Source organism: Amblyraja radiata, chromosome 9, assembly GCF_010909765.2.
Source record: "Amblyraja radiata isolate CabotCenter1 chromosome 9, sAmbRad1.1.pri, whole genome shotgun sequence".
Lineage (NCBI taxonomy): Eukaryota > Metazoa > Chordata > Chondrichthyes > Rajiformes > Rajidae > Amblyraja > Amblyraja radiata.
The window spans coordinates 14,050,920-14,111,867 of NC_045964.1; the positions used below are offsets into that span (position 1 = coordinate 14,050,920).

A 60,948-nucleotide genomic window follows, 5' to 3' on the forward strand; every position below is an offset into this window, starting at 1 on the left:
CGTTCTAAATTCTAGAGTATACAAGCCCAGCCGCTCCATTCTATCAATATATGACAGTCCCGGGAATTAACCTCGTGAACCTGCGCTGCACTCCTTCATCTTTCGGTGTTTCATTTTGTCCAGAGTGTAGTGGAAGGGAAGGGTAAGAATTAAATTGAAAACTAATCTCCCGAACCAAGGAGACGTCAGCTTAGTGCAATAGATCACAAGATAAGCTCGAGGAGGTGACTCAGCTGAAAGAGACACATCCACTCCTGCCATCTTTGATAGAGAGAGCTAGTTAGTCACAGTTTCACTTCAATTATTTATCCATTTCCTTATTGAATGCTGTTCCTAAATCTGTTTCCAACTCTCAAGAACTGCATTCCAACCAATTTGTTTCATTTCCACTGCCCCCTGCTGCCCAGTGACCCATTTTCCCACCATTAGAAGCAAACTTCTTCGTTCACCTATCAAAAGCATTTGTGATTTTTAATAGCTGTCACATCTTAGCTGCTCCGCAGAAAACCATCACAGTTTCTCCACTCTCTTCACATAATGAAGTATGTGAGCTCTGCTACATTCTGGTAATCGACTAAGGTCTTGACAAGCTTGGTCCTAATTACAGTTGCCGGAGATGTAGCATCATTTATTTGCTGCTCAAGAAGGAACTGCAGATGCTGGAAAATTGAAGGTAGACAGATGTTTACAACCGTGGGGTCACATTTGACCTAAGGTGTGTTTTGGACTCGTTAACTCGGCAAGTACAACTCTGTTACATTGCCTTGGTCCCACATTTATTTGCTTCTGTGCTCTTTCAGAAGCCAAGCTGGAGTAACTCCACGGGACAGACAGCATCTCTGGAGAGAAGGAATGGGTGATGTTTTGGGTCGAGACCCTACGCACAAGGTTCTGTATGTCTCTATAACAGGTTTCTCAAGTGTTCTGCCACATATACACTTTACCCCCAGAGCCCATTGAGAATCCAGCAACTCTTTGCTTCACCGCTGACTCTATGCTTCTTTCAGCAACTGTTTGACCTGAACCAGGGGTTTACAACCGTGGGGGCACATTTGACCTAAGGTGTGTTTTGGACTCGTTAACTTGGCAAGTACAACTCTGTTACATTGCCTTGGTCCCACATTCCTCACTAAACATTATATCCATTGTTGTTACAATCAGGATGATCTCGTTCTCCCACATTCCCTGTGATTTCTGATCTATGTTGATTCCAGTCAAGCTGTCCTACAATTCCAAAGATCGCTGCTTTGCTATCAGTTTATCTCTCACCTCCCCCACCTTTGTTTCCGTCAAGTCCTCCCACCACCATACACGTGTTTGTCTGATGATGACCTCCAGATCATCCCCATGTTTCTTCTTCTTCTTTCGTGTGGCGTGCACAGCCTAAAGCTGCAGGACAAGTTGTTCTATTTGATCTTCCGTTTGTGCATGTCAAGTTGATTGCATTAGTCGAAACAGGGCGGACCACGTGAAGGTTGCAATCTTCCACCCCTACACTTGTGTCCATGTCTTCGACTAACACTGTATACTGGAGTCCTCTCTCTAAATGTCTCTAGCTCCCATCCTTCCTTCTGCTGATGCTCCTTGCGGTGACACTCTTTGACCAGGGTTTAGGACATCTCCCACAATATTGCCTCACCTGGCTTGGCATTAACTTTTGCCTGACCTATTCAGTGGTAGGCCGTGACGCTTTGTTACGTTACATTCACTAGAGAAATGGACGTCGTGGAGGGATGATCTAATTTAGCGTGCAGACAGGAAGGTGCGACAAAGAGTGTAAAGGACAGCCAGAAATTATTTAAACTGGTAATCTGATCAAGTGTTTCAGATGGCACAGTAAACTGGACAGACCTAGTTGCCACAGCTCCCAGCTGTCACTAGAAGCTCGGGGTCAGTTACCTTCTTGAAATCCACCCAGGTTATTTATTATTTCTTTAAATAATATATTATTAATATTGTGAGGTATCGCTTGTCAATCTTTAGTCACAATGTGGGCCTTCGACTATGACTGGCAGCTTGACATTCCAGAGTCTGGGAGGGAGGGAGGGGGGGGGGGGAATCTGTAGTTTAGTTCAGAGATACAGCGTGGAAACGGGCCCTTCGGTCCACCAACCCTGCGCTGACCAGCGATCCCCGCATACTAACACTATCCTACACACACTAGGGACAATTTTCAATTGTACCAGCCAATTCACCTACATACATGGACCTCTTTGCAGTGTGGGAGGAAACTAGAGATCCCGGAGAAAACCCACGTAGGGAAAACATACAAACTCCGTGCAGATAAGCACCCGTAGTCAAGTGCAAACTCAGGCTTCTGGCGCTGTAGCGCAGCACCACTGCGCCACCGTGCCATTATAATATGAATCTAGGTGTCCATTACTGTAATAATGAGGGAGAATACCCAGCAGATTCCTTAAATGGGCCATAGAGGTAGAACTAAAATGGCAATCACTCTGCTGAGAGTGTACTAGAGGCCTTTCAAAATGAGCAGGAGATAGAGGTGCTAGTTTCTTGAAACTGGCAACTCAGGTAGATGTGGTGGTGAAGAACACATTTGGCATGCTTATTTTCATTGTTAAGGGCATTGAGTTAATGGACAGCTATATGGACTAGAAAGGTTTAGAGGAATATGGACCAAATGCTGGCAATGATTAGATGGGCATCCTGGTTACATGGGTGAGTTAGACCGAAGGGCTTGTTTCCATGCTGTATGACTCCATGATAGAATTATAGAAGTAGATGGTAGTAGATATTACATACTAGGTCCAATATAAACTAGAATACCTTTGTGTGAAAGCCTCAGAGGGAGTAACGTTTTTATAGAGAGAGTAAAAGGAGATTGTGAGCTTAAGGGTGAAAGGCAAGTACAGCAGGTTGAAGTCAGGTCAAGTTGAGTTTCGTGCCAAATGCATAAATGCAGTGAGGTACAAGCACAATGAAAATCTTACTTCCAGCACTATCACAGACAGGGTTGTGCTGGAAGGATAATATTCATGCTGGAGGAGGTCTGTGACCAGTAGAGTTCTGCAGGGATCTGTGCTGGAACCTCTGTTGTTTATGATGTATAAATGATTTGGATTTAAGTGTAGATGGGTTGATTAGTAAGTTTGGAGATGACACCAAGGTTGCTTGGGTCACGGACAGTGATGAAGGCTGTCAAAGTACACAGCGGAATATAGATCAGCTTTTAGAAATGGGCTACGAAATGGCAGATGAAGTTTAATCCGGGCAAGTGTAAGGTGTTGAACTTTGGGAGGTCAAACCTTGGGAGGAAAATATACAATTAATGGCATGACCCTTAACAGCATTGATATACAGAGGGATCTTGGGGTCCGAGTCCACAACTCCCTGAAAGTGGCAACAGAAGGAGTTAAAGTGGTAAAGAAGGCATATGGCATACTTGCCTTCAATGGATAGGGCAGTTAATATAGGTCAGGGAGTCATGATGCAACATTATAGGCCACATTTGGAGTATTGTGTGCAGTTCTGGTTGCCCCATTTTAGGAGCGATGTGGAGGATTTGGAAAGGATGCAGCGGAGATTTACCAGAATGATGCCCGGATTAGAGGATATCAGCTACAGGGAGAGGTTGAGAGGCTTGTTTTCTCTGGAACACTGGAGGTTCCAGGGAGATCTGATCGAAGTATATAAAATTATGAGAGGCATAGATATGGTAGACTGTCAGAATACCCTGCATGATTTGCCACACAGCCATACCAATAAAAAGCAACAAAACACACAAAATACATTTAAACATAAACATCCACCCCAGTGACTCCTCCACATTCCTCACTGTGATGGAAGGCGAAAAAAAAAGTTCAATCTCTTCCCTTCTTTGTTCCCCCGTGATCGGGAGCCTCAAGCCTTCTGTTGTCGGGGCGACCATGGCTTCCGTAGCCGGCGGTCGGTCCCTCCGAGTCGGGGCGGTCAAACTCCCGCACCGGTACTTACAATCATGGTACTTAAGTGACTTTTGGATAAGTACAGGGTGGCATGGTGGCGCAGCGGTAGAGTTGCTCCCTTCCAGCACTTACAGCACCAGAGACATGAGTGTAATCCCGACTATGCGTGCTGTCTGTACGGCGTTTGTACGTTCTCCCCGTGGCCTGCGTGTGTTTTTTCTGAGATTTTCGGTTTCCTCCCTCACTCCAGAGACGTACAGGTTTTTAAGTTAATTGGCTTGGTATAAATGTAAAATTGTCCCTAGTGTGTGTAGGATAGTGTTAGTGTGCGGGGATCGCTGGTCGGTGCAGACTCGATGGGTCAAAGGGCCTGTTTCCATGCCGTATCTCTAAACTAAATTAAAACATGGAATGGAAGGATATGGATTATTTTCAGGGCAATAAGGGTTGGCCTTGGCATTATATTCAGCAAAGACATGGGCTGAGGGGGCTTTTCCTGTGCTGTACTATTCTATGTTCAATGAAAAGGAGAGATTACAACAGTTAAATGTGGATAAATCCCCAGTGCCTGGTGAGATGCAAACCAGATTGCCCTGGGAGACAAAAGGGATTGCTGGGGGCTTTATGGAGATTTTTAATCTTTGAGGTACTAGATGACAATTTTACCAAGTCAATTAGCCTACAAACCTGCATGGCTTTGGAGTGTGGGAGGAGATCTCAGAGAAAACCCACACAGGGCACGGGGTAAATGTACAATGTACATGGCACGGGGAAAATGTACAAACTCCGTACAGACAGCACCCAAGGTCAGGATCTAACCCAGGTCTCTGGTGCAACTCTACCGCTGTGACACTGTGCCAGCAATTGTAGAATTACTTTTTTGATGGAAAGCCTATGATCAGTGGTGTACCACAGGGATTGGTGTGGGACCCTTACTGATTATATATGTTAAAGATCTAGATGTGGCAAATTGATCTGTTGTTGATAGTGCAGAAGGTTATCTTAGTCTACAGAATGATGCTGATTAAAGACACTGAAATGAACAGAACAATGGCAGATGGCATTTAATACTGAAAAATGTGAGGTATGTATTTCAGAATAATATATGCGACAATATATGCAATTGTAGGACTTTAAGGAGTATTGAAGAAGAGAGGAACCTTAGTGTACGTCCAAATATTTCTCAATGTGACAGATAAGGTGGTGAAGAAGGCACGTGGATCTAGCTGGGGTATGAAATATGGCAGCAGAAATGTCATGGTAATCGTGGTTAGGCCACAGCAGTATTATTTACTATTCTGGTCACCACACCATGGGATGTGATTACACTGTGGAAAGTGCAGGAGATTCGCCAGATGTTGCCTGAGGTGGAACGTTTAAGTAATGTGGAGAGACTGGAGTGGTTGGATTTGTTATTCTTGGAATGGAGGAGGCAAATGCAGAGGAGGCTAAAGCATCTATGACCGGGATGGACTTCTTCTTCTTGTGTATGGCGTGCACAGCCTACAGTTGTAGGACAACCTATTTGATCTTATTTGATTGTGCACATCGGGTTAATTACATTCGTTGAAATAGGCGGACCACTTGAAGGTTGCAATCTCCCACCCCAACTGAGATGGACAGCATTCCAAGATATAGAGAAGAAAAAAAACTATTAGCCCAGGTATCTATGACAAAAGGACACGGATTTAAGGTATGGAGTAAGGGATTTTGAGAGGATCTGCAGTATAATGTGGATAAATGTGAGGTTATCCATTTTGGTGGCAAAAACAGGAAAGCAGACTATTATCTAAATGGTGGCCGACTAGGAAAAGGGGAGATGCAGCGAGACCTGGGTGTCATGGTACACCAGTCATTGAAAGTGGGCATGCAGGTGCAGCAGGCAGTGAAGAAAGCGAATGGTATGTTAGCTTTCATAGCAAAAGGATTTGAGTATAGGAGCAGGGAGGTTCTACTGCAGTTGTACAGGGTCTTGGTGAGACCACACCTGGAGTATTGTGTACAGTTTTGGTCTCCAAATCTGAGGAAGGACATTATTGCCATAGAGGGAGTGCAGAGAAGGTTCACCAGACTGATTCCTGGGATGTCAGGACTGTCTTATGAAGAAAGACTGGATAGACTTGGTTTATACTCTCTAGAATTTAGGAGATTGAGAGGGGATCTTATAGAAACTTACAAAATTCTTAAGGGGTTGGACAGGCTAGATGCAGGAAGATTGCTCCCGATGTTGGGGAAGTCCAGGACAAGGGGTCACAGCTTAAGGATAAGGGGGAAATCCTTTAAAACCGAGATGAGAAGAACTTTTTTCACACAGAGTGGTGAATCTCTGGAAATCTCTGCCACAGAGGGTAGTCGAGGCCAGTTCATTGGCTATATTTAAGAGGGAGTTAGATGTGGCCCTTGTGGCTAAGGGGATCAGAGGGTATGGAGAGAAGGCAGGTATGGGATACTGAGTTGGATGATGAGCCATGATCATATTGAATGGCGGTGCAGGCTCGAAGGGCCGAATGGCCTACTCCTGCACCTAATTTCTATGTTTCTATGAAATGTTTTTCTCTCCAGAGTAGGATTTGGAATCTGGAACACAACGAGGCAGAAGACTCTCACAATGTTCAAGAAGTGTCAAAATGAACACTTGAGTCACCAAGGTGTGGAAGACTCACCGCGTGCTGGCAAATAGGATCAGTGTAGACATGTGCATTTTGCTGGGCATGGGCCGGATGGGCCGAAGGGCCTGCCTCTGTGCTCTGTCTCTGTGACTCAAAATTAACAGACAATTGCGCCACCTGGTGCCAGCAGTGAGAATCATTTGTTACCCATACAATCTGTCCTTTCACCTTCCCACCATTCAGGGACCACAAAACAGTCTTCCCAAGTGGTTTAAAGTGAAGGTAGAAACAAAATGCTGGAGTAACTCAACAGGAAAGGCAGCATCTCTGGAGAGAAGGAATGGGTGATGTTTCGGGTTGCGACCCTTCTTCAGACTAGTTAGGGATAAGGGAAACAAGAGATATAGACGATGATGTAGAGAGATAAAGAACAATGAATAAAAGATAAAAGATATGCAAAAAAGATGATAAAGTAAAGGTCACTATTAGCTGTTTGTTGGCTGAAAACGAGAAGCTAGTGCTCTCTCTCTCCATCCCTCCCCCACCCAAGAGATGCTGCCTGTCCCGCTGAGTTACTCCAGCTTTTTGTGTCTATCTTGAAGAAGAGCATCCCATCTTTCACCTGGGCAAATTGCTGCCACCTGAACAATATAAAATTCTGTCACTTCCTCTAACTGTATCACAACTGGCCATTACTGCTTCAAGTAATCCACTCATTATATTGGTTCAGATGTTCTCCCTCCATCAACACCGCCTGACTTGCTGCGTGTGTCTCACAGGCCTGCACTTCTCACCTTTGAGACACATGGACAGTGGTTGTGAGATATAGAACAAATGAATGAAAGATATGCAAAAAAAGTAACAATGATAAAGGAGAGGGTCCATTGTTAGCTGTGTGCTGGGTGAAAACGAGTTATGCAGACAATGAAACTCATCGGGATGCCAGTGAAGGCAGTACAACAACGAGGGTGGGTGAGGGACGGAGAAGGAGGGGATGCAAGGATTACGTGAAGTTCGAGAAATCAATATTCATACCGCTGGGTTATAAGCTGCCCAAGTGCAATATGAGATGCTGTTAACCGCTTGCCTAGTCACAGGTACAGGCCCATTCTCACAGATACAGCGGGCCAGATGTCAGGAAGGCCAGGTGGTGCCCTCAGCCAGAGCACAGTGGTCCCTAAACAGGGAGAGGTACTGTCTCTGCCTGGGGACTCTTCACATCCTCACCTGTGTGGCAACAATGTACAGGTGCCTGGAGACACGCTGTTTCAGTATTCAGTATGATGTTTCAGCTCTGAATGTAATCATTGTGTCACGTGACCTGGGCAAGGTTAAAGCAGCTGAATCACTTTTGTGCCCCCCCCCCATCTACAGACACTCCCCTCCTCCAATCACCCCTCCCATACCACCACAAACCATCCCAAGCATATTACCACCCCAATCCTATAACCACCCCACCCCAACAACCCACGCCACCCAACAACCACCCCACCCTCTCAACCACCCCACCCCAACAATCACCTCACCCATACCTCCACCCCACCCTACAACCACCCCACCCCACAACCACCCCACCCTACAACCACCCCACCCTACAACCACCCCACCCTACAACTACCCCACCCCAACATTCACCCCACGACTACACAACTTGCCTCTAGATCATTCCACACTACTAAAAATGTCACACACTTCAAACCAACCCACCCTGACAATCACTTCATCCCCTCAACCACCCCACCCCTACAATTTCCACACCCCCTATACCCACCCACCCACCCTGACAACCACCCCGTCCCTACAACGATCCCACGACAACCACCCCACATGGACAACCACTCCAGATACACTGATTCCGTTACATCCAGATGCCAGTGTAATAACAATCAGCGTCCACATGTGGAAAGAAAATTTGCTGCTAGTCGTCAGCATCTCTTGTATGTTCAAGGCTGTGTAAACTGCCTCCGAGGCTGGATTCAGCTGCCCAGGTGGTTTGTGATAGAGTTTGATCTCAGCAGCGATCTCCCAGTGTGCGGCAACACCTCAGTCCATGATCCAACAGTTTTCACCGCTTGTACAGCAGGGACGAGGGCAGCCTGCTGCGAGCTTGGTTGTGTTGCAGCAATTAAATTGCCAACGTTTCAACCAGAGATCACGTTAACATCCCACCATAGCAGCATGGAAGATAAACTTTGGTTCATAATCTGGGAATTCCCCAAGCCTCAGCCCAGCCACACACCCTTGACCCCTGAGCCCAGCCACACACCCCTAACCCCTGAGCCTAGCCACACACCCTTGACCCCTGAGCCCAGCCACACACCCTTGACTACCCTTGTAGAAAAAAAATGTTGGATCACCACCCTGTTTAGGCAAAGGTAACGTGGCAATGATGACATGCTTTAATGTCATAGACTCTAAAACTCTTGTGGAAACGGTGACACAACTAAGGCCATCCACCTGCTGCCTTGATGCTTTACCTACCAACTTCTTTAAGAATGTTTTTGACTGCCTAGCAATAGACATACTGCAAATAGTTAACAGCTCTCTTCAATCAGGTAATTTCCCAAAAGCCTTGAAAACTGCAGTTATTAAACCTCTTTTAAAAAAGCGGAGCCTAGATGCCTCTATTATTAACAACTATAGACCAATATCAAACCTATCTTTCATAAGTAAAATCATTGAGAAAGTTGTCCTCCAGCAACTTAATCTCTTCCTGGCTTCAACTGGCTGCTACGACAACTTCCAGTCAGGATTTCGACCTCTTCATAGCACCGAGACCGCCCTTATTAAAGTTGTAAACGACATCCGTCTTAACACAGACTGGCAAAGTTTCAATATTAATGCTATTAGACCTCAGTGCTGCATTCGACACTGTTGATCACTCAATACTTTTTGACAGGTTGGAAAAATGGGTGGGGCTCTCAGGCACAGTCTTAAGTTGGTTCAGGTCATATTTACAAGATAGGAACTATTTTGTTTCCATTGGCGACTTTGTATCAGAACCAACCAACGTGACGTGTGGAGTCCCGCAAGGTTCGATCTTAGGGCCCTCTTTATTCAACATCTACATGCTCCCACTAGGGCAAATCATGCGAAATAATAATATTGACCACCACTGCTATGCCGATGACACTCAAATCTATGTAGCGCTATCACCAAATGACTATCGCCCCATAGATCTGTTGTGCCAGTGCATTGAGCAAGTCAAAGACTGGATGTGCCAACATTTTCTCCAACTAAATAAGGACAAAACGGAGATAATTGTTTTTGGTGCTAAAAAAGAAAGGCTTAAAGTAACCCAACACCTTCACTCTCTGTCCCTGAAAACTTCAAACAAAGCCAGAAATCTTGGGGTCATTATGGATTCAGATTTAAATTTCGACAGTCACATCAAATCAGTAACAAAATCGGCCTACTATCACCTCAAAAACATAGCAAGATTAAGAGGACTCATGTCAGCCCAAGACTTAGAAAAACTTGTACATGCCTTTATTAATAGTAGGCTAGATTATTGTAACGGTCTCCTTGCGGGTCTTCCAAAAAAAACTGTCAGGCAGCTACAGCTTGTTCAGAACGCTGTTGCTAGAGTTCTAACAAAGACCAAAAAATTTGAACACATTACACCAATTCTTAAATCCTTACATTGGCTCCCTGTGTGTCAGAGAATTGATTTTAAAATCCTGCTGCTCACCTATAAATCACTACATGGTTTAGGGCCAAAGTATATCACTGACATGCTTCCACTATATAAGCCTTCTAGACCACTAAGATCTTCTGAAACCAATCTGCTAGTGATTCCCAGAGTAAATACAAAACATGGGAAAGCAGGATTTAGTTACTATGCATCAAATAGCTGGAATAAACTTCCTGAAGATTTAAGACTTGCCTCAACTTTGACCACTTTTAAAACAAGACTGAAAACTTTTATGTTTACTTTAGCTTTCAGCTAAATCTTAACTACATTGCACTTTTAACTTTTGCACTTTTTATAATGCATTTTTAATTTTGCTTTTCTTTTCTTTTAATTCTTCTATTTTATTTCATTTTATTATTTCATTTATTGTATGACATGTTTTTATGTGAAGCACTTTGAGTCTGCCTCGTGTATGAAATGTGCTATATAAATAAAGTTGCCTTGCCTTGCCTTGCCTTGACCCCTGACCCCAGCCACACACCCTTGATCCCTGACCCCAGCCACACACCCGTGACACCTGGGCCCAGCCACACACCCTTGACCCCTGAGCCCAAACACACACCCCTGAGCCCAGCCACACACCCTTGACCTCTGACTCCTGAGCCCAGTCACACACCCTTGACCCCTGACTCCAGCCACACACTGCCCATGCCTCAGATCCTGCTCACATGCCAACACCCATCTCCTGATCACTCTCACAACCCAAATCCCTGACCCTCATCTTTCTGACCGTGATCTGACCTCTGCTTATTCCGATGCTGCTGTATCCACCACCCCTCAGGCCACTTGATCTACTTGGCAATAATCCTCGGTGTGAAGAACATTCCCATCAGACCAATTCTGAGCCTCTGACTCCTCACCTTTGTCCTCTGGTCCTAGCTTCCCTACTATGGGAAAAGGCTTCCCACTGTCTAATTGTTGATTGCTGGCCTGGCCTGTGGGTCATCTCCTCTCCACTCTTGACCCTACCCCCACCCCCTTCCTCTTAGGTCATGGCTGATCTCTTCCAGGCCTCATCCCCTCTTCCGTGCCAGTTCCCCTCAATTCCCTGATCTTTTCCCTCCTCCCTCTTTAAGTACCACCAGTAATCCAGCTTCCACAACCCTCTGGGGCAGAGAATTCCAGAGATCCATCATAGAAACATAGACAATAGGTGCAGGAGTAGGCCATTCAGCCCTTCGAGCCAGCACCAACATTCAATATGATCATGGCTGATCATCCAGAATCAGTACCCCGTTCCTGCCTTCACCCTATATCCCTTGATTCCGTTCGCTCTGAGCTATATCCAACTCTCTCTTGAATACATCCAGTGAATTTGCCTCCACTGCCTTCTATGGCAGATAATTCCACAGATTCACAAATCTATGAGAGGTTCCTGTGCACCTCATTTTTAAATGGCCACTCGAAACAATGTCCCCTTGTTTGAGATTTGCCGGGTGATGGGGACATCTCAATGTCTGCCCTGTCTAGCCTGGGTGCGTTGGTCCAAATGGCATGTTTCTTTCTGTATGACCGTGTGGGGGGAAGGTGGCCGCTCCTCCAATAGACCAGCCACAAGGAGTTGGGGTGACCATGGACTGTTTCATTGATACTGGTCGTGAAGACCATGGAATCATGGCCGCACCCATTCACCCTCTCACCACCCCTGAGCCAGAACTGGAGCGTATATTTCTACATCTCACCCTGGGTTTAAACCTGTGGACACCGCCTCTGTGCAGCATTCAGCAGTTTTTGACAGACTTTCGGGAGGACATGCTGAGGCATTGTTTCGACACTTTGTGTTTTATGCAAGATCCATGCATCTGCAGTTCCTTGTGACTGACTTAGCTCTCTCTTCCGGCAGCCCTCAGCAGCAACAACCCCCTGGTGGCACTGATCTCGATCACCATGAAGTACTTTGAGAGGCTGGTTATGGCGCAAGTTAACACCAGCCTCCCAGACAGCCTGATCCTTTCCAATTTGCCAATCATCGCAACAGATCTTCAGCAGACTCCATCTCCTTGACTGCACTCATCTCTGCAACATTTGGATAATAGGCATGTTTCTGTCATGCTCTTATTTATTGAACATAGCTCCACCTTGAACACCATTGGGTGGCACGTTGGTGCAGTGGTAGAGTTGCTGCTTACAGTGCCAGAGGCCCGGGTCCAATCCTGGCTACGGGTGCTTTTCTGTACGTTCTCCCCGTGACCTACGTGGGTTTTCTCCAAGAACTTCGGTTTCCTCCCACACTCCAAAGACATACAGATGTGTAGGTTAATTGGCTTGGTATCAAAGTAAAAAATGTCCCTAGTGTAGAATAGTGTTAATGTGCGTGGATTGCTGGTCGGTGCGGAATCGGTGGGCCGCAGGGCGTGTTTCCGTGCTGTATCCCTAAAGCAAACTAAACCATAAATCCAACCAAACTCATCCCCAAATTCCTGGATTTAGAACTCAGAATCCCCTCTGTAACTGGATGCTCAACTTTCTGAACCATGGACTACAATCAGTAAGTATTGATGACAAAACATTCTCCACAATACTCTAACACTGGTGTCCTGCACTGTACTCCCTATATACCTAGGACTGTGCATCCCTAACTCCAGTTACAATTTTGCAGATGACACCACTATCATGGCTGGATCTCAAACAATGACAGGATGAAATACAGGAAGGGGAAAGAGGAGCAGAGGGAAGGGAGAGAGGGAGATAGAGAACATGGCATCAATCTCTCCCTCAATGTCGGCACGATTAAAGAACTGTTCATTGATTTTTGTAAATGGGGTGCAGTGCATGCCCTGGTCAGCATCAAAGCCCGGACAACCAGACTACTAAACAGCTTCCTGCCACAGGCTGTGAGGCTGCTAAACAGTCACTCCACCTGATTCTGCGGCTTTGCACTGACATTTTAATAACTCTGGCACTGGCCACAAATCAACTGCCGTGGACATTTTAATGGCTTTTTACTGTATTTTAATGTTGCTGTTTTACCTGCTTTTAACTATTTATACTGTTTCATCAGGGACTGGATTGTTTTTACTGTTATTATGTGTGAAATGTTTAAGTTTTATGTGCGATGCTCCGGTATTCCCTGGGAAACGTCTTCTCATTTTGCACTGTACAATTGTTGCTTTGCAAAAGGTTGATTGATTGATTGATTGATGATGCTTCAACAGAGATGGTCGGGAGCTTCAGGTTCTTCTGCATATATATCACCAATATTTGTCCTGGTTCAACCACATTAATGCTACTCTCTCTCTTCCTTGCACCACGATCGTTAAATCTTTAAGTGCATGGACTCTGATTCTTCCTTTGACATTGTTGCTAGCACATCATTTGAGAGATGGTTGAAGAAAATATATTCAAACTGGAACAGTTTGTTTTCTGATTAAATCTCAGATTGGTGTCTCAAAGAGTAATATTTTTATATTAATTGATATTTATTTTGTTAAAAATAGCATTGTCATAAATATTCAACCATAATAGCCGGGGTTCTGGGTCGGCCCTACGGTCGGGGTGAATGGTCAGCAAGTGTGTTGGTCCTGGTGTTTAACTCCAGTCCCCCACCCTCTTAACCCTCACCCCCCTCCCCACTCCCTCCTCACCCACCTTGATTAGTACGGGTGTCAGGGGTTATGGGGAGAAGGCAGGAGAAAGGGGTTCGGAGGGAGAGGTAGATCAGCCATGATTGAATGGCGGAGTAGACTTGATGGGGCGAATGGCCTAATTCTACTATCACATGACCTTACCCCCCCCCCCCACCCACCCACACCCCTCCCTCCCCCCCCCCCCACCCCCACCCACACCCCTCCCCCCCCAACGCAGCCCCTGAAGTGATGGCAGAGAAACCCCGTTGACAAGGCAAAACATATTGGAGGTGAGTCACTTTTTTTATAACAAAGTGTAGCATGTTCCCTCTCTTCCCTGTGATACATGATATATAAACATACAGTGAGAAATCTTAAACTGTGCCTGGAACACACGAAAAGGGAGCGAGTGTTTCATTGAGAACAAGTGCTACAGGCTAGTGAATTCCCTCAGAAACTGAATCGTTGCATCGTGATAACAGAAAATGTATCATTTACAATTCTCCAATGTATCAGCTCAGTGTTCACAACCAGATCAGGCAGCGAACAATAAATAAACTAACCCTTTCTAGAGGCGCAGGTCCCTTGATTTAGAAAGTTCTTAATATATATTCTCGCTCGATGCAGAGATGGGAGAAGGTGTTTCTCTCACCTTGGGTTATATTTCCCCCCAATATACGATGTACTGTGACCGAACCCATTGTTTCGCCCTTTCTTTGCCTCTCTCCCTCCCCTTGCATTCGTCAAGGTCCAGCAAAGTGCCCGAAGCAGTGACTTTGGCCGTCTTGTCCTTGTTTCGGTGGAGGGAAGGGGTGAGTCGTTATCGACTGATTTCTCATCGGTGTCAGGAGCGGAGCCGGCAATTCACCGTCTGGCTTCCGACTTGTGAGCGTTTATATAAATATCTATGTTGGAAAATGACACGCCGGCGATTGATACAATCCCGCCGCAGTCACACAATGACCCGCCTCCCCTCACACAGTGTGGAGAATGACCCATTCATTCTCAGGTGGTTAAGGATGTGGAGACACATCGCCCCCACCACCGCCTGTTGTAAACAGCATCACTGCCGCTGAACGTATTAGACCGAGGAAGAGAGGACCCCGTAACTTTCTTTCTGATAAATATGCATATAAATATTAAATTGCGGGGCCCACGTCAATGTCTGGATCGCTGGAGGTAAAGCCAGGACCAGCTTATCTATTTGAAGGAATAACTCGGAGTGGAGCGATAAAGGAGATGGGGGGAAAACAGGGCCGAGACGCACAATGATGTGTTGGTCACCATCACCAATCTGACCACACCCTGGCTCTGCCCGAGCCGATGAAATAAATGTACACTCCATCAATATGATGGCAAATGCTGGGGCGATATATACATAAATATCTGATACATTTTTAAAAATCCTCTTGCAAATTTTGCGGATCTCTCTCTCTATCCCCCTTCCCTCTCCCCGCCTGAATAAAGTCACAAGATGTCGGCAGAACAAGGTGCTGAATTTGGCTCCTGTCGGATGTGCCTGAAACGGCTCACGTAGCCCCGTCCTTGAGTGCTGCCCTGGGCCGGATACACTGAAGTGGAGGGACGGCCGCCTCGGCAAAGGATGGTATGTGGGAAGCAGCCCTCGGGTTTCATGTTTTGTTGCCGGATCGTTGCAGCCTGGCCTCTCTTACTGCTGATGGATGGATTGCCGGGGAGGGAGGAGTTTAGGCGGCGACCATAGCTGAGATGGAGACTTTGTCCCACCACCGTCGCCTCCCAACTGGGCTGAACTTCACTGTTGTGTATTTCCCCCTCCCTGGTTTGTCTTGCAGATAGATGCTCCGCGTTTATAGTATACGAGGGGGCCAGTGTTCACAAAATAACTCACACAAATGGAGCAGGACGGTGATCGATACTCTGAAGAGACCCGATGTGTGGGAATAAACGGGCTCAACGGGGGAAAGGCTGTTCATAGTCATTGGAGCAGAATTAGGCCATTCGACCCATTGAATCTATTCCATCATTCAATCGTGGCTGATCTTGCCCCCTCAACCCCTTTCTCCTGCCTTCCCGTAATCCTTGACACCCTTAATAATCAATAATCTTTCATTCTCCACTTTAAAAAGTACCCAATGACTTGGCACACAGTCGTGGTAATGAATTCCACAGATTCACCACCCTCTGGCTAAAATAAAATTCCCCCTCACCTTCATTGTAAAGGTACATCTTTTTATTCTGAGGATGTGCCTTCTGTTCCTAGACTCTCCCACTAGTGAAACATCCTCGCCACATCCACTCTGTCCAGACCTTTCACAATTCAACCTTTCACTCATCATTTCCAGAAGTACAGGCCCAGAGCTGTCAAATGCTCATCGTACCCATTCATCCCCAGGATCATTCTCATAAACCTCCTCTGGACCCTCTCCAATGCCAGCAACATCCTCCCTCAGATATGGGGCCCAGGAAATCTCACAATACTCCAAATGCAGTCTGACCAGCCTCAGCATTACATCCCTGCTTTTACATTCTAGTCCTCTCAAAATGAATGCTAACATTGCATTTGCCTTCCTTACAAATTCAACCTGCAATTAACCTTTTGGGAATCCTGCAAACACCTGAGTCCCAGAATCTAGAGGCACGGGGGGGGGGGGGGGGGGGGGGGGGGGGGGGGGGAGGCATTTAGGATACCTTCCTTCATTAGCTGAGGCACAGAATATCATAAGGAACGTTGTGGTGCCATTAAATATGCATTAATATTTTCCTACCCCATGGTTCTCCTCTGAATTTGAGAATAAATGGTCCTGTTCTCTGGGTTCCTGGGTGTCTGCTTGACAGGCTGTGCATGATTTGGGTTGGCGGAGAATATGAACAACTATTCCTTTCATGAACTGTGTGTCTTTCCATACAGTTGCCATGGATGAGGAAGATGACATGAGTTTGCTGGATGTCATTTGGTGAGTTTGTCAATATTAGCGATAAATCCAAACTTGTGTTTACTTCAGCATTTTGAAGAGTTTCTTGCTGGGCTGTTTCACTAAATAGGCTTGTGCATTTCCACCTTTGTAGTGTCTGGCAATGATTTCTGGTCGTAGAGAGATAGAAATCAAAAGGTTGAGGGTGGGTAAAAGGCCAGAGGGGGTGTCCAAGAGGAGGAGGAGGAACTTTGGAGTCAACGGAGGGCTCGAGGCCCCCGACCGAGGAAGAACAAAAGGAAGGACTTGAACTTTATTTCGCCGTCCATCACAGTGAGGAATGTGTAGGAGTCACTGTGGTGGATGTTCATGTTAAAATGTATTTTTGAGTGATTTGTTGCTTTTAATTGTATGACTGACCTGGCCAATGAAATTCCTCGTATATTGCAAAATATATTTGGCGAATAAAGTGTGATTCTGATCTGATCTGAGATGGGAGAATGAGTCATCAGTGAAGGGTAAGAACTCTGTCAATGAAATAGGTGTGCCGGCAGTCCAGATGAAGGGTCTCGACCTGAAACGTTATATGTTCATTTCCCTCCACAGATACTGCCTGGCTCGCTGAGTTCCTCCAGCAGTTTTTTTCCCCCATGATTTCTGGACATAATTAAATAGGATTAATGAAGCTAATTAAGTAGATAATGTAGAATTCATAAATGCAGAAAACTCAATTATGAGCCACAGATGGGAATATATGATCAGGCGGAGGCTAATTGAACATCAGATCACAGGTCATCTCTGTTTCAACCCATGACTTTAAGAGGGAGTTAGATGTGGCCCTTGTGGCTAAGGGGATCAGAGGGTATGGAGAGAAGGCAGGTACGGGATACTGAGTTGGATGATCAGCCATGATCATATTGAATGGCGGTGCAGGCTCGAAGGGCCGAATGGCCTACTCCTGCACCTAATTTCTATGTTTCTATGACTCACATTTACTCCATATCGATGCATCAATTCTAAAATTGACAACTACCTCCATAATTCACAAAATGTTTGGCTGTGGGGAGTGTGTTCAGATTTCTTCCACCTTCAGTGTGGAGTAATGCTTCCCAATGTTGCTCTCAAAAGCTCACATCTCGCTTTAAGACCGTGTCCTCCACAATGTTCTGTGGGCCCTTTTCTGATGCTTTTGTTATTTGAAACACCTCTATCATGTATTGCTCAAGTTTTTAATTTCTAAATTTGAGGAAACAGAAACCAAGTTGGACAAGAAGCCTTTACGGCTTGAGATTGTTCCAGGAGTCAGTTCTGCACCCAGTCCAGTTTCAGTTAAGTTTATTGTCACGTGTACAGAGATCCAGTGAAAAGTTTTTGTTGCATGCTAACCAGTCAGCAGAAAGACAGACAATACATAATTGTTCATGCATATCCTATCCTTCTGTTGTGCAGTGCTCAGCCTGAACACCATGTTCCAGCCCAGCTAGAAATTTGAGGCATCACATATTCCTATCTTCTCTCGATCTTTCTTCCACCCTTGTTTTAGACAGTGGTGCAATGTGTTGCTGCTTCAAAGCACCAGAGACCCGGGTTCAATCAAGACCTGGGATGCTGTCTGTGCGGAGTTTGCACCTTCCACCTATGACCGCATGGGCTTCCTCCTGCTGCTCAGTTGCTCCCACATCACATTGCTGGCTTCAATGCAGAAGAAGAATTGTTGCTTCCGCGTACACGAGAGGTTGAATGGGAATGCGGGAAGAATAAAATGGGATTTGGCATTGAATCCGCTGATTGGGTGGCTGGTAATCAGTGCAGACACAGTTAGTGTTGACTATGTACTTCTTGGTGTTGTATTGACGAGACATTATATATGGGGCATTTCAGATGTAAATTAGTGCCATGATTGACTCAAATATAATTTCTCATTTTACCAAATGAGCACATTTCATAATGCCATTTTTAAAATTAAAAAATAACCTATTTTCTGATCTGTGTTCCAGTGATTCTCAAGCCCTGAATGACTTTCTGCATGGATGTAACAAGGTGAGTAAATATACACTTTTACCATGTTCTCCATAAATAATAAGACCAGTGTGTGGCACTATGGAGAATGCACAGAGTGTAAGACTGATGGGATATCCCTCTTACAAAGCCGAAGAAGGGCTGAATATTTCCCTGCTGATGCTGTCGCAGGAAGGTGGGGAGAGGGGGACGGGATGGTCAGTGGCTCCGACTCCAGCAGTTGGGTGGCTGGATTTGTTCTGAATGTGCTGGTTCTGGACGGCTTCTTGATACATAATGATATTGGACGAATGCAAAATGTGGAATGTAGAGTCAGAGACTTGTACAGCACAGAAACAAACCCTTTGACCCCACTCGTCCATGTCTAAATGAGCTAGTTTCATTTGAGTATGTTTGACCTATTTCCCTCTCAACCTTCCCTATCCATGTACCTGTCCAAGTGTCTGTTAAACTTTGTCGTTTTACTGGGCTCTTCCACTTCCTCTGGCAGCTTGTTCCATGTACATCACCCTATATGTGAAAAAGTTGCCTCTCGAGTTCCTATTAAATCTTTCCCCTCCCTCCTTAAACCAAAACCCTCTAGTTTTGGACTCCCTTACCCTGGGGAAAAGACTATGACCTCTCAGCTAATCAATGCCCCTTGTGATTTTACACACCCCTATTAGGTCACCCCTCAGGCTCCAACACTGTAGAGAATAAAGACCCACCGATCCAGCCTCTTCTCAAAACCAAACCATTTAAGTTCTGGTAAAATCATCGTTAATCTGATTTGCATGCTTTCCAGTTTAACAACATCCTTCTTGGTGACCAGAGCTGTACACAGTACTCCAAATGTGGTCTCATCAATGTCTTGTGCAGGTGAAACATTTGGGGGAGCGCTTTGCCCACCGTGGGTCAGTGGTGTCAGAAATAGAAACATCAGCGGTTCGCACAGTATATGTGGACATTGAGAAGCAGACAATGGTGAAAGCTGGGAAAAATTGGAGCATGCACGTGTTTTCAGCAATGGAGAGGATGGAGGGGTGAGAAGGACAGATATTATGTCAGTGTTAGGCTATAGACCAGTGGGATGAGGTGACACCAGCGGGGGTGATGCTCGCTGACAGAGACATGTTAAGGTGATACCAGAAGTGGGATGGGGAGGGTGTGGGGGATGTGGCACGAGTCTGCAGATGTTGCAATCTGAAGTAGTAAACGATCTGCTGGAGGAACACAGCAGGTCAAGCAGCATCTGTGGCGGGAGAGGAATGGTCGGTGGTTCAAGTCAAACCCCCAGAGACTCTGCACCAGAGACTCACTCTGCAACGTTCCTTCCACTCCACAGATGCTGCCCGACCCACTGTGTTCCTCCAGCAGGTAGATTGCTGTTGGCAGATGGAGGCCAGTTTCACCTGACACCAGAGCTAGCTGGGGAAGGAGGAAGCCATTGACGGGCCTGTCTTTGGTTGACTGATTTGTGTACAAGGTGAGCTCTCTCCACCAGGTGCCGGGTCCGTCCCCGTCAGTCGGTGAGGGAGGTTCCAGCCAAGCGGCAGTACCCGCTGCCTGTGCCGAGATCTCCGAGCTGGAGGATGACCTCGTGGACTGGTCGTCTGCCTCCACGGGGAGTGGGGAGGTTACTGGTGGCAACCTGCAGCGGATCCGGCCAGAGAAGGTCCACATCAGGCTGCAGACCCGGCGAAAGGAAGCCACACAGCACACCACGCTCTCCGCAGGGTTGGACACCAATCGTGGGGGCGCAACTCTTCCACAGCAGCCACCCAGCGCCCCTCGACCTCCCACCCCCACTACCCCTCGACCTCTCACCCCTACCACCCCTGGACCTCTCACCTCTACCACCCCTGGGCCTCTCCCCACCATCGCCCCTCGACCTCTCCCCCCCTCCACCCCTCGACCTCCCACCCCTGGACCTCTCCCCACCATCGCCCCTCGACCTCTCCCCCGTTCCACCCCTCGACCTCTCCCCTCCTCCACCCCTCGACCTCTCCCCCCCAGCGCCCCTCGACCTCTCCCCCCCTCCGCCCCTCGACCTCCAACTACCACCACCCCTCGACCTCTCCCCCCAAGCTCCCCTCGACCTCTCCCCCCCAGCACCATTCGACCTTTTCCCCCCGCCGCCCCTCGATCTCCCACCCCCGCCGCCCCTCGACCTGCCACTCCCGACACCACTCGACCTCTCACCACCAGCAACCCACGACCTCCCACCCCCAGCGCCACTCGACCTCCCACCCCCGCCACCCCTCGACCTGCCACCCCCGCCACCCCTCGACCTCTCACCCCCAGCACCCCTCGATCTCTCACCCCCAGCACCCCTCGACCTTCCACCCCCGCCACCACTCGACCTCCCACCCCCGCCACCCCTTCACCTCCACTGCCCCAGCCTGCCAACCCTCGCTCCATCAACAAGAGCAGCAGCAGGCATTGTCTATTTCGGCAGGTGGGATTGAGCAAGGAACAACCGATGGCCAGTGTTCAGACCACATCCAATGGCAGCCCTGGAATCTCCAGCCTCGGACAGGCCAGTCCACCCGTTGCAATGTCCAGTGGCCCGATTCATCAGCAACTACTTGCCAAACCCGGCTGCTCTTCACTAAGCTGCTGCCCTGCCTCGCCTTTGGGCAACCAAGTGACCCCCAGCTCGCTGGTGTGTGTGTTGCAGAAAGGCACCAGCCTGCCTAGGAACTCACTCTTTGCCAACGCAAGCCTCTCACCGCCAACACAGCCGGTCACCTTCAAACCAGCCACCACTCGACAGGTGGTCCACCCCCCACCGTCCAGCATGAATGTGGTCCACAGAGCTCCCCCTGCAATACAGCCAAAGCACTGCCTGAATATCCAGACCAAAGCTCTCCAGAGAAGCCCAAAGCCTTCCCTTAGGCCAAACTCTCCAGCCCTGCACAACATGGAAGCTGCCACGCAGCAGCAGACAGCTGTGCTGAACCCGACCTTCCCAGTGGATGCTCCCGTCCGGAATGTCGTTCTGCCGCCCTGGGCTTCCAGCCCGATGACAGGGCAAACACAACCAGCACAGCCCCGCTTGGACAACCCCACGTTCGTTCATGTTCCAACCCAGGCCAGCACCCTCTCAGTTCCTCAGCCTGTGGTTCCAGCCAAGAGACGGTTTATTCTACCAGGACATTTGGCCTCGGTGGTCAGTAGACTCCAGCCACTGCCGGCTGCTTGTGCCGGGGCTGGTTTCACTGGCCAGAGCTCAGTGACTCTGGGACTGCCCAGGCAGCCTGCAGCCACACACATTGTGGGCCATCAGGGTCCTTCTGGACAGTTAAACGCCAAGAAGCCTTCACCTGCACAGATCCTGACGGGCCAAAGCACGGCATGGCACAGGACAAACTTTGGGCAGGTGTCCGCAGCGCCGGGCAGGCAGCCGGTGGTTGGCGGTGGAAGAGCTGGCGTTCTCACTGGACCCGGTCAGCTGGCTTCTTCCACGCTGCTTCGGGTGCCGACTCATCCGGACGCTGACTTCCCACAGTCCCGATCATCTGATCAGTGCGTGAGATCTGTTGTACAGCCCATGTTGCTGCCAAACCGGATAACCGTGCCCGGCGACACTGGCCCCACGGAGCATCCAGTGACCCTGCAGCAGCTGAGTGCCGTCCCCTCCGGCAGCTGTGGCGTGCAGCCACGGGCTTCCAGGAACGCGGAGCTGACACCGGGTCTCGGACTCCTACAGACTCGCACTCCGCCTCCGTGCTGCCCCCACGCTCCAGCCCAACTGCAGGGCTCGTGGCATCATCCTCCTCCCCTCTCAGTCACACCCCCACAAACTGGCAACACCCTGGCTGAAAACACCGGCCAATGCATCAGCCAACTGGATGGGAGATCCACACTCAACTGCGACCAGCTCTTGCTGTTCCAACAGGTCAGTGCTTTCCGATGGTCGGAGATGTATCAGTACACCAGGTTAATGGAGCATGGAGGTAGCATCAAGGAATGGCAGCAGAATGGTTAGATTACTGATCTAGTACTCCAGAGCTCTGGAATATTAATCTGCATAAACTAAACATTACTTAAAATCCCATCAGAGAAACTGCATAATTAAATTTGATACATTTTCACACTGGTTCGCCCCAGCTTACAAACACCTGACTGAAGTACAGCCCGTACATACGAGCAAGTGCTTTGGAGACGGATAGGATGGATTTACTGGCTTGCTGCTGGGCACTGACATTCTAGTTACCACAATGAATCCCATCTAGAAACAGACATATAACGGTACAATACAGGAATAGACCGTTTAGCCCACAATATCCATGTCAAACATGATGCCATGTTACCTTAATCTCTTCCGCTTGCACGTGTTAAAAATATCTCTCCCTTCTAAGAGACGATGCAAAGATATTCATCAAGGATCCTGCGATCTCCTTTCTTGCCTCTCTCGATAACCTGGGAGAGATCCCATCAGGCCCCGGGGATTCATCCACCTTAATGCTCTTCAAGAGTCCCAAGAACACCTCCTCCTTAATCTCAAACTGCCCTTGGATATTAGTATTCTCCACACTGTTTTCACAGTCCTCCATGTCCTTCTCCTTGGTGAGTAGTCGTTTAGTACCTTGCCGCTTGAGTACTTTCCTCCTTTATATTCCTCAAAGTTCCTGACTGATTCCATCCTCCTAAATCTTGCATGCATTTCATTTTTCTTTTCGACCAAATGCCCTGCTTTTTACTCTTGTCTACCTCCCTATACTCACTCTGCAGGACCTCTTCCTTTTCCTTGGCCATTTGTGCCGACACCACCCTGTTCACAAATATGTAAAAGGATATGATCAGTACAAAATACTGAATGGACTGGGTGTCTTTCTCACGAGAAGGCTGAGAATAGTCATTTAAAAGGCTTTTAAAAGATAAGCTTAATCTTCTGCCTTGAGGCACAACTAAAATCAGGGCCCACGAGTATACAAGAGTCTTTAATGAATCAAATAAAGAAACATTTTTACCCAGGGACTGGTGAAGTGTGAAACTCAGTGTCTTAGTAATCGAGTGTAGTGACATTTTAGGGGATGCCGGGTGAAAAGTGATTTCACTGTTTGGCTGAGATGGAGTCGAGAGAGAGGGGGTTGAACTAGGGCAGAGGTGTTTAATGGTTTTCTCTGAGGGGTAAATCTTCCATAGTCAACATGCTGAAATCAGGTTTCTGTTACATTTATCTGAGCCTGTTTATTTTCCAACCACAGAAGGAGCGGAAGCAGCAACTTCTCTACCGACAAGTCTTGAAGATGCAGCAGGAGAGAGGGCTGTGCCTGACATCTACAAGCCGCCTGCCAGTCGGCAGCGCCGCAGTACCCGCCATCACCAGTGGGGGGAGTGGAGCTGCAGTGCCAGCAAACGCTGTTCCAATGGAAGCCGAAATCCTCACCGCCGTATCCCGGCCTCAGTCCAGCCTCTTCCTGCCAGTTCTGGCAAGCCAGGTACGATCGATTCCAGCTCACAGCAGCATTGTTGCATGATTACACAGCGTCCCACAGCAGGAATCTGCAAGGATTATAAGCCTTTAAGCTTGTGATTTTTGTCCTCAGCTGTATTCAATTATTGAAGGGTCCATTGACATCCCTGCCAGATGCTCGTTGCAGTCCTCCCACAAATTAACACAGCTCACTACTTAAGGTGTGTTTTTAATATGGCCAACATCCCAAGGTGCTCAGGTGACAATGATGGCATTGAGTCACAACAAGAGGTGTGAGGCAGATGACCAAAGTCGGAAAACTTAAAGGACGAATGAGAAAGAGAAGAGTTAAGGAAGGATGTTCTAAAATTCAGGATATTGAGATTTGACTCCTCAATGTCTGGTTTCGGAACGATTACATCTGGAGATACTGAAGGACCCCGAGGGGAAGAAGTACAGATTTCAATAGGTGCAGGAGTAGGCCATTCGGCCCTTCGAGCCAGCACCGCCATTCACTGTGATCATGGCTGATCATCCACAATCAGTACCCCGTTCCTGCCTTCTCCCCATATCCACTGACTCCGCTATCTTTGAGAGCCCTATCTAGCTCTCTCTTGAAAGTATCCAGAAAGCCAGCCTCCACCGCCCTCTGAGGCAGAGAATTCCATAGACTCACCACTCTCTGTGAGAAAAAGTGTTTCCTCATCTCCGATCTAATAAGGCTTACCCCTTATTCTTAAACTGTGGCCCCTGGTTCCGAACTCCCCCAACATCGGATCAGAGGATCGGTGAGCTGCAGGAGTTTGGAGATTGGGATGGCTGACGGGGAGAGGTTGAAAAGTCAGTAGGAGAAGTGGTGGTAATCCTGGGGCACTGGGTCTTGCATGGGGAGCAGCAAGACTGTTCCTTGATGGGGTACAGTCAGCAGGCACTGAGGGGAGTCTGCTCCTTCACTTGGTTTAACCTGGCTTTACAGAAGAATAAAAGTGGTTCAGAAGGAGAATGGGGGACAGATGAGGCCGGAGAGCACAGGGAAGACGAACTGGAAGGAAAGTGACTGGATCATTGGCAATGTCTCGTGGCCGGCACTCTAATGCAAGTATCCAAGAAATAGACACTGTCTGAAGTCACAGGTCGATTGGACATTGTAGCTATTGGTTTAGTTTAAGGTTTAGAGACACAGCATGGAAACAGGTCCTTTGGCCCACCGAGTCCATGTCGAGCATCGATCACCCATTCACAACAGTTATCCAACATTCGTATCCACTCCCCACACACCATCGGCAATTTACAGAGGCCAATCAACATACAAACCCGCACCTCGTTAGTGTAAAGTAGATCAATATTTATCCACGCAGGCTTTCGAACAGAAATAAAATGAAATGACCAGAGTACAAGCTGTCAATCAATGGTTAGCCAGGATCCGTTTTACATTTGGAGGATGGAGCTAATGTCAACAGGAAGCAGCTCCTCTCTCCACAGATGCCTGTACTCAACGTGATGCAGCTGCACAGTACTCTCCCGCTCGGCAGGCCACTGGCATCATCCCCACAGGGCTGAGTCAGAGAATAACTCCAGGGAATACCTCGGTGTCCTGTCAGTTCCCACGTTGCCAGTTCAGCAAGGGAAGAGTTTCAGCAGCACAGACAGTGAGTGAGGCTGCTTTGACTCTTCCTGGCTGATCCTCATTCGCAATGGACAGGATATCAAAAGGAGAGGGCATCCGATTAAAGTGGGAGGAAGGCGTCTGAGGAGGGAAGTTTAATTTTTTAGTACGCTGCCAGAGAGATGGTGGCATTAGACCCAATCACTATGTTTAATAGACATTTAGACTGGCACTTAAATAGACAAGGACTGAGTGTAAGTAAATGGTATTAGCTTAGATGGACGTGAGGATTAGTATGAATATGGTAGGCTAAAGGGCCTGTCCCTATGGAAGGAAGAATCCATTGACTTGTTGGGCTTCAAGAGCAACATGAGACAAGGTTGCAACATTGCTGTGAGCCTGGATCCTTGCACCAATGCATTGGATGCATAGTTCAGCAAGGGTGAAGGCAAGCAGGGCGGGGCAGCCGGCTGGTTCCAGACTGGCCATGTTGCACGTCTGCTGTGTTCCAAGCACAGGAGATGCTACAAAGTGAAACATGGTCCCTGAAGACCAAATTCATCCTGGACAGAGTGGGCAGCAATGATAAAACTCTCACCTCTCTCGTCTCCGGCCAGCAATTGATGGGAAGCAGTGAGGTGGAAACCATCGGGTGAATCACATTTGTACATGAGTGCCCGGGGCAGGTCAACAGACGTATTTGTCATTCCAGCAGTGCCTGTGGGTCCCACCGCACAGCTCTGAGACATGGAAATGATAGAGGACGGGACTGGGCGCATTCCACCACTGGTTCATGCAATGGGAACCACATCCACTTCCTGATGCTGAGGTCTGCCATCAGCAGTGGCTGGAATTGGAAATCTTTGGACTCACCGTGCCGTTTTGTCCAAGTAACCTCTGAACTCTGCACCATCTCCAAGAACCTGCTGTGCAACTGGACCTGACCTCTGGGCAGATTGCAGCTGGTGTGGTCATCCATAGCAGAGGCTGACTCCAAGTATCTCAGACCTGACCACATTAGTGTGGAAGATCCTCGGGAGAATGTCCTCTGCCAACTACTGCACTCCAGCCAGACATGCAACTGGCAAGAGACACCAATATTAGTTAAGGAAGCAATTGCAGCTGAGATTTGTTATGCCGTATTTGGAGTATTGTATGCAGAAGCGGTTCATCATAATGCTGCCTGGATTAGAGAGCATTAGCAGCTAGGAGAGGTGGACAAAGTTGGATTGTTTTATCGGGAGCATTGGAAGCTGATGGGTGACCTGACAGAAGTGTATTCAAATTATTGGGTGTGGGAAGGAAATACAGAAGCTGGTTTACATCGAAGATAGACAAAAAGCTGGAGTAACTCAGCGGGTCAGACAGCATCTCTGGAGAAAAGGAATAGGTGACGTTTCGGGTCGAGACTCTTCTTCAGACCCTTCATCAGTGTCTTTCTTTATAAAATTATTGATGGACATTTGTAAACAGATGTGTTTTACCACAGTCCTATAATTACAGATGGTCACTTTTTATTTATTTATTTTATCAGATTTATTTAATAGCTGGCATATAAATTTCCCATGGGACATTATATGTGTTCTTGGATCAGCAGTACAGAACACAACTGAATTAGAGTGTATTAGTTGTAAGGAGAGGTTGGACAAACTTGGATTGTTTTCCCTGGAGTGTCAGACGTTGAGGGGAGACTTAATAAAAGTTTATAAAATTATGACGGGCATAGATAGAATAATCAGTCAGAAAATGTTTCTCAAATACTAGATGTCAGAGTTTTAAAGTGAAGGGTAAATTTAAAGGAGATTTACAAGCCAATGTTTTTGCACAGTGTGATAGGTGCCTTGATCACACTGACAGAGGAGGTGATGGAAGCAGTACAACAGCAATGTTTAAGAGGCATTTAGACAGGCACATGGATGGGTAAGGTATGGAGGGATATAGACCATGTGCAGGCAGATGGGATTAGTTTAAATTGGCATCATGTTCAGCACAGGTATTGTGGGCCAAAGGGGCAGTTCCTGCCGTCCTGCCCTATTCTGCAAGAGGGTGGTTCAACCAATCAGGCCATGTAAGTTGAACTGAGGAACAAACCCCAAAAGATCAAGTGAGAACATATTACAGAAATAGAGCAAATGGCACTGGTGTTGGTGATTTCAACCTCACACACAGAAAACAAAAATAAGGTAGAGAGGATTCTGAATTCTTAAAATGCATCAAAAACAAAAGTTTTCAAGTTAGTACTTGGTGAGACCAGATGTAGTGGAACAGGTTTTGGTGGTCCCAGAGAATGGAGCAAGGCAAGTGGGCATTGTGGAATATGTGATTAGCATGGTAATGGAAAGGGAAAAAGGCAGAACAAAAGTAGTTTAGTTTGGTGATGGTCAATATTACCATGCTGAGGTATGACTGAGCTAAAGACTCCTGGAGACAATCACTTATGGCCTCCTCTCTAATGGCCCCTCTTAGCCTCCTCTCTAATAGCCCTGTCCCACGGTACGAGTTCATTCCAAGAGCTCTCCCGAGTTTGCCCTGATTCGAACTCAGAGATTTACGGTAATGGCCACTAGTCGGTACTCGGGGCTCTCGTGGACATTTTTCAACATGTTGAAAAATCTTCACGAGTCTTCCCGAGCTTACCTGCCGTTAGCGAGTCTTCCAGAGTACCTGCCGTTAGCGTTACGAGCTGCTAAGAGACGTCCCCGAGCTCCGACGTACCCGCTACGTTCATTCTCCGTGCTTACCACGAGTTTGATTTTTTTTAAACTCGGGATAGCTCTTGGAATGAACTCGTACCGTGGGACAGGGCCATTAGAGAGGAGGCTGAGAACTAGGCACCAATAGACACCAAGGACTATGAGGGCAGTTACAGCTTCCAACCATTCAACCCTACAGAAAACAGAGGGGTAAAATTAGAAAGAAAATGGCAAAGCAGGTACTTTAAAAAAAGACAGGTAAAGTCAAGGAAATTCTTTAAAGTGTTTCATAAAGAAATGAATGGAAAGCGCGATAAGGAAAGGAAAGGGTAAAGATTATTGTTGACCAAAATAGAAAGTTGGGTGAGAAGATGGAAGGGATGGGCAGTTTCAATGAACCCCTTGTCTCTGTCTTCATCGAAGATGAGGACACTGCAGGGAAGTAAGTTTGGAATAGTGTGATTCAATCAAGGTTTGTGAAGTGAAGGTTGTGTCTGCCTGTCCTGACAGAGTTCCTTGGAGAAAGCATGGTAAGCTGGTGAAGGTTATGATGAGTTGCAGGACAGATGATCAAAAAGGTGGAAGCTCCAGGAACGCAAAGGGGATGTAGCAAGTTTCATTCAAAGTCGGCTTTTGGTCGCAGGGGTTTTACAAGCTGGAGCCTGCGTACACGTTGCAACTGTAAGTGAACGAGTAACAACTTAGTTTTGCAAATGTCTGAAGTTGGTGTGAAGTCCAGAAAATCCTAGTGCTGGAAAGATTTGCACTGCAAAGATACCTTTCCCTTTCCCTATGTCATGAATGAAATTGACAAGCAATTACTTTGATTAACACTTGTGCAATGAAGGAGGACACAAAGTGCTGGCGTAACGCAGCAGGTCAGGCAGCACCTCTGGAGAACATGGAGAGGTGATGTTCTGATCGGGACCCACCGCTGGATTGTGCCACATACCAGACCACCACAAGGCCAAGACCCGCAGCGGTGCAGAGGATGCGACGTCAACGCTCACTGCCTCCCGGTCTCTCTAAGGCCGGGATCACCAAAGCTGCCACCAACCCACTCCCAGAACAGTCCTACCGACCTTCGCCACCAGGCCGGGCTGCCCACACCATCCCCGGCTCGCACTGCCTCCCCGGCTGCTTCCAGACCCAATCTACCAACCCACAACACCAGGCCAGGATGCTGACACCACTCCCGGCCCACTCAGCCTCTTCCAGGCGACACCTGCCACCCACCACTGCTGACCCTTACCTGCACTCCAGCTGCCCACGGCCCACGACCGATGACTCCACAGATCCTCGCCTCTCCCCGGGGCTGTCAACCTACCTGGAATCCAGGCCCAGTTCCAGATCGACTGTCGAAGAAGGGTCTCGCAACGAAGCGTTACCTATCCATGTTTTCCAGAGATGCTGCCTGACCTGCTGAGTTACTCCAGCATTTTGTATCCTTTTGTGTATTAACCAGCATCCGGAGTTCTTTGATTCTACTACTTGTGCAATGATACTGTATTACTCAGCAATCCCTTATTCGGGTGTAGCAGACAATCGGCAATCCCCCCCCCCCCCCACCATAATGAAGATTTACTAATCTATTTTTCTGGAAGAAATCGCCACATTTAGTTTGGAATCCATCAGACCATTTTAACTCACTAAGGAACCTGTTCCATACAGACTGCTCCCTCCCTAAAATATTGTTTCCTAAAAATGTGTCATTTTACTTGTTCTAAGTCTAGCTTTCAAAGGTCTGTTTATTGTCACGCGTACTAATTAAGGTACAGTGATATGTGAATTACCATACAGCCATACTAAAAAAAAGCAACAAGACACACAACTACATAAAAGTTAACATAAACATCCACCACAGCGGATTCCCCACATTCCTCACTGTGATGGAAGGAAATAAAGTCTAATCTTCTACCTCTTTATTCTCCCGCGGTCGGGGCAGTTGAACCATCCACAGTCGGCGATCGAAGCCCCCGTGTCGTGACGGTCGAAGCTCCTGCGGCTTGGAGCTCCCGAAATCGGTCTCTAACCAGGGACCGCGAGCTTCGTGATGTTAAAGTCCGCAGTTGGAGCTCCGAGGTCAATCCCCGACAGGGGACCACCTGCTCCACTATGTTAAGTCCGCAGGCCCCCGCGGTTGGAGCTCCCGAAGTCGATCTCCAGCAGAGACCACCAACTCCTTGATAGTAGGCGCAGTGCGGATGGAGATACGATACGGGAAAATATCCGTCGAGGTAAGAGATTTAAAAAATGGTTTCCCCCAACCCCCTCACCCCCGACATAGAACAAGCTAAAGAACACTAAAACATACATTTAACACGTACTATAAAACAACAAAGAAGAAAGGGACAAGACTTTGTTGGCGAGGCAGCAATTGCGGGCGCCAACCGGTGGCCTTGCATCTCAGAACAAAATTGCAGTCACTAAGGATGTTTTTGTGAAAAGGAAATTGTGTTCACTAATCGAACGCCGATCTGTGAAGGAGTAACGTTTGCTATGGATAAAGGGGAGCTGTTGAAGTCCTGTATTCACAAGGCATTTAATAAGGTGCCACATCAAAGGTTATTGTGGAAAGTGTGGGAAGTAACATAAGGGTATGATTGAGTAACAGGAAACGAGAGATATAATTGGTTGCAAACAAGTAACAAGTGGTGTGCCACAGGAATCATTGTAGAGGTCACAACTTTTTTACCATGTACATAAATAACAGATGAAGGCACCGAAGGTATGGTTCTAAATTTGCAGATAATGCAAAGGTAAATTGTGAAGAGGAATAAAGATTACAAAGGGATACAGCAGATTATTTAGACAAATGCTGGGTTACCCAATTTGGTTTTAAAAACTGAGAGATGGAGGGGTCGGCACAGTGGCGCAACAGTAGAGTTGCTGTCTTACAGCGCCAGAGACCCAGGTTCTAGTTCTATAGGTGGTTGCCTATACAGAGTTTGTATCTTCTCCCTGTAACCGTGTATTTTTTCTCCGGATGCACCAGACACCGTTAAACACCCACCTCCCCCCCCCCCCCCCTCCACCACCCCCACTCCCCTCCACCACCATCATATCTGAATATTGATTATAGCTAAAACATAAAAGCAATATTCTAATCCAGCTTTCTAAAGCCCCATTATTTTCTACTTTATCTGTTGCCTTTCAGAATTCAGAAACATTATATTATATTTCTGTCATATTTGAGGCATGGTTATTGTTACCAAGTTGATGTGTGACTTTCATAAACCATTGTGGTTCCCACAATGCAGCTCAGATGGAACTTTTCCAAACTGGATGCATTAAGTCACAGTGAAGTAACTGCAAGTTGGGTTTGTGTCTTGGCATCACCCCTGAACCTACTCTCTATGATCCATGAGACAATGGATGCATTGGGGAAGGGGGATTCAGAGGGAGAAACCTCTCAGATGTCAGTTGTATCTTCATGGAAACCAACAGCAGAAAGTTTAAGAAGGAACTGCAGATGCTGGAAAATTGATGGTAGACAAAAGTGCTGGAGAAACTCAGAGGGTGCAGCAGCATCTATGGAGCGAAGGAAATAGGCAACGTTTCGGGCCGAAACGTTGCCTATTTCCTTCGCTCCATAGATGCTGCTGTACCCGCTGAGTTTCTCCAGCACTTTTTCAACCAACAGCAGAATCCTGATTTGAGTTCTTCTCTGTCTCTCGAAAATATGTTTGCTTCCTTGCCACAAGGACTGTGGTATCATTGTTTGTGCTTTTTATGTGTGTGTTTTGATGAAGTGTTTCAAGGGTTTGGTTTAATTAAGAGTGCATATGTTTAAGCATTCTTAATTAAATTTTGTTAGTTACCCCCAATTGGAATAATATTCGGGGTTGGGCATCACACTGTACGTGGGGCTTGGAGCGGGATGGAGAATTGTAGCAAGGTTCAGAACGGATAATGCAGCGACATGGGGTTTGGCCTCCATTCATAGATGAAGAGAGGTTGAGGAATATTGGCATAGGTGCAAATAAATCAGAGTTGAGTTCATGGTGTCCAGGTCCCATAGAGGGTCCAGGCTCTTGTTGAGGGAAGAATTGATATGTGCCATAACCAACCTCTCAAAGCGCCACATCACCGCGGACATTAGTGCCACTGGTCGGTAGTCATTGAGGCATGTCACCTTCATCTTCTTGATGCACTTTTAAAGCAGGTGGAAACCCCAGTCCAGAGGAACCAGATTAATGAATATAAAATGGAAAGAGAGAAGAAGGGGAGAATAGGTGTATGTTCATGTGGGGCACAGAGAGAGGGAGGAAGAGGGGTGGATGAATTGGGAATTTCAATGTACATACCATTAGGTTGTAAACTACCCAAGCAGAGTATAAGGTGCTGTTTATCCAGTTTGCATGAGGTCTCACTATGGCAATGGAGGAGGCCAAGACAGAAAGGTCAGTATGGGAATGGGAAGGGGAGTTAGAATGGTTGGAGAACTGAGTGCAAGTGTCTGGTGAAACAGTTGGCAAGTCTATGATCAGTCTTGCCGATGTACAGGAGGCCACATTGGGACCACCTATTGCAGTAAATGAGGTTAGAGGAGGTGCAAGTGTACCGTTGTCTCACCTGGAAGGACGGCCAGGGTCCGTGGATGTGATGTCAATGGGTGGTGAATCTGTGGAATTCATTGCCGCAGAAGGTTGTGGAGACCAAGTCAATGGATATTTTTAAGGCATTGATAGATTCTTGATTAGTACGGGTGTCAGGGGTTATGGGGAGAAGGCAGGAGAATGGGGATAGGAGTGAGAGATAGATCAGCCATGATTGAATGGCAGAGTAGACTTGATGGCCTAATTCTGCTCCTATCACATGAACATGATGGAGGTGGTGTAGGGACATCTCTAGTGGTTGCAGGGGAAGTACCTGGGGAGGGGCTGGTTTCGGTGGGAAGTGATAAGTGAACCATGGAGCTGTGGAGGAAGTGGTCTCCGTGGAAGGCGGAAAGAGGTGGGAATAAAAAGATGTGGCGTGATGGGATCATGTTGAAGGTGTCGGAAATGTCGGAGAATGATGTGTTGGATGTGAATGGTGGGGTGAAAAGTGACGAACAGGGACCTCTATTTTTGTTATGTCTGGGGGAAGAGGCAGCAAGAACAGAACTAAGCGACACAGAGGAGAAACTCAGCGGGTGCGGCAGCATCTATGGAGCGAAAGACATAGGCAACGTTTCAGGCCGAAACCCTTCTTCGCTCCATAAATGCTGCTGCACCCACTGAGTTTCTCCAGCACTTTTGTCTACCTTCGATTTTCCAGCATCTGCAGCTCCTTCTTTAGCGTTTTGGACACAGGGGAGACATGGGTGGCGGATCCATCTATGATAGCAGGAAAGAAACCATGTTTACTAATGAATTAGGACATCTCGGCAGTACTAGAATGGAAAGCCTCATCTCGGAAGCAGAAGTGGTGGAGTCGGAGAGATTGAGAGATAATGAGGCATGGAAGGGAGGACGTGTAATCCAGATAACTAAGGGAGTTGGTGGGTTTGTCATTGTTGTCAATCAATAATCTGTCCTCTGTGATGGAGACAGAGTGATCAAGAAAGGGAAGAGAGGTGTCAACACCATAGTTAGTCCAAGTGAATTTAAGGGCACGGTGTGAGTTAGTGACAAAGGTTATGAAATCAATTTGTTCTGCAAGGATGCAGGAGGAAGCCCTGATGTAGTCTTCAGTGTAACGGAGAAAGAATTGGGGGATACTGCCAGTGATATTTGGAACAAGGACTCAGGCACGAAATTTCGTTCAGACCGTAAGGTCTGAATGACAATAAAGGTATTCAATCAATTCAATTGATGCAACCAATGAAAAGGTATATGAGAGTGCCCATAGCTATACCTTTAACTTGAAGAAAGTGAGAGGTGTCAAAAGAGAAGCTTTTGAGGGAGAGGAGAAATTCTTTCAGGCGGAGAAGAGTGTTAGTGGAGGGAAACCTGTGTTGAAGCAAGAACTGGAGGACCTTGAGACCTTCCCGGTGGAGGATGGAGGTGTAAAGGGACTGGACGTCCCTAGTAAGGATGAGGCAAAGGGGGCCTGGAAAGTGAAAGTTATTGAAGAGTTGAAGGGTGTGTGAGGTGTCTACCTGAGATGTCTTGGATGTAGGTCGGAAAGGAATGGACAAGGGGGAGGAGAGAAGATAGAATCAAGGTATTTGAAAGATGGACACAAAGTGCTGGAGTAACTCAGCGGTTCAGGTAGCATCTCTGGAGAAAAAGTGATTTTTCAGGTTGGGACCCTTTAACCTGTCTTCAACATTCCTCCTCCTCTTGGACTCCCCTCTCTGGAATCTTATCCCTGTGAGACATCGACGATCTTGACTTTTCTATTCCCCTTACCTTCTCTAATCTAAAAGAAGGAAGGGTCCTAACCAGAAGCGTCAGCTATCCTTTTTCTCCTGAGAATCTGCCTGACCCACTGAGTTACTCCAGCACTTTGTGTCTATCTTTGGTTTAAACCAGCATCTGCCGTTCTTTGTTTCTACATCAAGGTATTTGAGATGTGTTCTGTGGGGCAGGTCAGGCAGAATCAATGGGTCTACTAGGGCAGTCCTGGTGGTGTTTACTCTGGGAAGGAAATAGAAGCGGGCAGTGAGGCTATAAAGTTGGGAGCTGTGGAGGGAGACGTGATCGCCAGAGGTGATGAGAATGGTAACAGTCTGCAAGATGATGGCCTGCCCTTCATCTGTGGGGTCATGATCAAGGGGTTAGTATGAGGAGGTATGGTGCCTGACCTCAGCACGGTGGAGGTCAGCCTGCAGACTACAACAGCACCTCTTTTGTCGGTGGGTTTAATACCAATGTTGGGATTGCTGCTAAGTGAGTGGAGAGCTGGGCGTTCAGAGGGGGTGGGATTGGAGTGGGTATAGAGGGTGGAGAGGCCAAGACAGCTGATGTGCTGACAGTTGGAAATACAAAGGTCCAAAGAGGGGAAGAGGCTGGCGGGGGGAGTACATGAGGAGGAGGAATGGTGGAGACGGAGGGGGGGGTCATATTCTTGAGACAGGTTTATTGAATCAATTCAGAATAGCTGTGGATCCAACCAGGAAATTTTAGATCTGATCATGTGTAATGAGATGAGATTCATCAGTAATCTCACACAAAAGTGTAGTTTGGAGAAGAGTAATCATGTCATAAAGTTTCATGTTCAGCTTGAAACTAATATATAGATATTCAAAGCTAATACATGAAACTGAGGACGTTGGTTGGATGAATGTACAGTGGAAGGGAGGACGTTAGATTCGTGGATGACTGGGACCACTTCTGGGGAAGATGCGGCCAGTACAAGCTGGAAAGGTTGCACCTGAACTGGAATATGTCAGCATTTTTGTTCCTGCTGTTGGGGAGAGTGTCAACAAATCTGGCAGAAGAGTGGGACAGAGTAGATATGCAGATGTGTTAAACTGAGTTCTTTTGTCAATCTAATTCAAGAAAACTTGATTCAAACCCTTGCTGCTGTTGAAATCGATTCTTTATTCAGTGCCGAGACTAATCTCTGAACCTCCCAACACAGAGCTGAAAGCTCCAGGGCAGGTCCAAAGAATTAGTGACTCTGGTATAAACTCAAGGCATTATATACGTATTAGACATTTCTGATACAGAGGACAGGACAAACTAGTAACCAATCATCTGAGTCCTTCTGGTGATTTACAACAGCAGTCACATGATCCCCCCTTCTCTGGCCTCATTTTACAACCTTCGTTTGCCTGTGGTTTAACTTTGTTTAGAATTATTTTATTTCAACAAAGCAAAACCCCAGTAGGCTCAATTATCAAAGACCACTCCTCAAAATATAAGATACACACATATAATACAATGATCACACGTCATACAAACAAACACATTTTCCATACCAAGAAGAAGGATATTTCTATAAATCTAAACAAGGTCTAATGTTTACAATCCTACTTAGACACAATACATTTCATAAATGGTTTCACTACAATTTTACACAGTTTAAAATACTATTACCTATGTATTAAAAACATTAATTATGAGTTCTCGAACTACACAGCTTCTAAGTTAAATTCAAAACCCACACACACCTCCCAACTCCAAACATACATGGGTCGTAAATCTGTCAACTTAATTGATAAGTGTTTTGTGCCAGGATACAGTTTCATTCTTAACTTACAGCCTCCCCTTTTCCTACTCTCTCTGGGAGATGGATTTTCAATCTCTCTGCAAGGCCTTTTACAAATATTACAGAACACAGGGTAAATTTAGAACTTCAGACCATTACCTCAAATGTACATCTGCTTCTTCGACTTTCTATAAACAGAAGGAAGGTAACAAATCCATCAATCTGATTCTTCCTCTCCAAGCATCCATCCCTTATCTCAACCTCATTATAATTTAACATAGCCAAAGCTAACCACAGAGTCTATGATCTCTCAGCCTTGAATTCTGTAAGAGGCCCCATTCAGTAATCCATTCTTCAACACAAAGTTATATCAAATACAATTTCTTCCAGCGTTATAATTGCCTCGAAGCAATAAACTAAGCTCTGCAGCTTCAGATTAGCGTTTCTATGTTTTGATTCATTTGTTCCATGTTTGTGTTTCTTTGTACTTTATTTCTTTAGGAGACATGTGTTTCTGAAAACCTTAAGCTTTTCTCTTGCAAATTACCTAGCTTATATAAAAGTCACTATCCGAGCGGTTCTATTATATACTATTTCCTCAGATGGAGGAAGGTATAGTCAAATGTAGAAGAAAAGCTGTTAATCCAGTAGGCAAAGCAGATGTGGGATCGATAAGGTTCTTGGGAAAGATAAGAGGTTAAATTGCATATTTTATTCCATGGAGTCGGACTAGTAAGACAGGCGAGCAGGGTGTTGATCAGCACATGGGAAGGTGATATTATTGTGTCACAGAAACATATTTGAAAGAGGGGAAGGACAGGCAACTTAACATTCCAGAGCGCAAATGCGCCAGGTATAATAAGAGGAGGCAGCTTTGCAAATATTGATTATCTGTATTAATGAGGGGGGGCTATCCTGGAAGGCTCTTCATATGAGGCCATTTGAGATGGTAGACTTCAGAAACAAGAAAGGGGCAATCATTTTGGTGGGATTATACCATACACCAACTAACACTCCAGGATCATATGAGAGCAGGGCATAAAAAAGGAAGGATCACAATGAAGAATGTTTAATTATCATCTGCACTGGACCTGAACCAGAACAATTACTTACTTGTGTAGGAAGGAACTGCAGATGCTGGTTTAAACCGAAGATAGACACAAAAAGCTGGAGTAACTCAGGGGGACAGGCAGCATCTCTGGAGAGAAGGAATGGGTGATGTTTCGGGTTGAGACCCTTCAGACGTATTTATTTGCTGCAACTTTACAGGCCTTTAAGATGCCAAATCAACAATAAAAATACAGTAAATTGTCAATTATTATAAACTAGACCATGAAGAGATTGTGGTTGGTGTATTCAGGGAAGAGGTCGGTGAAATTCTCGAATATGAGAGATCATACAGTATATGTCTTAGTGGGCTTTAACATGGATACATCCCCAGGGCCTGATGAGCCATGTGGAGGAGCCATCTTGGGGTACGGCTGCTAACCAGCAGCCGTCCGTTTAATTCATTTTTTTGGGAAGTTTTTAGTTAGTCTTGTTCTTCGTCTGTTGGAGAAATGGACTTCTTAATGTGGGAGGAAGGGGGTAATTATACTTCTAGGTCCCTACCTGGTCGGTGAGGCAGCTTTTTCTCTGGGCTGCCCCGTCGACCCGTCCTCGTGGCCTACCAGCGGGCGTGGAGCGCCGTTTCCTGGCGGGGACCGCCCAGCACCTCGGCTTCGTTGGCGGCACAGCGCTGGAGCGCTATCGCGGAGCGGAGCGGGCGATGCCTTGCCTGGGTCGCCGCGCTGGATCGACGCGCTAGAGCTCCGGTGAGCTGTGACCGCTGAGATCAACACCTCCGGGCTGCGGGTCTGCGGAGCAGAGCGGGCGGCACCGACTCAAACATCGGGAGCCTGGGAGCTCCAACCCGGTGCGGCCTTGTCGGCTTCGGAAGCCGCGGTCCCCAGCTAGGAAGCGGCCGTTCCAGGTGGCCCAGCCGCTGTGAGGACTCTCCCGACGCCGGGGCAACACCACCCGGCCAGAACGGCCAGGAACATCGGGCCTCCGTAGAGGCAATAGCGGAGGCCTCAATAGGCCTGACTTTGGGTGAACTGGGGATGGGGACTGGACATTGTGCCTTCCCCCACAGTGGTATCCACTGTGGGGGGATGATTTTTTTGTGTGTAAGTAAACATGTTAGTCTGTGTCCAAGATGGCTGTCGGAAGGGAGAGTGGACGCTGGCGCGCTTTAGCTGCCGCTGCTCTCTCTTCACATTGTGTTTTTTGATTTTTTGTCTTTGGAGCGATTTCTGTCTTTAATTTGTGTATTGGTGATGTCCTTATTATTCTTTTTACTCCGACTATATGTTTTTTTCTCTTCTGTTAATTTCTGTAAGGTGTCCTTGAGACTTTGAAAGGCGCCCGAAAATAAAATTTATTATTATTATTATTATGATGATGAGACATATCACAGGCTGCTCTGGGAGCTAAGTGTGGAGATTGTTAGGGCTCCAATAGATATTTCTGGCCACAAGTAAGATACCAGATAACAGCAAATGTGGTATATTTATTTAAGGAAGGCAGCTGGGATAACCCAGGTAATTATTAGACCAACATCAGCGGCACAGAAATTATGAGCAAAAAATTCTAAGGAACAGGATTTAGTCTTCACTTGGAAAGGCAGGTATTGATAAAAAATAGTCAGTGACTTTGTTAAGGAGAGATCCTGTCAGACCGGTTTGATTCAATTATTCTCAGAGTGTATATATGAGGGCAAGGAAATTATGTTGTCTATATGGATTTCAGTAAGAGTAGGGGACTGGTTCATAAGATTAGGGCTCACGAGATCCATGGTAAGTTGGAAAATTGGATTGATAATAAGAAACAAAGTACAATGGTTGGGGGTTGATTTTGTGCTTAGAAAATCTATGATCAATGGTGTTGGCATCGTAACTCTTATCATAAACATCAATAGTTTGTCTGTGAATATAAGATGGGCAGAACAATAGCAAATAGAATGTAATTATTGTAAGTGTGGGTTGGGAGGACTTACGAGGGTAGTACATCCACAATGAATGGTTAGGCTCTCAGGAGTATTGAGGAACAGTGGGACCTTGGTATACAAGTCCAAGGATCTCTGAAGGTGGCAGCATAGATAGATGTGGTGATGAAGGCACACAGAATTTGTACCTTCATGAGTTGGGCAGCGAATGCAAGACCAGGGAAGTCTTGGTGCAACTTTGTAAAACATTGGTTTGTCCACAATTGGAGTACTGTGTACAGTTCTGGTGGCTACAACATAGGAAGCTCATTATTACTCTGGAGAGGGTAAGGGGTAGATTCGCCAGGATTTTGCTGGAGAGGAGAGACTAGATAAATTGCATTTGTTTCCTGTGGAGTAGAGATGTCTGAGAGGGGACTGGGAAATCAGTGTACGTGGAACCCAAAGTTACTCTGCAAGTAATATAGATGTGGAACGTTGGCCTTTATTATAGGAGGAATGGAGTACAACGGTCGGGAAGTCTTGCTGCAACTTCCCAGGGTTTTGGCCAGACCGTTACTAGAATACTGCAAACACCTTTGGTTTCCTTACTTAGGAAAGTATACGGTTACCTTGGAGACAGTGAAGAGGAGGTTCCAGATGTGAAAAGTTTTCTTATGAGGAAAGATTAAGCAGATTGGGCCTTGATTCTCTGACGTTTTAACGAGAGTTGATCGCTTTGGAACATGTAAGATCCAGAAGTAGCCTGGATGCCGAGATGTTCTCTCAGTTAAGTGAATTTAGAACTCTGCACTCTTGGGATAACGGTCCCACATTTAAGTCTGAGATAAGGAGGAATTTCTTCTCCTGAAGGACTGTGAATCTCTGGAGAAGTTTACCTGAGAGAGCTGTGGAAGCTGTGTCACTGAAGGCTGTGTTGGGTAAATTGTGCATCTGTGTGGGGTTGAGGCAGGAATGTAGGAACGTTGATCATGACTCCGGCAACATGAGGGTATGTAGTCAGAGGATACCGGAATAAGCTTGATGTAAACGTACCTGAAGGGGGAGGAGAGCACGTTGATCTCGAAATGCACAGCTGCAATGGGTGCTGGATCGTAACTTTTGGGAAGGGAAAAAAAATCTTGTAGATCCATGGGGAAATAGTAGGGAGGAATGGGATAATTGGGCTTTGCAAAGAGCCAGCACAGACAAGGTTGGCAAGATTAAACTGTTGTAATGAGTTGGAGAGTTTTGCACCAGCGGAGGTGGTCGGGTATCGTTCTCCTCCCTCCTCTTCATCTAACGTTTTGTAGATGTTCCCTCACATATCTCCCTCACAGTGCTCCGCCTTTTATCTCCCAGCTGAGAATCAGTGCTGCACAACCTAATGAGAGGCTGGCAGTTCCTTTGTAAAACCAGTCTAGCAGTCACATTACTTGAATCAGTTGTAGGGTTGTTGATGGGCAGGACCGAGCAACACCTCCGCTCGGTTCGCAATAACCAACCTGATCTCCCGGTGGCTCAGCACTTCAACTGCCCCCTCCCATTCCGAATCCAATCTTTCTGACCTGGGCCTCCTCCATGGCCAGAGTGAGGCCCACCGTAAATTGGAGGAGTAGCACCTCATATTTCGCTTGGGTAGTTTACACCACAGCGGTATGAACGTTGACTTCTCCAATTTCAGGTAGTCCCTGCTTTCTCCTTCTTTCCCCTCCCCTTCCCAGCTCCCCCGCAGGCCACTGTCTCCACCTCTTCCTTTCATCTTCCCGCCCCCCCCCCACCCCCCCACCCACACATCAGTCTGAAGAAGGGTCTCGACACGAAACGTCGCCTATTTCCTTCGCTCCATAGATGCTGCCTCTCCCCTGTGCAATTCTCCAGCATTTTTGTCTACCTTCGATTTTCCAGCACCTGCAGTTTCTTCTTAAACAGGCAGGATATAAGGGATGTGTTTACACAGGAACTATAATCCCCCAGTTTGCAGAATTAACCATAATTCATGGAGATAAGCTTGATGCCCATTACTGGAATACTCTGACCAAAGGATAATTGACACTGGTTACACCGCGAGAGGGACTCGTCGTCATTGGGAAAGGGAAGGATTTCCACCCACTAGTCTTACGTTCCACTTTAAGTACAGTGCAAACGGACAATTGGTTTTAATTCTGTCTTCCACCAGACCCGGTTGCTGTGGGTGGCTGAGTGTGTTGTTATACGTGCGCTCTGCAAGGACAGCGTCTCCACAATGGCAAGGGGCATTTCAGACCATTCACATAAAACCACTGTCCAGCCGTAGCTGCAAGTCTACGCTACAGGTAAGGAATCGACTGGAAAGCACCTTCACCTCAAGGTATCTTCGCCCTTAAGCTCACCTTTCCCAATACTCCCTTGCAGAAAGCCAAACCACATTTACATCAATTGCACGTCCGTTGCGTATATACCTCCATTGCGAGCGCACGAGGACGTGTTGTGTCCTGCTTGATGAATGGAGTTAAAAACACATAACATTCCAGGTGACCAGCAGGAAGCACATTTCAACACAATGGAGATAGTCACAGGGTCACACAGAATGGAAGCAGGCCAGTTAGCTCAACAGGTCCATGCTGAACAAGATAGCCCTTCGAAGCTGATCCCGTTTGGTCCATATCCTTCCAAATGTTTCCAATCCATGTTCCTATCCAATAGAATTTTGTTCCTGCACCTGCTTCAATGACTTCCTCTGGCATCTCAATCCACGTAACCAATCCTTTCCTATAGCTCATCCCTGCAAGTCCTGGCAACTTCCTTGCAATCCTTCTCTGCAATCTTTACAGTTTAATGGCAGCCTTCCATTTGTAGGATGACCAAAGCTGAACCAAATACTCCAAGTGCAGCCTCACCAGCAACTTCTTCAACTGTAACCTAACATCCCAGCTTCTATACGCAATTCCCTGACTGAAGGCCAGCATGCAAAAGCCTTCCTCACCACCTATCTACCCACTACACCACTTTCAGGGAACTTTGTACCTGGCACCTATGAAACTGGCAATCTGAAATAAAAAGAGAAAATGCTGGAACACTCAGCAGGTCAGGCAGAGAAGCAGAGCTAACAGTTTTTGTCAGACTCTTCATCAGAACTGGAGAAATAAAAGTTGTTTTAAATTCTGAGGAGTTTTTATATAAACAACTGGAATACGCTGCTAGGGCAATTGGTGGAAGTTGATACCACAGCAACATTTAAAAGACATTTAGATGAACACATGAAAAACCAGGGTAAGGAGACTTCATGGTTGACACAGACACCGTGTGCTGAAGGGCCTGTTCCTGTGCTGTACTGTTCAATGTTAAAATAAATGTGTTAAGACTATATCTTTAAGACACTTGGTGACAAACAATTACAAATTTAAAATGTTGCTAAGAAATCAGATTGGGTTTTTTAATCATTTATTATATAGGATTATTAGGGAAAAGAATGTCATAAGAATAGGGCCTATTGTTTTCCGAAGGAAGTTGAATAAATTTGAAGGAGAAGGCGACACAGCAAGACAGATACAAGCTTTGTTTTGAATTGTTCCAGTAAAGAGCCACATTAGTCACTGTGATGCTTATGACCTCTGCTGCAATATATGCAGTTTAGAAGCATTAACGGAGTGAATTCGCTTGAGGCCTCTGAACTCTTTGAACAGACCTATTGAGTTTTAAATGCATTTAACACATTGTTCTACTTTTCAAAAACAAATATCCTATCATGTGAGCTTGTAGCAGCTTTATTTCCAAGAATCTGAGCTTGGTAAGATTCATTATTTTGCTCTGTGACCAACGAGGTTGGGTGGGCAGGTGGGGAAGGGTAAGATGGGTTGTTGTGTAAATGAGACTAATTTGCCCTTTCTACTGGAGTGTAGGTGGGTGCTGCATTGGTGATTCCCTGCCGACAGGACTCGTCGGGGCCAGAGGAATTCAACAAGATCAGTCTTAAATACTTTTTTGATTTTTCCATTGTGTTCCCAGAGGAGCAAGTAACTTTGGTGACCAATGCAATCTTGAACCGTCCATAACTCAAGCTTGACCTTTGAACTCAGGATCCCCAATACCATTTCTCCCTCAGGACTGAGACTGTTTGACTCTGCCAACTCCATTTACACAGAAATCAAGGTTTCTGTGTTTCTTTTTTTGGCTTTGGTTAATCCTCAAACTCAAACCATCTGAATTGCAAAATATTTGTTTCCAGTTTTCCTCTTAGGAGTTGAAGTGAAAATGAAAATATATCCTGACTGTGCCACTTCCCATCGTAAATACTGTCAGGTGGCTCCCTCTGTCAGTAGCAGCAAATATAATCATTTACTCTTATCAAGTCCAAAGTTGGTGTTAAGGTCATGGAAAAGTGTTCAACCTGTTTACCCGTTGCTCACTTTCCTCATTCTCTGTATCCAAGGAACCTGGAGTTATATTTGGAAAACGATTGTTCCTGCTCCTGGAAGAGTCCAAAAGGCATAACTGTTAAGTTAAAGTCAGTTTATCCTGAATGAGATCAGGAAGGATAGTGGAGGGAGGAACTCTCCCAGAAATTTGTGCAGGGTAACGATCAGTCGGATAGTTCAAAGTGGAAAATTATGAGTTACTTAGGGTAGCCTAAATAAAAAAAATAGGGAGTTGTGGAAGAGATCAACTTGACCCATCTGAACATTGATTAGTCTTTTGTGGATCCAATGATCCCATGTATCAAGAAAAGAGAAGTAACTGCAGATCTGGTCCTGATCTTCTTTTTGTTTAAAAGAAAGCTCCTCATTGGTGATCGATTATTGAACTGTGAGCCTCAATAGTTCAAAGGTTCAATAGTGCTTTATTTGCCACACAGTGAAACTAATTTTGCATATTACGTGTGGGCGCCGCCATTATTGGTACCATTGTTCAAAGTCTGGTCGGCCTGTGTGCTCAATGTACTGGAGCAGTTCCGCGAACCAATGTCCCTCTCGTCGACCGTTCATCTTTGTGTCCCAGGGCACATCCTGCAGCCCACTTTGAAGCTTACTTCACCCTCTGACCAGTCCTTGCTGCTCACGTCCGACTTCTCCAGATCCCTCCCGATCCCACCAAAGCTTCGGGCGGGTTCCGACGAGCCTTCGGGCTGGTTCCTGGTCCCGTCGTCCGACAAGCCTGGGCAACCCATTGGACACACCATCTCCCGTTTGCTTTGTGGGTCGCGCCTAGTATGAAAGCAAATGGTATGTTAGCTTTCATAGCAAAAGGATTTGAGTATAGGAGCAGGGAGGTTCTACTGCAGTTGTACAGGGTCTTGGTGAGACCACACCTGGAGTATTGCGTACAGTTTTGGTCTCCAAATCTGAGGAAGGACATTATTGCCATAGAGGGAGTGCAGAGAAGGTTCACCAGACTGATTCCTGGGATGTCAGGACTGTCTTATGAAGAAAGACTGGATAGACTTGGTTTATACTCTCTAGAATTTAGGAGATTGAGAGGGGATCTTATAGAAACTTATAAAATTCTTAAGGGGTTGGACAGGCTAGATGCAGGAAGATTGCTCCCGATGTTGGGGAAGTCCAGGACAAGGGGTCACAGCTTAAGGATAAGGGGGAAATCCTTTAAAACCGAGATGAGAAGAACTTTTTTCACACAGAGAGTGGTGAATCTCTGGAACTCTCTGCCACAGAGGGTAGTCGAGGCCAGTTCATTGGCTATATTTAAGAGGGAGTTAGATGTGGCCCTTGTGGCTAAGGGGATCAGAGGGTATGGAGAGAAGGCAGGTACGGGATACTGAGTTGGATGATCAGCCATGATCATATTGAATGGCGGTGCAGGCTCGAAGAGCCGAATGGCCTACTCCTGCACCTAATTTCTATGTTTCTATTACCGACGTCACAGGCTTGAATCTAAGCAAAGGGCTAATCCAATCACAGATAGTTGGGAGCGGGATTCCCCATATTACATCAGTCGGAGTCGGCATTAGTCAATGCATTGTCATTTGATGAACTCATTTGGGTACTAAATCTGTTCTTTACATTATATTCAATGCAATTCAATGATACTTATTATTAATTTTATTGTTAATTATTATATGATAACGGTATTAAAATGTTATATTACCATTACCTTTTGTAAAGACTCATGTAAAACCACTAACTTTTTAAAAGACTTGTATGCAAAACCATTAACTTTTGTAAAGAACAAAAAAGGACACAAAGAAGAAGGGTCTCGACCTGAAACATCGTCTATCCATGTTATCCAGAGATGCTGCCTGACCTGCTGATTTACTCCAGTACTTGTGTCCTTTTGTATATTAACCATCACCTGCAGTTCTTTGTTTCTAACTTTTGCGAAGATGTGTACAAAATCCAGGCAGCTTGTTTTTGGGGGGAAAAGGGTCATTTTTTATTAAATCTCATGTTATTTTTTGTATTTGGCAGCTTGAAGAACCAGTGGGGAGTTTGAAGCAATCAGTGGAAACTATTCAAAAGAGGGACAACTTGTAAGTATACTGACTGTCTCCAAAACTGCACTGCGTCTGATGTTCTGGGCATTGTAAATATTTTTCTCTGGTATTCTCTCTTTTATTCTCGGAGACGGCAGTCAAGTTATTTTGTAGTTAAGCCTTCCAGCTCAGCTCGAGAAGTCTTAGAAAAGCACAGAGTTGTCTGGTTTGCTCGTAGAAACTGTCCTCCTACATGTATATCAGAATCGTGGTTCAGAGACGAGGCAATGGCACACACTGTGGAGTCTGTCGACGCAGACTGCCGCTTACGAACTGGGTTAGCACCCCAGCCCTAGATCCTTGGTTGTAACACTGTAGGCCTTACCAAATAGGCTTCCAGTGCCTAACTGCTGGAGAATGTGTCCGTGCCTTCTGAAGAGGAAGCAATTTCTGAGCCACGCCGGGAAGTGGAGGGGTGGGAATGAATAGAACTGCCACAATGGGACAAACGTGATCATTTTTATCTCGGCTTCCTCTACCCTGCCCCACACCCTGAAAGGGATGAGGTCATGATTTCTGCTCAGGACATATATGAGTTTGGCTTCCACTTATTGTGAGTGCATGGAAAAATGTTACACAGGATCTGGTTAGACAAAGTGTTCAGCCCTCGTCAAGAGAACAAGGAAAATTCCGCTATTCAATAAAACTAAGTTTTCTTTGACAAATATAATGCTTTTTTTTACAATTGTTGTTCATTACAAGATTCATTTTTGGATTAGTTAGCTGCACATAAAAATAACCTGGTGCCCCTATTTATAAAGACAGGACTGACTAAATCTATTGAACCAGAAAAGCCTTATACATATTTAGCACAATGTTTTTAAACCAAGTACAGGTAGTTCTGCTATAATGCGTGTTTTCACAACATGAATTGAATGAATTAAGGAACACTGCTTGTATTACGCAGGCCAATTTGGCTATGGCGATTTAGATCAACATCTAGAGAACCACTTAAAAGTCACTTTGGAAGTTGGCAAACAGAAAAATATCTGCCTTGGAAAAGAAAATGTTTCCATGTAACCTACCCATTATCTCTACAACACAGCTGCTAGTTTCATTGCGGGAAACCATTAATATGGTTCTCTATTGACACTTGTGCAACAATATTCTAGTACAGAATGCAACATAAAGTCTTCAGTATCTTTTAACATAGTAACAAAAATAGACCAGTGTGTCATGGAGGGGGTGAGCTGTATTGTCCGAGATGCTCCGCAGTTTGAGGAGCATCCTCCACTCCAAGACCTCCTCCAATTAATCCAACTCTACCCCCAGCTCCAACTCCAATGGATGCAACTCCAAGAGCACCTCCAATGGATCCCACTCCGCCTTCCCGATGAGCTTGTTAATTCTGTTGGCGTCCGCGGCCTTTGACCTGCTATCCCAGCACACGACATCGAAGAAGATGGCACCGGCTACCACCGATTGATAGATCATCTGCACAATCTTACTGCAGACATTGAAAGAGCAGAGCCTCCTCAGAAAGTACAGACAGCTCTATCTCTTCTTGGACAGGGCCTCAGCGTTCCTAGACTAGTCCAGTTTACTGTCCAGGTAAACTGCAAGGTATTTGTACTCCTTAGTAAACCGTACATCCACACCCTTGATGGAGACAGGGGACAGGGGTGTTCCTCGCCTCTTAAAATCCACCACAAACTCCTTAAAGGAATAAGGAATGCTTGGGAATATTTCCACTGTACATCTTTGTCAAGACCCCATTTATATAGAGTTGAGGAAGTCGTTCGAATTATGGAGTGATGAGTTAATAGAACTAAGAGATTTGTTAGCGTTACAAAAGTTAGTGTGGAACCAGAATCACAAAGACTAGCACAGATAAGGAAGCTGAGTTCGCATCTCGGGGACTGGTCAATCTGATAAACTTGAGAACCCGCTTTCAGACTTCAGAAAGTAAAATGATGCAGATTCCGGAAGTGTGAAATAAAGAGAGAATGCTAGAGGTTCTCAGTGGGTTCAACAGCTTCGACCTGAACTGCTAGCTCTTTATCTCCCTGCGGGTGCTGCCTGACCTACTGACTATTTGTGGGAATTCATGCAAGGAGAAAGTCTAAGTCTAACTTCAAAGTTTAAAGAGAGTGTTTGAATGGGGGAAGAAATTGGTTTGTAAGATTTAGCATTAAGTTAGCAACAAGGAACCTGCTGGAGGAACTCAGCAGATCAAGTAGAATCTGTGGAGGGAAATGGACAGGCAACATTTTAATTAAGTTCTGTTTCAGAAGCAAAGTGATCCAAGCTGTCAGAACAGTGTTATTTGGGCAATTCAATGCCTAGACATTGGTATTCATCTTGAGTCTTTCTGTCACTCAGGTGAAGAAATTGATCATGCTGCCTTATCTGTTTATTGTAAACCGAATTATTGGATACTGACATCTCTTCCAACACTGTATAACAAACTGCTCAATTACATTTTATGAGAAGTAAAGAACTTGTTTTGATATGGCAACTTTTTGCTGAAGGAATATCTTGAGGGGTGGTCATCAGCATATAAAAACACGGTGGCCAGTTAACACAGCAAGATCTCAGGTATTGGAGGATTTGAGTAATAAGGAGTGACTGGAAAATCTGGGGCATTTTCTTCTGGAGTGTAGGTGGCAGAGGGGTGAAGAGGTATGTAGCATCACGAGGGACATAGGCAGAGTGAATGGCTACAGTCTTTTGCCCAGGGAAGTGGAGTCTAAAATTAGAGGGCATACACGTGAGATGCAAAAGATTTAAAGGAGGTCTGGGGGCCATATTTTTTCACACAGTGAGTGAGTGGATGTGGAATGAGCTGCCAAAAGAAGTGGGTACAATTACAATGTTTAAAAGACATTTGGACAGGTTCATGGATAGGAAAGGTTTAGAGGGATATGGGCCAAACACAAATGGTCAAGTTGGGACAAAGGGCCTGTTTCTATGCTGTATGATTCTATGACTAAGCAGCAGTGGGAAAATGACCAGATTTTGTGTTATTCTGTTGGAAGTAACTCTTTTCTAATTATGACACATGCAGGTTACTTGAAAGATTCTGCAAGGACCAGACCTCAGTTATGCAGCCCGATTGTAACACTCCGTTTCATTCCATTGAGGACACTGTTTTGAGTCTTTTGCCCTATCACGTATGCGAGGGTGCAATGCCATCTAGTGTGGATTTTATCAAAGGTATTCTTGAAATTGTCTCTTGCTGCAGAGAGGGGGGAGAAGCAAAATGCCAACATAATTAGCTGGGTGGTTGGCCTTAATGATATGAACAAATGAATTATATTCTCTGTTTACGTTAAACACAGTTGGTGACCAACTCGTACGTGGACTAAACAAAATCAATGCAATTTTCAAATAATGTTTGCTTTTGTAGTGTTATGTGGAGGTCCACACTCTCTACCTACATGTGACGAAGGGTTATCAGACTGATTACAGAGATGGGGGGCAGTGGGGCTCTCTGAGGAAAGATTAAGCAGACGGGCCCAAGCTGCTGAATGTAGAAGAATGAGAGGTCATCTTGTGGAAACATGAAAAATTCCTAAGAGGCTTGACAAGATCCATGTAAAGATGGTGGCTCCTCTGGCTGAGGCATCTTGATTGAGGGTCACAATCTCAAAATAAGGGGTGAGCCATTCAAGACAGAGTTGAGAAAAAGGTTAGCTATGGAGTTCTTGACCCAAGAGAGCAGTGGGAGCTCAGTCATTGAGTGTATTCCAGACAGGAATAGATTATTGCATATCAAGAAACTGCACCACAAGGGACTGCAGATGCTGGAATCTTGAACAAACCACAAAGTGCTGGAGGAACTCATTAGGTCAGGCAACATGTGGAGAGAGAATGGACGGGTGATGTTTTGGGTCAATACCTTTCTTCAGACTGATCAAGGACATGGGTTAGTTCAGGAAAGTGACACTAAGATAAAAGCACAGTCATGATGTTATTAAATGGTAAGGCAGACACACGACTCTATTCTTGCTTCTATCTCTTAACTGCTTATGTTGTATGGAAAATGGCAGTGTCATCAAGGTTGTAATCGTTTCACTGCTGAGCGAGGTGATGTGATATGGGTCAATGTGTAAAATTAGGAAATGAAAAGCTTCTAAAAATTGAGCGTGAATTATATGAGCATTCCAGTAACGGCTATGGGGTGACAACAATCAGAAGTAGCCAAAGTAGAAACTGATGGTTTGATTTTAACACCAGGAGAGTTTATTTTTCATTTTAATAGTGATATGCAATGTAATTAAAGTATAATTGAGACATGCGACATCAGATGCTGGAATCTGGAGCAAAAAGCGAACTGCTGGAGAAACTCAGCAGGTCCGGCAGCATCTGTAGAAGCAGAAGGTCCATCCACTTTTCAGGACGAGACCCTGCACCAGGATTGAGTTGAATATGATGGTATGATTAAGTTCAGTTGAGTGTATACAAAGGAGAATTACAAAACAAATTACTGAGATTCTTTGCCTAACGAATGGATCAATGCAGGCATTGACAACGGGAGAACATAAATCAAATTCAGAGCAGCTAGCACAGGTCCCGGGAACAAGGAGAGGCAGAAAGGACACAAATGTAGGAACCTCTCAGCAGTTCTGTGCTGAGATAGAAAGGTCAGTAGAAAGAGACACAACAGATTAGTCAGAGGTACAAAAAGGGTGCATGCAGAATGAGCATCTCCATGGGAACAAGATGGTCAGCAGCTCCTACATATCTGTCCACCTCTCTCCCGTCGTGTGCAGATAGTCTGTACTACATCTCCACAGTGATGATGTACTTTTTGTTCCTAATCTCTATCCATATGGCCTCATTTGAGGATCCTTCAGGGGTCCCCTCCCTCAATGTGAAGTAATGAACAATGCAGCACCATCTTCTCTGTTACTGCACCCCTGCATCAGATGAAAGTTCTGTAGCCCAGGATACTGAGATGCCAGTCCCACTTGTCTTTTAGTAATGGCAACAATAATGTAGTCCCCATGTTAATTAAGGCTCTGAGGTAATCGATCATACTAAATTGACTCCCTGCATTATACTAGATGCAATGTTACTTTGTATTTTTCTTAGGTACATTTATCCTTCTGCTCAGCCTACTGGACCTAATGACCTTTTCTCATCAAGGTAATTGCACCACTCTATCTAAACATCGATTCTGAGCCACATTCCTCTCCCAACAGTTTAAACCTCCCCCGACACCAGCAGCAAACCTCCCTGCTAGGATGTTGGTTCAACTTGTCCTTTTTATACAGGTCCCATCTTCCCCAGAAATGGTCCAAGTAATGCAGGAACCTAAATCCCACACTCCCTGCACCTCATTTAGCCATGCATTTATCTGACCTATCCTTCTATGACATCACAGGAGCTTGAGGTTAGGTTTGGACTGGCACTGGGTCCAGCTTGATCAGTTACAGATTGACTTTGGTAAAGTTGTGCCATGTCAGGAGGAGGAACAAGGAACTGCAGACGCTGTTATAGACACAAATATGCTGGAGTAACTCAGCGGATTAGGCAGCATCTGTGGAGAACATGGATAGGTGAAATTGTGGATCTGGATTGAAGAAAGATCCCCACCTGAAACATCGCATATCCATGTTCTCCAGGGGTGTTTCCTGACCTGCTGAGTTACTCCAGCCCTTTGTATCTTTTTTCGTACCATGTCAGAGTGGCTGTGTTGGGCTGGGGATCAGACACTATTCAGAATGGCAGCAGCTGAGTCTAGATTGGTCTGCGTATGTTTAGGCTAGGATTTGAATTGTTTGTGTTGGATTCAGGTGTGCCCTGGTTGGATCAAATTTGGATTGGATGTGGTTGAGTCAGATTTAGACAGTCAGGACTTTGACCTGAAATGTTAGCGCTGTTTCTCTTGTCACCGAGGCAGCCTGACTACCTGAGTATTTCCACATTTTCTGTGTTTAGGTTTGAATTGGCTATGATTGGGTTGGGTTTAGATTAGACCTGGTCACATCAGATCAAATTTGGATTGGCCCTGGTTAGATCTGGCTCAGATTGACCCTGGTTGGATTGGGGTAGGGTTGGAGTGACCATAGCCAGGTCTGGCTGTCATTGTATATAATTTCATACCCAAATGGAAAAATATTATTTTCTCCCTCAAATATTTTTGCAGCTTTCCTTGAAGCATATCTTTATAATTCAACTACTAACTTCTTGTGAATGCAAGTTCCATATTGTAACCGTTGTCTGAGCAAAAAAAACTTTTCCCTGAACTCCTTCATGGGCTAAAGACCATCATATAGATATGGGGTTTCCTTCTGGAATTTCTTCAGCACTATAGTCCTGTTGTGTGTTCCTATCTGAGTCCACTCTCTGTGAAAAGAAAGAGTGTACACATATTCCAGTAACGGGAACATGGCCTTGATGGTGCTCCTTGTACAGCCCTGCAGATGAAAGCTTCTGAATGAATGAAATAACCTCCAGTATTTTGTAATTGAATGTTAGGTTACAAGATGTAAACTTCACGTTATCGTACGCTTCGTAGTATTCTTACGGTTCTTCTGGATCTTTCTGCCCGCAGTGGATGAAGAGTTTCAGGTTGTGTCGGCAAATCTCCTCAAGCAGACCCAGGCCATGCAGAACAAATATCGTATGCTGCTCTTCGAAGAGTCCAGGGTAAGGTCTTCAAGATATTTTAAATGATCTTCAGAGATCAAAAACCAAATCCCTCTAATGTAGCTCAACCATAGGGGTTCTTTGCTTGGAACAGAGGTCAATGGATCCCATACCCTTAAACCCCTGTCCCACGGTACGAGTTCATTCCAAGAGTTCTCCCGAGTTTGCCCTGATTCGAACTCGGAGATTTACGGTAATGGCCACTCGTCGGTACTCGGGTCTCTGGTGGACATTTTTCAACATGTTGAAAAATCGTCACGAGTCTTCTCGTGCTTACCTGCCATTACCGAGTTATCCCAAGTACCTGCCGTTAGCGCTAAGAGTCGTCCCTAAGCTCCGACATACCCGCTACGTTCATTCTCCGTGCTTACCACGAGTTTGATTTTTTTTAAACTCAGGAGAGCTCTTGGAATGAACTCGCACCGTGGGACAGGGCTATTACTGTATTGATAGTCTCCAGCTGTGGGTGATGGAGAAGAAGGATGGCCATTTCTCTTAGCCCTCCCTAGCCCAGGAACACTACAGTAACAGCACTTATCTTCTGAGTGGCACCAAATAATATCAGTGCTTAAAAGGTACAAAGCAGACTTGAGCTATCCTGGCATAGAACATCAATGAATACGATCAGGTGTAGGCCATAGATCCTTTTTGTGCCCCTTTGTCATTTCCTAAGATCGAAAATAGTTCACCACAACACTCAGAGTGCCCAATATCTGCCCATCTCAGTTCTGTATTGAGTCAGTGACTGTGCATCCGCTGTCCTCCTGGGCACGGAGCTCCAACCCTCTTCGTGAAGACAACTCTTCTTATCTCTCTGATGAATGGTCAGTCGGTTATCCTGCACAAAGATGCCCAGATCATGACCCATGACAGTTGAGAACAATCTCAACATCCACTCTGTCAAACCAGAACAATTCTACACGTTTCCAATGAGATCACCTCTCATTCTGAACACAGACCACTTTTCCCTTTTTATTGTGTACCTGCACTTTTTTCTCCTTTATATTTATTCAATATTTATCGCTGATGTAAAGATAGAATCCTTTTTATTCCTCTAGTCAGGGGAAAAGACTCTGTGAATTAACCCTATCTATTCCCCTCATGATCTTATACACCTCATAATCCAGCACTCCAAGGAATAAAGTCCTAGTCTGCCCAACCTCTCCCTATTCCTTAGGCCCTCAAGTCCTGGCAGCATCCTCGTAAATTTTCTCTGCACTTTTTCCAGCTTAAGAACATAAGAACAACCTTCCTATAGCAGGGTGATTAAAACTGAACACAATACTTTGAACACGGCCTCACAATGTCTTATACAACTGTAACATAACATCCCAACCTCTATATTCAGTGCCTTGACTGATGAAGGCCAATGTACTGAAAGCCTTCTTGGCCATCCTGTTTACAAAAAAAGACACAAAGTGCTGGAGTAACTCTGTGGGTTAGGCAGCATCCCTGAAGAACATGGATGGGTGCTGTTTCAAGTTCGGACCCTTCCTCACACTGAATCAGACCACTGAACCAACTGATCAAGATCCTGCTATAATTTTTGATAATCATTTTCACTATCTATGATAACACCCACTTTAGTGTCATCTGCAAACTCACTAATCATGCCTTCTATGTTCTCATCCAAATCATTGCTATAAACCACAGATAACAATGGGCCCAGCACCGATCCCTGAGGCACATCACAAGTCATAGACTTCCAGTCTGAAAAACAACCTTCCACCATCACCCTCTGCTTCCTTCCATGAAGCCAATTCACTCTCGAATTGGATAGCTCCCCTTGGATCCCATGTGATCTAACCTTCAAGAGCAGCCAACATGGAAACCTTGTCAAAAGCCTTGCTGATGTTCATGCAGACAACATCTCCAGACTCCCGAGATAAACAACAGGCTCCCTACCACAGCCACTAACCTTAATGTTCCACAGACCCACACTGCCCATTTCTATCCCCTTCCCAAAATCCACAAACAAGACTGCCCTGCCAGACCCATTGTTTATGCCTGCTCCTGCCACCACCACCCACCCCTCCCCCCCACCCCCGAATCCCTGAATGTACAGCTCTAAATACCTTGATCCTATCTGCCCTTTGTCTAACCTACATCCAAGACACGTCACACGCTCTTCAACACTTCAATAACCTTCAATTCCTAGGTCCCGATCAACTCATCTTTCCATGAATGTTCACCACCTTTACCCCTCCATTTCCCACTAGGAAGGTCTCAAGGCCCTCCAGTACTTTACAGAGACCCAATTAGTTCCCATCTACTAACACTCTCCATGGCAGTACTTGTCCTCACCCTCAACAATTCCTATTTTGATTCCTTTCACTTTCTTCAAGTTAAAGATGAAGCCATGGGCCCCAGTTGTGCCTGACTTTTTGTAGGTTACATCGAACAGTCCTTGTTCTGAACGTACACTGGCACCATCCTCCAACTCTTTCTCCACTCTATCGATGACTGCACTGGAGCGGCCTCCTGCTACCCTGCAGAACTTCATAAACTTTACCACTAATGTACACACTGCCCTCAAATTCACTTGGACTATCTCTGATACCGCTCTCCCCTTTCTCGATCAGTTGACACCATCATAGGAGACAAACTATCAACTGATATCTACTATAAACCCACTGACTCCTACAGTTATCTGGACTTCACCTCCTCTCACCATGCCTCTTCCAAAGTCACCATCCCCTCTCAATTTCTCCATCTCCGTTGCATCAGTTCCCAAGATGAGGCTTTCCACTCTAGGACATCCGAGATGTTCTCTTTCGTTAGTAAATGTGGTTTCCCGCCTGCTATTGTAGATGGCTCCCACAGTTCTACCCATATGCCCCCTGCCCCCAAGACAGAACAAGAATAGGATTGCGTTAGTCCTTTCCGTTCAACCCTCCAGCCTCAGCATCCAACACATCATTCTTCAACATTTCTTCCACCTTCAACTAGGGCGGCATAGTGGAGCAGCAGTATAGTTGCTGCCTTTAAGTGCCAGAGACCTGGGTTCGATTCTCACTACGGGTGCTCTCTGTATGGAGTTTATACATTCTCCCTGTGACCTGCGTGGATTCTCTCCATGTGCTTCTGTTTTCCCCAACACTCCAAAGATGTGCAGGTTTATAGGTTAATTGACCTGTAAAATAGAAGACTGTCCCTAGTGTGTAGGATAATGCTAGTGTTTGAGGTGATCACTAGTTGGTGTGGACTCAGTGGGCCGAAGGGCCTGTTTACACTTGATATCTCTAAAGTCTAAAGTGATCCCACCACCAGCCACGTCTTCCCATCCCCTCCCCTTTCTGCCTTCTTCAGCCAACTCCCTCTGCATGCCTTGGTTCACTCATCTCTTCTCACCCACACCACCTCCTCTCCAGGTACTTACCCCTGCAACCACAAGACCAAGCGTAGGCTGGGCGACCGTTTTGCTGAACACTTGTGCTCGATCCGCCAAGACCTGCTGGATCTCCCGGTTGCTAACCATTTTAACCCCTTCCCATTTCTGTCCTGGGCCGTCTCCATCATCAGAATGAGGCCAAACACAAGCTGAAGGAACACATCTCATATCACGCTTGGCAACGCAATGATCATTGAATTCTCCAATTTTTGGTAACGTTTGGTAACTAACCAATAACTCAATCCCCTCTTTTTTCTACCCCTTCTCCTCCCTGTGTCCCACTTGGATGTGCACCCATATCCTCCACTATCCCACTCCATTTCCCCTTATGTTAGTTAGTAAAGTACATTAAAAGTTAAGCCAGTAAGCCAGCTGCAGTTAACTTTTAAAGAATGGATACATAGTTTATGTGAGGAAAAAAAACAGGATGAATGGTCCGACTGTACCTATCAATAAACGTGATAGCAAAGTATAAAGCTTGTAAATTGGCCTAAAAACTGGAACAGGTTTGAGTGAATTATCCATTCCCTCCACAGATGTTGCCTAAGCCATTGAGTTATTCCAGAACTTTGTGTTTTGCTTACATTTCTAGTATCTGCAGTTCTTGAGTCTGCAATGAACTTGATATATTTTGAAAGTCCCTGGTATTTTTAACCAAAGACAACATGTGATCAGATTGAATTGTGGAGCACACTTGAGGGGCTGAAGGGCCTTCTCCTGCTCCAATCTTGGTAAACCATTGGTCCTGGTGCTCACTGCTTAATTTTCTCTGTTTTTCAGAGGACAAAATCCTCCGCTGAGATGGTGATGATCAATCGGATGTTCATTCAGGAAGAAAAGGTGGCTTTCCTGGAAGCAAGACAACTGGCCAGGGACAGTCCCGGTGAGACAGCTCTTTCAATACTTTAACATTAGCAAACTTCGGATGTGGGGACGTTCAAATGCCAACACGGCTGGGCAAATTGTAATTCAAGTCAAATGCTTTTACATTTATATGACCAACAACCTATAACCTAGCAATTATACGTTGAGTTGGTCATAAAAATCAAAGCAATCTAGTGCTATATTTTTGGATATTTGTTACAGATATGCGGTAGTATTAAAAATCGTGGGAATTACCTCTAAAAAACACTCCTCCCAACTGTTGGGCATCATCGGCCACTTTCCTGTCCAGTTGAAGTCAGGTGTTGCTGCAAGCAGAGATATTGGCCAATTTTACATAGCAGGGTCCCATAGATGGCAATAACCTATTGTAGTGATACTGGTTGAAGGACAAATGTTGTCCAGACACAAAGTGACCTCCAGCCTCTGCAGTCTTTATCCCTGTGCCATTGAGGTGAGCAGGTGGACCTCAGGTTAGCTACATTCCAGGTGCCTCCAGCTCCTACAATGCAGCACTCCCTCTGGAGAACCAATGAGATCTCCACAGGGGGACTTGAGCCAACTAAAAAAATCAATTGACTTAAGTGATACTTACTGAGCCAAAGCTGCCACTCTTGTCCAGACTTTCTTTGAGGCAAATAGAAAGTTGTAAAACAGTTTCCAGTGTATTACTTGGAGCCCCATCTCAGCCGCCAGAGAGGCACATTCAAACAGTGGTGCACTGCAAGGTGTGAGAGCTCAGTGTGATGAGGAGCCGTGCAGACACTTGGGCCGTTCAGCTCTGAAGGTGAGTGACTATGGGCTGGGACCCTACCCTGGTAATTAGTTGCAAGCAAGTTAGAAGTGGGGGAGTGGAATATTTTTACACAATTAACATAATCGAGGACATCGCACCCTGGCCACTCCCTCTTCTCCCCTCTTCCATCAGGCAAAAGGTACAGAAGTGTGAAAACACACACCTCCAGATTTAGGGATAGTTTCTTCCCAGCTGTTATCAGGCTACTGAATCATCCTACCACAACTGGAGTGTAGTACTGAACTACTATCTTCCTCATGGGTGACCCTAATGCCCCTGTCCCACTTAGGAAACCTGAACGGAAACCTCTGGAGACTTTGCGCCCCACCCAAGGTTTCCGTGCGGTTCCCGGAGGTTTTTGTCAGTCTCCCTAATGGTCGAAAGTGGTTTCCGCTTCTTCTATAGAACATAGAAGAAGCGGAAACCGCACGGAACCTTGGGTGGGGCGCAAAGTCTCCAGAGGTTTCCGTTCAGGTTTCCTAAGTGGGACAGGGGCATTAGACTATCCTTGATCAGACTTTGCTGGCTTAAACTTGCACTAAACGTTATTCCCTTGTCATGTATCTATGCACTGTGAATGGCTCGATTGTAATCATATCTTGTCTTTTTGAAGCTTTTCACTGTACCTCGCTGCAGGTGACAATAAACTAACCTGAAACTTAGCAGACAAACCTAAGGCTGAAATGAGTACGGTTCTCATGCAATTAAATCCACTCTTGGAGTATTTCTCCGACAGAGCAGAGAGAGGTCAAAACCAAACACTGCCAGCATCATGATTGTGACACCGGTCGTTAACTCCACCCATTGTGCCCACGCTGGCCGCCAGCCGAGCAATCCCGTCAGCCTCAATCCCCTTCTCCCGAAAACCTTGGACATTATCCTCCCTCACAGGCCCATCCACTCCTCTTTTGCTGGCTATTGAAGTAGGAAGAGCCAAAGTCCTCCACGTCAGTCCCTAGAATCGAAGAATGATTTAGCATATGTTTGCCTGTTCTAAGGGCACAATGCATCTCTTTCAGTCTCAGCCCTCTTAAGGGATCTTGTTCTGAGGTTTTAGACTGAGTTGAGGAGAAACTGATGCAGAGAATTGTAAATCTGTGCATTTCTCAAGCCAGAGAATCGTAGATTCCCAATCATCCAAGGCTGAGATCGGAAAATTTCTTGATATGATTGAGAGCAAGGCGTACAGTGACAGAATGGAGTTGAGGTTAAGGATGAATATTTGAGCTGAGACTAAAGGTTTGATGACTCACTGCTGCTCCTAATTCGATATTAGTGTTGAGAATGTTTGTTTCATTTATTTTTAGATGCATATATTTCATCGGTTTTCCAACCAGACATCGACAACTCTCCACCGACCTCTGCTTGTCTTCTTGTTGCTCCCAATACACTCATTCAAAGTACAAAGCAGCTCGCAGCCCCCGAGCTGGATATCAGGCAGGCCAGGATCTGGCCCTTGGACGCTGGTGTGAGAGCCCCACCGGCTGGAGAAGATCCCGTTGTCTCCAGCCCCCCCAGCCCTCCGAAAATCTACACAGTCAGAAGCAGAAGTGGACTCAAGCTGAAGATAAAGCAGGAAGCAGGTTACAACCAGGTTGTTCATCACACAGAATTTGACCATCTACCTGTAAGTCCAGTCAAGCAGCTCTCAGGGACCAGAGGCTGTACTCCAAGCTCCTTCAATCACAGCAACAGAGCTTGCAATTGCACCGTCCCGTCCCTGGCTGAGCGACGGCTGCTGGAACGTTTGGGCACCAGGGACCTGCCGAAACAAAGGCTCCACCTTGCGAAAGGCAAAATGAATCGCCCTTGTTGTTGCAGCCCCATTCTGGTACCTGATCCAACCAGAACATACCTGCCTCAGGACAGTGCTGCAAGTAGACTTGGAGACGACCAGAAGGTCAGTCTTAGCTGCTGCCCACTGGGCACTGGAGCTCGGCACTTGACCTCCGACAGCAGGAATGCAGGCGGCAGCTTGCCGTTCAGAACCAGGGGTCGGCCAGGAGGGAGGTGGGGCGACCACACAAGCAACGAGGTGGAGGACACCATCGCGCGGGGTCTGATGGAGGTGGACTCCATCTGTCACCTGCCCTGGGAGCTGTCTCTCCCTCGGCCCAAGCGGCGGCGGTCTGAGTCGGAGGAGAACGGCAGCTTCTCCAGCGACAGTCCCCAGGACAGCGCGTTGAATCAGCACCTGCAGAGTGCCATCAACAGCATCCTGGACCTGCAGAGGATGCAGACATCAGAGGAAGAGACTCCTGAGCTAGCCGAGCTGAGCACCCCTCCCTGCTCCCCTAGCTCTCCCTCGGAGGACTTCATGCAACAAGAACAAGAAAGTGGTATCATTGGAGCTGAGACCTCCACTCTGGGAGAGATAGTAAACAGCACCTGAAGCGACTAGCGAGATGCTGGAACGTAAGAGGAATAGGTTGGAAATTATGTTTAATTTTAAAAACATTGCACCTGTCTTTTGGTTTGAGTGCAGAAAACTATAGTTGAACAGTCTCCTGGACAGTGCCTACACAGATTATTATATAATACCAGTTGTGCAGGAGAAGGTCAAGCTGTAGATGAAGCAGCTGACACCTACACAAGCAGTTTTGTACAATAGCATTATTTATTAACACTAAAGACCAAATCAGATGTTTCAATCCTTGATAAACCTCCAAGTGTACCTCAAAGTGTGCAGTGGTCAGTTGGAGGATTTTATTGATCACTGGTTTACTCATCTCACAGCACTGAATCCTGGTTATTGCAGCCCTGTGTTTCTCACTGCCTTTAACATGTTCCTTCATGGCCAGAATTTCCAGTCGTGTGGGTTAGCACTATGGTCCATGGTTGCCATAGTTCCTCCTTCCTCTGGAGACAGGTTGACACCAGTTTCTTTCACACACCCCAGCAGGACATAGTTCAATCATGAAGTTCGGGTCCTGACCCGAAACGTCACCCATCTGTGTTGTCCAGAGATGCTGCCTGACCCGCTGAGTTACTCGAGCACAATGTGTCTTTTTTTGTAAACCAGCATCTGTAATTCCTTATGTGTAGGAAGGAACTGCAGATGCTGGTTTAAACCAGAGATAGATACAAAATGCTGCAGTAATTTTGTGTCTATCTTCTGTAATTCCTTATGTCTCCAGGTTATTAAGCATTTGGGTTTTGGAACTTGGTGTTGAATCATTTTGAAATATGTTCTCAGATTTCACATGAACAGATGATCTTTACCGATGAATATTCTGTCTATAGGAATTATGAATCAGTGTTTATAAAGACAAATTCTTCTTAATCTGGAATTGTTGCAAAAATTGCAACTTTTAGAATATGTTTCTTTGCAAGAAATGTATTGCACTGATCTATATTTAATTTTAAAAAGTATGATTTAAAT

At 46.0% G+C, this 60,948-nt stretch overlaps 1 protein-coding gene across 1 annotated transcript; it reads left to right on the plus strand.

Moving 5' to 3' along the window:
* Positions 1-15,218: 15,218 nt before the first annotated feature.
* On the plus strand, positions 15,219-60,552 carry LOC116977297 (BRD4-interacting chromatin-remodeling complex-associated protein-like). The gene is made up of 10 exons (XM_033027795.1): positions 15,219-15,380; positions 16,665-16,710; positions 18,666-18,708; positions 20,171-22,567; positions 23,880-24,113; positions 45,836-45,897; positions 48,908-49,056; positions 52,403-52,497; positions 56,669-56,771; positions 58,874-60,552. Exons 2-10 carry the CDS (start codon positions 16,670-16,672, stop codon positions 59,956-59,958), a joined length of 4,209 nt encoding a protein of 1,402 aa, XP_032883686.1. The 5' UTR covers positions 15,219-15,380; positions 16,665-16,669; the 3' UTR covers positions 59,959-60,552.
* Positions 60,553-60,948: the final 396 nt, after the last annotated feature.

Excerpts from the sequence above, each read along its gene's own strand:
- LOC116977297 (XM_033027795.1), top strand. The coding sequence starts at position 16,670 with ATGGATGAGGAAGATGACATGAGTTTGCTGGATGTCATTTG. Across the intron at positions 16,711-18,665 it reads AGTTTGCTGGATGTCATTTG|TGATTCTCAAGCCCTGAATG; the intron begins GTGAGTTTGTCA and ends TCTGTGTTCCAG. Across the intron at positions 52,498-56,668 it reads TGCTCTTCGAAGAGTCCAGG|AGGACAAAATCCTCCGCTGA; the intron begins GTAAGGTCTTCA and ends TCTGTTTTTCAG.